The sequence below is a fragment of the Salvelinus namaycush genome, chromosome 5, assembly GCF_016432855.1.
Source record: "Salvelinus namaycush isolate Seneca chromosome 5, SaNama_1.0, whole genome shotgun sequence".
Classification (NCBI taxonomy): Eukaryota; Metazoa; Chordata; class Actinopteri; order Salmoniformes; family Salmonidae; genus Salvelinus; species Salvelinus namaycush.
The window spans coordinates 28,564,140-28,636,228 of record NC_052311.1 but is presented as its reverse complement, the minus strand read 5'-3'; the positions used below and the strand labels follow the sequence as shown (position 1 = coordinate 28,636,228).

Sequence of the window (72,089 nt, the reverse complement as noted above, 5' to 3'; positions counted from 1 at the left end):
GTGGGATCCCATCCCATGCCTCATTGTTTTCACATAGAAAGGAATGTCTTAGGAGTGCTCAAAATGTTGATTCCTGTGTATCCCAGTTCTTAGAGCGTCGCGCTTGCAGCGCCAGGGTTGTGGGTTCGATTCCCATGGGGGACCAGTACGAAAAAAGTATTAAAATGTATGCACTCACTACTGTAAGTTGCTCTGGATAAGAGTGTCTGCTAAATGATAAAATGTAAATTATTATATTGTCATACATGACATTAAACTGGAACCCCTGTACTTGGTTTGGTCACTTAAGTTTCTGTGTATCAACTTCTTGATTCCGCCACTACTGAAGAGAGCATTTTCATGAAAGGAAATGCCCACTTCCGGACATCAGATATGGTATTCATTACTTAGGAAGGCGATCGTGTACAATACCAGTCAAAAATGTGGATACATCCACTCATTCAAGGGTTTTTCTTATTTGTTTTACTATTTTCTACATTGTATAATAGTAGTGAAGATGTCAAAACTATGAAATAACACATATGGAATCATGTAGTAACCAAAAAAGTGTTGAACAAATCAAAATAGATTTTAGATTCTTCAAAGTAGCCACCCTTTGCCTTGATGACAGCTTTGCACACTCTTGTCATTCTCTCAACCAGCTTCACCTGGAATGCTTTTCCAACAGTCTTAAAGGAGTTCCCACATATGCTGAACTTGTTGGCTGATCTCTATTGGGTTAAGGTCAGGTGATTGTGGAGGCCAGGTCATCTGATGCAGCACTCAATTACTCTCCTTCTTGGTCAAATAGCCCTTACTCATCCTGGAGGTGTGTTGGGTCTTGTCCTGTTGAAAAACAAATGATAGTCCCACTAAGCGCAGAAAGCTGTGGTAGCTACGCTGGTTAAGTGTGCCTTGATTTCTAAATAAATCACTGACCGTGTCACCAGCAAAGCACCATCAAACCCCCTCCATGTTTCACGGTGGGAACCACACATGCAGAGATGATCCGTTCACTTACTATGCGTAGGCAAAAACACTGGTATACAGTGATTTATAAGGCCATATTGGGTAAAATGCCATTTTATCTCTGTTCTTTTTTCGTCAGGTCGGTAAATAAATATCAATTACCCTCCCATTCTCATTTGCTTCTAACAGTACCAAAAATTAGAACAGGTCATGGTGGAAATAGTTTGTTACTTAGCTCCGTGGTCCTGGAATTCTCTCCTGAACATTTTAAAATTTGATGATCTAGTTTCGTTGGTGGAGTTTAAACAATTGATCGATGTATATATCATAGAAGAGTGTAAATGTCTGTAGGACAGCTGTTTTTAGTCAAGACTTTCGTGTTTTTAACATATTATGTAATTGTTGTACTGTATGTGTTTATAGTTTTGTTTAATGTTGTGTTAGTGTATGTAAGTTGTTTTGTCTGAAACGTTGTTCCCCCTGCTGCTACTGGACCAGGTCTCTCTTGGAAAAGAGATGTTATCTCAATGAGAAAAACTTGTATAAATAAAGGTAAAATAAAAATAATATGCATCTCACAAAGACACGGCGGTTGGAACCAAAAATCTAAAATTTGGACTCATCAGCCCAAAGGACAGATTTACACTGATCTAATGTCCATTGCTTGTGTTTGTTGGCCCAAGCAGGTCTCTTCCTCTTATTGGTGTCCTTTAGTAGTGGTTTCTTTGCAGCAATTCGACCATGAAGGCCTGATTCACGCAGTCTCCTCTGAACAGTTGATGTTGAGATGTGTCTGTTACTTGAACTCTGAAGCATTTATTTGGACTGCAATCTGAGGTGCAGTTAACTTGAATGAATTTATCCTCTGCGGCAGAGGTAACTCTGGGTCTTCCTTTCCTGTGGCGGTCCTCATGAGAGCCAGTTTCATCATCGCGCTTGATGCTTTTTATGACTGCACTTTAAGAAACTAAAAGTTATTGAAATGTTCCGCATTGTCTGATCTTCATGTCTTAAAGTAATGATGGACTGTCATTTCTCTTTGCATATTTGGTCTATTACCATATAGGGCTATCTTCTGTATACCACCCCTACCTTGTCACAACACAACTGGTTGGTTCAAACGCATTCAGAAGGAAAGAAATTCCACAAATTAACTTTTAACAAGGCACACCTACCTGTTCATTGAAATGCATTTGAGGTGACTACCTCATGAAGCTGGTTGAGAGAATGCCAAGATTGTGCAAAGCTGTCATCAAGGGTGGCTACTTTGAAGAATCTCAAATACTTTTTTGGTTACTACATGATTCCATATGTGTTAATTCATAGTTTTGATGTCTTCACTATTTATTCTACAATGTAGAAAATTGTAAAAATAGAGAGAAACCCAGGAATGAGTAGATTTGTCAAATGTTTACTGGTACTGTAAATTCAAACCATCATGTGGAAATCTAGTACAGTGTATCAATATTGTGCTCAACAGTTGAGTAAGACCAGTGGCTGAAGTCCCCAACCTGACGTAACATTGATTATTGATGCACCAATAAAAGTAATGGAAAATGTTAATGACTACAACCCATCTAACATGTCATTTGTCTTTTTTCTTTGCAGGTCACTGACAGGCTGCTCATGATGCAAAGGGAACTTGCATATTTTTAATCCTTCGTATACGTGTAATGGTTATCTATGACACTTTAGAGTACACTTGCAGATTAAAAAAAACAAAACATTTTTGGACTTCACTTTTCAATGGCAGCCAGACTGAAGGAAATAAAGTTATTGGACATCATAAGGGATTTATTTCTCCCATTCTGTCATCAATGGGATAAAGCTTTGCCTTGCTAAGACTAGTGGAATACAGTTTATTGTGCTTAAATGTTCATTTGGGATTCACTGACTTTGTTTGATGCTATTATATATGACATATTGCAATTGATTTGGTGAGCTTAGACCAAATATTAATGTATACGTTAAACGTTCTCATGCATGTATTTTTTTTATAGTAAAGGCTGCCCTCATATTGTTGTTTTATGGCATCTTGTGTTAAAATGGTCTTACTGTAGCTTATGTTATTTTCATGATCGGCATTACAATATTATAAGCTGGTGACTAAATAGACCATCTGGAACACCACAGTAATTTACACTGTGGAAAACTTCCAGCAATCCAGCCATCTCTTCTGTGGAGACTGGGAGAAAAGTATTCGAAGTAGCCTTTGTGCTGTTGACAAGTAGTTAATAGAGAATAGAAAATTATACACCATGATTTTGTGTGAACGTGAAGGCATTTTATGTGATTTACTGTGTTTAAGTTTGATATGTTCAGGTTTTGTGTTCACAAAAAAAAAAAATATATATATCCTCAATTGAAAATAATTGTCAGTGTTAATTGTTCATTTTGTGTAAAAAGCATGTAAAATACTTGAAGTTAGGCGTCTATTTTTTTCCATCTTTAAAACAACTGGGTCGCACTCAAATGAGTGTTTTATAGACCTGCCTTGTTTTTTTTATTGACTGAAATAGTGTGAAAATTGCATGCACCTGGGGTGTATTCATTATGGAAACCGTTTAAGAACCAAACCGAGCAACACGAGTTTCTATTGGACAAATTCAGGTAGGTCCCTCCCGGTTTTGTTTGCAACATAGTCTGTGGAATGAATACTATTCACTAGGTAACAACACGAAGTAAACCGACTGTCCAATAGACAATATTTGCGTTGCTAAAAGTTTTCCGGTGTGGTGTGCAGCAGCTGGCGAGTTTATTTGGCCACGAGGGACGCGATTCTCACCCAGAAATCACATCAATGAAAACTTAACAGGTCAATTCCACCACTATAACCTGATTTTTCATTATCTCTAGCACAATACCAGTGTTAACATAGTGAAAACGGCGCATTTATACGTTTTCTAGCCTCCCTCTGGCTAGAAACTTTTTGCAGATTTTGAAAACTTTCTATTCACCCTGTGATGTCAGAGAGAATCATTTTTTAGAACATTAGCGATCTTAAAAACACGCTGTTTTCACACATGTAGACACTGGTTTGGTCTTGGAGATAATGAATATGAGGTTGAAAATTGGCGGAATTACGCTTTAAGAACCGGCCTTCAGTCTGTGGCATGTGTGGTGGGAAAATGGCGGAGGCATTGGCAAGTATATCGGTGGTACAGGACCAGACCAGCTGTCCAATCTGAGGGATCTGGTAGCTCTCACAGTTACTGCATGAGCTATGTTACACACTGTTGGAATGTGAAATCAAAATGGTGTCTATGTAAGAAGTGTTGAATTTCATGTATATTTACATAAAATCTGAATAGTTCCCATGCCTGATATTACTGTACATTCCTTTTGTTGTATGTGCCCTTTTTAATGTCACACATTTCCTTCTCTTTCTGCATTCCTCCTAGGTAATTGAAAAATTGTCCCATGAAAATCATAATCTTGTATGTTAAAACAGAGTTTATATTGCTACTAACATTGTAATATTATGGTCTTCTACCAGTACATTGTGATATTTATGGATTTCATGCATTTATGAACTTTATCTGTTGATTTGTGAATGTTGTGCATGCTAGCTAGCTACTGTACATTCTACCTACATGTCGTCATTGGGCTAGCATGGCTATTCATGTCTCCGGTTGTTAATTTATACTTTACAGATGAGTTGGTGCATAAGGACAGCGCATTTAATTTATGTATGTTTATCCGGTATGTCATGTGTTTTTGTTTGTTATTTTGACGATGTTTGTTTGCAAGTGCACGTCAGGCACTAACTACGTAACGCTTGGCTGTCATTTATGAAAGTTGACTAGCCCAGTCCCATAGGCTATATTCTACATTGCATCATTATCAAACGAGACAAATGTTATTCTTATTTTCACACTGTCTATTGTATCCATGTGGAAGTGAGGAGTTGGTGCGTGAGGGCAACTCAACATTTAATTTATGAATGCTGTTGGTTTCTTTATCAGAATAAAACATCGACCTTGATCCTTTGGCCATATGTAAGCCGATCAAAATAATCTACACCAGTCTCATCTGCAGCTGCCCTCAGTGCAGAGACAAGGCCGGTGCTGAAGAAAATGTTTATGATGGTGAAGGTTATGGAGAAACTAATGACAGTCCAGGTCTCGACTTGAAGTCGACTGTTATGCTAGACCTGGCAACAAGGTGTATGATTTCTGCGTCAGTAAGAAACATAAAGCTGTCAAGTCCTGCCAAACTATTGTGACCTCGTTTTGTGAAACTTCACAAGCCTCACCATAAAGTTTCCACCTTGCTAAAGGATAGGCCTACCCTAGTCGACGCCGTTCAAATGAAGATGAAAATCTGCCATAATCACAATAGAGTACTTGAAATGTACTGTCAATGGGATGACTACGGCATTTGTTACCAGAGATGGGCAGTATTTTTGTCTGTTACATATATTTTAACAACTGAGTATTTAGTCATTTGTATTTTCGGATGAACCGGCATTAGTAGTTGGAGAACCATTGTAGTTCCTTTACGGTGGTAGGTTTGGGCCAGTTAAGCATGGCTGTGACTTTGCCTTCGTCCATGTTGACCCCTCCTGGTGTCAGCACGAACCCTAGAAAGGTTACCTTAGTAACATGAAAGGCCTCTTCTCAGCATTTCCATAAAGATGGTGGTCCTGTAGTTGTTGGAGGACCCGTTGCACATGTTGTACGTGTTCTGCAAGGGAGTGAGAGTAGATCAAGATATCGTCAATGTACACGATGATGAACTGGTTGATCATGTCCAGCAAAACTTAATTCATTAAGGACTGGAAGACTGCGTGAGCATTGGTGAGACCGTAGGGCATAATCATATTCCTAGTAACCCTTAGCGGTGATGAACCCCGGCTTCCACTCATCCCCACTTCGGATACGGACCAGGTTGTAGGCACTATGTAGATCCAGTTTGGAGTAGATGGTAGCCTGTCCAACTTGTTCTAGTGCGGCCGGAATCAGAGGAAAAGGGAAGCGATTCTTGATGGTAAAGTCATTGAGGGGTCGGTAATCTATGCAGGGACAGAGACTACCATCCTTTTTCTTCACAAAAAAAGAAACTGGATGCAGCTGGAGACGTGGATGGACGGATGAATCCCATGTCGAGGGCCTCTTCTATATAGGTGTTCATAGCCTCATTCTTTGGGATGGACAAGGGGTAGATCCAACCCTTAGGGGGCGATGCCCCAGGAGGAGGTCGATCGCGCAGTCCTCCGGGCGATGAGGGGGCAGAATGGACGCCTTTTTCTTGCTGAAGACACTCAGAAACTGGGCATATACAGGTGGGATGTGGGTTGGAATGGCAGACTCCGATCCTTCTATAGAGGTGGCTCGACAGGGTAGACTGAAGCGGTTCTTAAAACAGGTGGGAGACCATGACAGCAGTTCCCCTTGTCGCCAGGAGATGGCAGGGTCGTGAAGGCTTAGCCAGGGATGACATAGGATGAGGGGTTCTTTAGGTGAAGACAACACCATTCACTGAATGACTTCAGAGTGAACGAGGCCAATCTGAAGGGTGATACATTCGGGCATGCGAGTCACAAGACCAGTTCCGAGAGGTTGTCCGTCCAGCGCAATAATCCTAAAGCGAGGATTAACAGGGATTAGTTTGACTCTTAACTGTTGTACCAATTGTTCGTCAATGACATTTCCTGCCCCCATTAGCAGAAAGAAGAGCTGGAATACCAAACTGCCTTTTGGTAATATTGAAAAATGTAGAGGTGCTTACCCAAGCGGAAGTGGAGGGGTTGTGTTCACCCCTTCGTGTGGGCTGAATCGGACAGCTAGTGAGTCGGTAGTTACTCTCCACAATAGAGGCACAGGTTTTCACATAACCTCTTGTCTCTCGGCAGGCATGAGAGGGGCACGGCCGAGTTGCATGGGTTTGGGGCTATTGGACCATGGTGGACAAGAGAAGGGCGTGGAAGACTCGCAGGCAATGGGCGACTGTATAGGTCTGCGGTCCACCAATGGATATGGACATCCGGATGTATTGGTTGAGGTCTGCTAAATCTCCTCTGCACCCAATCTCCTCTACCTCTCCGGTAGACTGTAAGGAGTGCTGGTTCACTCCATCCACTTCCGGGCAGCCTTGGTGCAGAACTCAAGGGCATACTCAGTGGTGGACCGATGGCCCTGTCGCAGCTCACAGAACAGGTCCCCGGTGTGACGGCCTGAAACTGAATGGTCGAACACCTCCTTGAAGGAGGGAGTAGAAACGTGATTCAGAGGACAGATCAGAACTTTGAGAGGTCCACAGGGCTGTGACCTAATCCAGAGCTTTGCCTGTGAGTAGGGAGATGACAAAGTCCACCCTGTCTTTGTCAGAGGTGAAGTCAGCGGGGTGATGGTCTACGTACAGGTTACACTGCATGAGAAATCCTTGACATTTTCCTGGGGAGCCGTCGTATTTACTAGGCATGGATAGCGGGGAGGATGAATGAGAGGAGGCTGTGGCACCTGATATCGGTGAAGCAGGAATGGACTGGCGAAGGAGGTCGCAGAGTTCATCGATCCATTCCTCTTGTCGGGCTAGATGTAGCTGCAGCTCCGCTGAATCCGTCTGTCATTTTTGGTGAGGTATTCTGTACTGAACACGATAGGAGACAGAGAGCTGGTTTCAAGCGCAGAGTGCAGCAGGTGTTTATTGAAAGGGACCATAGGAGGAGGCAGATAGCTGGGTCCAGGGGTAGGCAGAAGGTCATACACGGTAGGTCCAAAAATGGCAAAAAACTATCATACCCGGGAGGAGAGCAGGACAGGAACAACCAGCGCTCCAAAAGAAGTGTCTCGAAACAAACAATACCTCACAGTGATGGGATTCAAGGAACAGAACTAAATAGTGTGGTATGATGACATGCAGGTGTGTGAACAGGTGATTAGAATTCCGGTGATTGGGATCTGGAAAGTGGGCTGCGTTCCGGGGATCTAAGTGTTTGGGAGTGTGATTTGGACACAGACGTTACAGGACTGAACTACACTCCTATGTATTTTGTAACAAGATACTTTTGAGAGCTGTAATTTACATTTTCAAAATACTTTTCTATACCATTTTTTAAATATTGGTTCACAATTTTGTGGCCCCCTTTCACCCTGCATTGGTAGCAGAAGTCTGATGGCACCATGGTGTGATAAGCCGGTCTGCTAAATGAACTATTGCAAAGCATGCTGAGTATTACTCTGCTCCCCGACCCCGAAACAAGAACAATAGTTATACCCAGTGTGCTTTGCAGTTAATTTTGGTATGTTTATCTTCTTATTACATTTACATTTTGGTCATTTAGGAGACACTCTTATCTAGACTGACTTACAGTCAGTGCATTCAACTAAGGTAGATAAACCACAACATATCACAGTCATAGCAAGTAAAACATCTCTGTAACCGTTACTGAGAATGTTGTTGCTATTCGGGCCAGCTACTTGCAAATTTATTTCTGTATTTTAAAATACAAAATGTATGTATTTTAATTAAATACATTTCAAAATACAAGTATTTTGTAGTTTATTTTGACACATTGATCTTTATGGTATTTTGTCATTTTATTTTATCATTTTTTACCAACCCCTGTCTCTTACTTGTGCACCATGGATCAACACCATGGACAAATGGTTGTTGTAGCAGCAGGTCGGGCTGTGCAACAGGTGGGAATAGAACAAATTAGATATTTATCTCATGACTTCCATGCTGGTTGTCCCTGTTATCATATTTTTTTCTTCTCCAATTTCGATTTTTTTTGCCTGTGTATTTTGCAGGGTAGATACATCACCAGGACGGGTGACAAGTTGTGAGTGGCTTTTCATATTATTTTGTAAAGATGATATGAATTTCATGTAAAGCACCACCTCACATGTAACGTTAAGAGTTCTGTCTCTTGTCTCTCCATCTGTGTGTGACTACTACAAATGAAGTGAATAACATAGGTTAAAATGTAATTTGATTGATACTGTCTGATGTGTAAATGTGACAAAAACATTGATAAGAGAGAACTCTGTATTTTTGGGTTGCGCACAAGAGAGCCTTTTTGGCACACTTTGAGTGTAGTGCATTGCAATACAATCACGGTTGTTGAGGTGAAGGATTCAATTGAAGCCTTTACGGGAGGAAGCTCCATCATGGTTGTTGACATGAAGGATTAAGTTGAAACATTAGCAGGGGTGAATGACATTAAGTGAAACTCCAATTTAACTGTTCTCTTCATTTTATGAACTGAGCAGGAGCAAAGGACCTTCGGTGAAGTTCCACATGGTAAAATTCTCTGTTCATTTCATGAGCAGAGTGGGGGTGACAGACTCTGGTGAAGCCCTTTCTTAATTTTTGTACGTTTTGATGGAACTCTATATGATACACTTTTTGTTTATTTCGTACAGTTGAAATTGGAAGTTTACATACACCTTAGCCAAATATATTTAAACTCAGTTTTTCACAATTCCAGACATTTAATCCTAGTAAAAATTCCCTGTCTTAGGTCAGTTAGAATCGCCACTTTATTTTAAGAATGTGAAATGTCAGAATAATAGTAGAGAAAATGATTTATTTCAGCTTTTATTTCTTTCATCACACTCCCAGTGGGTCAGAAGTTTACATACACATACACCCACACATTTTCTCTGGGATTAAGGTCAGGGCTTTGTGGTGGTCACTCCAATACCTTGACTTTGTTGTCCTTAAGCCATTTTTCTACAACTTTGGAAATATGCTTGGGGTCATTGTTCATTTGGAAGACCGATTTGCGACCAAGCTTTAACTTCCTGACTGATGGCTTGAGATGTTGCTTCAATATATCCACATCATTTTCTTTCCTCATGATGCCATCTATTTTGTGAAGTGCACCAGTCCCTCCTGCAGCAAAGCACCCCCACAACATGATGCTGCCACCCCCGTCCTTCACCGTTGGGATGGTGTTCTTCGGCTTGCAAGCCCCCCTTTTTCCTCTAAACATATCGATGGTCATTATGGCCAAACAGTTCTATTTTTGTTTCATCAGACCAGAGGACATTTCTCCAAAAAGTACGATCTTTGTCCCCATGTGCAGTTGCAAATCGTAGTCTGGCTTAGGTTTTGTAGAAGTGGCTTCTTCCTTGCTGAACGGCCTTTCAGGTTAAGTGGATATAGGACTCGTTTTACTGTGGATATAGATACTTTTGTACCTGTTTCCTCCAGCATCTTCACAAGGTCCTTTGCTGTTGTTCTGGGATTGATTTGCACTTTTCGCACTAAAGTATGTTCATCTCTAGGAGACAGAACACTTCTCCTTCCTGAGCGGTATGACGGCTGCGTGGTCCCATGGTGTTTATACTTGTGTACTATTGTTTGTACAGATGAACGTGGTACCTTCAGGCGTTTGGAAATTGCTCCCAAGGATGAACCAGACTTAAGAAGGTCTACAATTTTTTTTTTTTTATGTCTTGGCTGATTTTTCTTTTGATTTTCCCATGATGTCAAGCAAAGAGGCACTGAGTTTGAAGGTAGGCCTTGAAGTACATCCACAGGTACACCTCCAATTGACTCAAATGATGTCAATTAGCCTATCAGAAGCTTCTAAAGCCATGACATAATTTTCTGGAATTTTCCAAGCTGTTTAAAGTCACAGTCAACTTAGTGTATGTAAACTTCTGACCCACTGGAATTGTGATACAGTGAATTATAAGTGAACTAGTCTGTTTGTAAACAATTGTTGGAAAAATTACTTGTGTCATGCACAAAGTAGATGTCCTAACCGACTTGCTAAAACTATAGTTTGTAAACAAGAAATTTGTGGAGTGGTTGATAAACGAGTTTTAATGACTCCAACCTAAGTGTATGTAAACTTCAGACTTCAACTGTATATGCAGGATAGCGAAAGGGTATGCATGAGCCGGCTATGTGTAATTGTACGTGTGACAGTATGATTCATTGAGTGAGTGTGTGACTCATATGGTTTAAGAGCAGCACTGGGGCTCGCGAAAGATATGTGTCGCTGACGCTGTCTATAGTGATAGTGATAGACAGTAGCCCTAATGTTAAAGTGATTCCTCCAGAGAGTTTGATGACCTGGGTTGACCGCCACGATCAAGAAAGGTTTTTAGAATAGGCCTAAATTGAAATGGAGATGACGGCCAATGCTGAGTGCTTAAAAGTAACGTAAGGTATATTTGTTCACCCTGAAGGAAATATTTAAAAATGATATCCAACGAAAAAGGGTTTAACCCGAGGTAGAGGTTTTTACATAGACAAGATTCATGGAACTCATGGCCTATCAGTTGAAGTTGAGTTAGTGGGGAGTGTTGACTGTATGGTTCATAGTATGAATGTGTTATTAGTAGCTTCTAGCAAGCACTCAGATAATGCAATAGAGTGGTCATCTGAAACTAGTGTGTTAAAGATAAACAGCTAAACAGACAGATGGGCTGCTTCTGGACCTGATATTTGGGGGAAATTTGCAAAGCACTATAAATTTGTCTCATTCTCCTAACATACAAATCACATGAGAATCGAAGGTCATTTCCATTCCGTTCCCCCTCCAGCACATCTAGCTTAAAGATAAGCTTCCTGTGGACTCGTAGATAAGCCTCCACCAGTGAAAGTGAGTGGTAGCCTACTCGCCTACTCGCTTAACTCAAACAGGCTGTAAGAGAAAATAGACCGCACAGCTAAGAATAGCAATAAATACATAAGATCGTCAACCTGGCTGACATGATGTTCTAATTATTATTAAATAAAATAATAATTTTGTGCTAAATATAATCTACTTCCATTACATGAAACCACTGTCAAAGACTGAATCAAGTAGATGTTTTTTGTAGAATGAGGACTCCGAACTAAAAGAGCTGATAAACTGGCACCCCCGGATGTGTAAATAACAGATTTCATATTTTGACTATTGATTCTCCCAGGGACAGGAAGTATAGACCGCAAGCCGTACGTCAAATGTAACAGGCCTTGACGATAAGATGAGACTAGTGGAAAGAACTCTGGGATGGTTTCAACTTTAGTAGGTGTTATCGAGGCATCCTGCAGTGCCAGGTGCAGCAAGCTCGATTCAAAAAGGGAATCGAGGTACATAATTAAGGCCTCCCAATATAGGAAGACAGCATATACAAACTAATTCAGAAAAAGGTGGAATTAAAATGTTTGATTAAGATTTTGAAGATTGATTAAGATTTAGCATAGTGAAAATGAACTAACAGTTCATTTTCTCTACCAGGACTGATGGAATGTCCACTACCAAGTATTCTGATGAGTTCAACAAGGATTTTGTATCTCTCCTTTTGAAATTCTTCCAGAGGCACGCCACCTTGGGAGAACAAATTAGGTACCAGAAACCGGCTGTTAAAGGACCTCCCAATGTAGTAAGGCCTGGCCATTTGTTTGTAATTGTTTTGGGATTGCCAAAATTGTTTATTTGCAGTAGCGGGTTGATTGTTGATTGTGGGGGTCTTCACACTGGGGGGAAAAATGTAGCAATCTTGATTTTAAAGAAATGCATTGAGATATGTGTATGTACCAATCCCAGTTTTCCCATTTAAATGAAATTAATGAAATAAATATTAATAAACATATGCTAACTTTACATGTCTCTCCAAGAATTACAAGTATAAATAAATATTAATACATGCAGCATAACAGACAAAATTTCTTACCTGGTCCATTTGAATGACAATGTTGTAAAATTGTCACATCCCGTAAGACCATCAAATAAAGCCATGGGCTTTTTCTCCACATACTGTATTGTGTATCTAACTCAGGCAAAAGAAAATCCTGCTCCCCGGTCAAAAAATTGTTTGACCATCTCTTACTAGCCTACAGCACATTTTCTATATTAGCGGGTTAGGGTGGAGCGCAGGCATCAGATTTTCAGTTTATCACATATTGTCAGGCAGTTGCAGATGGGTTATTAGCATTCGGGTGCGGGTGAACAAATAGCTGACCAGCGCACCAGTAATGTGGGCTATCAAGATTGCCTCTGACTGGCAAGAACTCACAGGGGGTGTGGCCCAGGGAACACTGTTAGGTTCATTGATCTTCCTTGCAGGTATTGACAGTGCTGCCAGAGACAATGACAATCGCTGGAAATATATGTTAATGATTTAAATTGAATCCATAATTGTACAGTGGATAATATCTCCACACCAAAAGCAACCTTAACTGGTCTATAAGAATAGATCCATAGAAGTGACATGGCCCTAAACCCTTTAAAATGCAAGATCCTGTTGGTAACATTTATGAGAAACTCACCCCCTTCATGTCCCCCTTATGATAGATGAGAAAAATCTGCAAGTCTGTTAAAGTGTGTCATTGTGCGTTTTTTCGTGTCCATGGGCGTGACCATGGACCAAACATTTCAGAGGCCCTCCTGTTGGCTGGTGACAAAATGTAGCTGTTTTAAAGGTAATTTCCTGCAATTCTATACATTTTGCCATGGCTTATGCTATCTGAGTGACTCAAACATTATAACAAAATCAATGGGGGCCCCATGCCATGATAAAATTACTCCTGAATGCTTAATTATTTTAATTTTAGAATCTCCCTAAACTGTTAGTTCTCAAAAATGATCTTATTGAAAAAAAATATGGTCCATTATCTTTTCTACGTACATTATATCTGGTTTAAGTCATTTAAGTTTACACTGAAAAATTACTGTTTGGACATAGTCAGCACGAAAAAACACTTAGACGGCCCAGCCAAGACTTTTCTCTGCAGATAAAACCCTGATAAAATAATCTGCATTGGAAAGACCAAATTGAATCAATGATTTAACATACAGTGGGGCAAAAAAGTATTTAGTCAGCCACCAATTATGCAAGTTCTCCCACTTAAAAAGATGAGAGAGGCCTGTAATTTTCATCATAGGTACACTTCAACTATGACAGACAAAATGAGAAAACAAAATCCAGAAAATCACATTGTAGGATTTTTAATGCATTTATTTGCAAATTATGGTGGAAAATAAGTATTTGGTCACCTACAAACAAGCAAGATTTCTGGCTCTCACAGACCTGTAACTTCTTCTTTAAGAGGCTCCTCTGTCCTCCATTCGTTACCTGTATTAATGGCACCTGTTTGAACTTGTTATCAGTATAAAAGACACCTGTCCACAACCTCAAACAGTCACACTCCAAACTCCACTATGGCCAAGACCAAAGAGCTGTCAAAGGACACCAGAAACAAAATTGTAGACCTGCACCAGGCTGGGAAGACTGAATCTGCATTAGGTAAGCAGCTTGGTTTGAAGAAATCAACTGTGGGAGCAATTATTAGGAAATGGAAGACATACAAGACCACTGATAATCTCCCTCGATCTGGGGCTCCACGCAAGATCTCACCCCGTGGGGTCAAAATGATCACAAGAACGGTGAGCAAAAATCCCAGAACCACACGGTGAATGACCTGCAGAGAGCTGGGACCAAAGTAACAAAGCCTACCATCAGTAACACACTACGCCGCCAGGGACTCAAATCCTGCAGTGCCAGACGTGTCCCCCTGCTTAAGCCAGTACATGTCCAGGCCCGTCTGAAGTTTGCTAGAGAGCATTTGGATGATCCAGAAGAAGATTGGGAGAATGTCATATGGTCAGATGAAACCAAAATATAACTTTCTGGTAAAAACTCAACTCGTCGTGTTTGGAGGACAAAGAATGCTGAGTTGCATCCAAAGAACACCATACCTACTGTGAAGCATGGGAGTGGAAACATCATGCTTTGGGGCTGTTTTTCTGCAAAGGGACCAGGACGACTGATCCGTGTAAAGGAAAGAATGAATGGGTCCATGTATCGTGAGATTTTGAGTGAAAACCTCCTTCCATCAGCAAGGGCATTGAAGATGAAACGTGGCTGGGTCTTTCAGCATGACAATGATCCCAAACACACCACCCGGGCAACGAAGGAGTGGCTTCGTAAGAAGCATTTCAAGGTCCTGGAGTGGCCTAGCCAGTCTCCAGATCTCAACCCCATAGAAAATCTTTGGAGGGAGTTGAAAGTCCGTGTTGCCCAGCAACAGCCCCAAAACATCACTGCTCTAGAGGAGATCTGCATGGAGGAATGGGCCAAAATACCAGCAACAGTGTGTGAAAACCTTGTGAAGACTTACAGAAAACGTTTGACCTCTGTCATTGCCAACAAAGGGTATATAACAAAGTATTGAGATAAACTGTTGTTATTGACCAAATACTTATTTTCCACCATAATTTGCAAATAAATTCATAAAAAATCCTACAATGTGATTTTCTGGATTTTTTTGTCTCATTTTGTCTGTCATAGTTGAAGTGTACCTATGATGAAAATTACAGGCCTCTCTCATCTTTTTAAGTGGGAGAACTTGCACAATTGGTGGCTGACTAAATACTTTTTTGCCCCACTGTACCACAAATGGACCTGGTAGCCATCTACATGTGCTATGTTTGACCCTGCCTAGAGTATGTCGCACCAGCTTGGCACAGCTCCTTGACTCAAGGCCTCTCTGACCAACTCGAGCGCATACAGAAGCGTGCTTGCAGAAGCAGCCTCGGCACGGCATTTCCTGGATACAAGGATGCTCTGACTTCACTATCACTGCCCTTACTCCATAAGCGAAGAGAGAAACTGTGCCTGGACTTTACTATCTTCCTGTTCAAGTCCCCCTTCAGAGACTGGTTACCCGCCTGTCGAGGACAAGTGTCAGGCAGATCCACCCGAAGAACCCACCTTCTCTCTATTCCAGAGGCCAAGACTGAGAGATATTAAAAGTGACACACCCTACGTATGCACATTAATCAACAAAAGTCTTTCAGTCTCATTAATTAATGCCATGAATTTTACTTGTGATTGCAACTTGAACGTGTTTTTGTGTATGCATTGTAATGTACAGTGCAAAGTACAGTGCATTCAGACCCCTTGACTTTTTCCATATTTTGTTACGTTACAGCCTTATTCTAAAATGGTTTGGATTGTATTTTTTTCTTCATCAATCTACACACAATACCCCATAATGACAAAGCAAAAACTGTTTTTTAGAAATGTTTGCAAATGTATAAAAAAATCTTTAATATCACGTTTACAAAAGTATTCAGACCCTTTACTCAGTACTTTGTTGAGGCACGTTTGGCAGCGATTACACCCTTAAGTCTTCTTGGGTATGACGCTACAAGCTTGGCACACCTGTATTTCAGGAGTGTCTCCCATTCTTCTCTGACGATCCTCTCAAGCTCTGTCAGGTTGGATGGGGAGCGTCGCTGCACAGCAATTTTCAGGTCTCTCCAGAAATGTTAGATCTGGGCCACTCAAGGACATTCAGAGACTTGTCCCGAAGCCACTCCTGCGTTGTCTTGGGTGTGTGCTTAGGGTCGTTGTCCTGTTGGAAGGTGAAGCTTCGCCCCAGTCTGAGGTCCTGAGCGCTCTGGAGCAGGTTTTCATCAAGGATCTCTCTGTACTTTGCTCCGTTCATCTTTCCTTCAATCCTGACTAGTCTCCCAGTCCCTGCTGCTGAAGAACATCCACACAACATGATGCTGCCACCACCATGCTTCAACGTAGGGATGGTGCCAGGTTTCCTCCAGACATGACGCTTAGCATTCAGGCCACAGTGTTCAATCTTTGCTTCATCAGACCAGATAATCTTGTTTCTCATGGTCTGAGAGTTCTTTAGGTGCCTTTCTGCAAACTCCTAGTGGGCTGTCATGTAGTGGCTTCCGTCTGGCCCCTCTACCATAAAGTTCTGATTGGTGGAGTGCTGAGGAGATGGTTGTCCTTCTGGAAGGTTCTCCCATCTCCACAGAGGAACTCTTGACCTCTGTCAGAGTGACCATCGGGTTCTTGGTGACCTCCCTGACTAAGGCCCTTTTCCCCCGATTGCTCAGTTTGGCTGGGCGGCCAGCTCTAGGAAGAGTCTTGGTGGTTCCAAACTTCTTCCATTTAATAATGATGGAGGCCACTGTGTTCTTGGGATCTTCAATGCTGCAGAAATGTTATAGTACCCTTCCCCAGATCTGTACCTCGACACAATCCTGCCTCGGGGCTCTACAGACAATTCATTCAACCTCATGGCTTGGTTTCTTCTCTGACATGCACTGTCAACTGTGGGACCTTATATAGACAGGTGTGGGCCTATCCAAATCATGTCCAATCAATGGAATTTACCACAGGTGGACTCCAATCAAGGATGATCAATGGAAACAGGATGCACCTGAGCTCAATTTCGAGTCTGATAGCAAAGGGTCTGAATACTTATGTGAATAAGGTATTTCTGTTTTTTTTTTGTAATACATTTGCAAAAAGGTCTAAAAAACTTTTTTGCTTTGTCATTATGGGGTATTGTGTGTAGATTGATGAAGATTTTTATTTTATTTGATCAATTTTAGAATAAGGCTGTAACGTAACAAAATGTGGAAAAAGTCAAGGGGTCTGAATACTTTCCAAATGCACTGTATTTCAGTGTCGTTGACTGCGATGTGGATATCAGTAAAAACTTGAACTCTAACTTTTATTAAATGTAATGTCAAACTCATTTTTATATATTAAATCACTTACTAAATACAGCTATGAATACCTATAACCACACTATCCCAGCAATCACAGCAATGCAATCCCTGTTCATAAATGAGCATGTTTTGTTATTATAATCATATGCTATACAACAAAAGCTGAAATGTATAAATATAATGTTTAAATCAATGAAAAGATAGTAAAATGCAAAGCACAATATGATTTTGAGTTATTTCTACCATATTATGTATCTGCTTGAATTTACCACTCGTTTCAGCATGGATGTGGCTTGTGTTGAAATGAACACCAGATGACAGTATTGTAAACCCCTAGTGATTTCTAAAAGGCTGTGACTCACACAGAGCCTTTAGAAAATAGACCCCAATTATCCTATGGATCCAATTGTCTCACACAATTTGTGGCCAAGGTAACTTTTCAAGTCAGTCCACTTCTGTATTTTCATATGACAGCATGTCATTAATTATTTATGAAGCAAGACTGTCCTTCCTGTTCAGTGTACACTGAAAACTTTCAACTGTCATAGTTTCAAGTATTCTAGTTAATCATGTCAGCCGTTTCATTGTGTGCTTGTATCTTATTTAGTAGGCCTAGCCTATGAGAGCAAAAGTAGGATAGGACTCATGATAAATAGGCACATAAGGCCTACTATACTGTAGACTATTACATAATAGGGTAATAGGCTAATAATAATAACATATATTTTTACAAACGAGTGCATTGAAATTACCATTCATGATTAGAACTAAAATAATTGCCATATACAAACACCGATTCACTCATTATGATTTTTGAAACAATGTATCAAGCTTAAATATAAGGTAACATTACTGTGGGTCTTTGCTGCGGACAAGCTCACGAAATAATGTGCTCTCTGATTGGTTTTTATCACTGTCAGTAACCTAAAGTTAACGCCCAATTTCCTCAATACTATCCTATTGCGCCATTGATATCGTGAAGTGGGAGAGGTCGTTTTTTTCTAGCCGGCGTGCCCACTATAAAGCTCCACGTCAGGCTACAAAAGCCGAGGACGTCTATACATACTTGTTCTTGTACAGGCGGGTGGAGCAAGGAATATAATCAAGAAAGAGTTTGCACAGGTTAGTATTTGTTTTGTTCAAGACTTACCGTTTATTTGGGCGTTCTCAGTTTTCTGTAAATATGGCAAGGTCAAGTAGCTACTATACAAGATTTTACAGGAAGCGCTACCGGTTAAATGTATAACGCCTTGCTGTTTGTTCCCTACATTGCGGGAAAATGTTTCTGATCGCGTAGGCTACCTTCGTTTTTAGTGTGGGCATTCTGTTCTGTGTCATTGGCATCCCAAACCATAGCCTACTCTGGTACGCAGTAGTCAGATTAATCCTTTAAGCCCTGTCTATGAAGTCACGCTTATTTTACCAGCTGAAAATGTCATACGCAGACAATGGTGGTGCATGCCTTTTGCTGCGTTCTTAGTGGGCTGATGTGATGGCCTATTATTTAGTAGGCCGTTCTATTCGGGTGGCTGTATTCTGTTGACCAAAGGCCTTTGTTTATAGCTCTGGGATGCAATATTCTTTCTTTTTGTATACCTTTGTCTCATGGCTTCAATGTTTCTATTTCCAGTGACATTTGGATCATCAGTCAGCCTTAACATCAAACTTTTCCTTACTCCACCTGTTTCCTGCAAACCCAAGTCTTGCCAAAACCTCCACAATGATGCAAATTAGCAGTGACCCGGCCAGCAACAAGAACTCCCTCCTCAATGTGATGCACCGCTTCATCGCTGCAACCAACAACATGGATGAGACCATCATGGTACCCAGCCTGTTGCGGGATGTGCCCCTGGAGGTGCAGGAGAGCCAGCAGGTTGAGGTGGTGGAGAACAACGAGCCTCCTTACCCTAACAAGCAGAAGGACATGTACGAGCACTACCTCCTCCTCAAGTCCATCAAGAACGACATGGAGTGGGGCCTGCTGAAGAGGGAGATGAGCGGTGGGGCCAGCTTCCTGGAAATGGCTGTCAAGCAAGAGGAGCAGCAGTTGATAATTGGGGAGCTCCCTGGTGAAGAGGGCTCTGATCTGGAAGGCCAGTTCCACTACCACCTCAGGGGACTGTTTGGCGTCCTGTCAAAACTCACAGTGCAAGCAGACCACCTCACCAACCGCTACAAGAGGGAGATCGGAGGTGGTAACTTCATGCGATAGGGTCACTTTTGACTGACCTTGGACTGCTTGACTCAAACACAAAGTGGTGTTATCGGAGACTTAGTGCAACTGACCAAGGACCGGTGTACTGACCAGGGCCTGGTTTCCCAGGAGCATCTTAAGGCTTGTTAATGGTTAGAACCATAGGATCCTATGGTTCTAATGATGAACTTAGCCTAAAGATTATTTTGGGATACCGGGCCCTGAGCTACTTGACTTTCAATCCTGACTTGAGTAGTGACACACCACCCCCTCTCTCGTCCCTTGCTTCCCAAAGCTCCACTAATCATACATTTTAAACCAATCTGATTGACACCTGCACATGTTCCTGAATATTTAAGGTCATGTCTGATTTGTTGAACTGTGCATTGTAAGTTTATCAGAGTTGACATTTCATGCTTATTGGCTGTTTACAGAGTTGTTGGTATCGTATTTGGAGTCTCGTTGACTCATGGCTCTGGTAGGTAGATAACCGTCAGTCTTCATTTCAAGTCCAAACATTCAATGTGGATTCACGTGTATGTCAATGGAACTGGGTGTCTGTATGCCATGTCTTTTGTAAATGTCTCTAAAAAGGTTTGACTGCAGGAGTATTTAGAATGCTGGTTGTTCTGTCCCTCCTTAAAATGTAAAGCACACTTTAGCATCTGGACTTGTTTTAAGGGCCTTTTAATAAATAAAAAAAAGTTATGATATATTCATGTCTCTGTAGCACTCCTGATGAAACATGCTGTGCCTTGAATTTTTTTAACTCATTCAAGTCCTGCTCCGATGCCCATCTTGTCCACATTGTCTGATGGGTATAAAAATGTCAACCGACCCATTTTGGAGTGACGGTATTGTAACACTATTCCTTTCTGTGTTGTCCTTGGTTATTTCAATTTTTATATTGTGCACAAATGCAGTACAACTAAATAAAGAATTAAACTCCTGTTTGTATTCAGCTCAAATTTGTGTGCAGCTAATGTCAAGGAGTGGTATTGACTAGACTTGTTAAGGATCAATGGATATGCCATTTTCATTCTAGTCGTTTCGTCCCTGGTTTAGTTCTGTCTATATAGCATAGGCTCTCGCTTGGTCTGCATTCCAAATGTTACTTGCTGATTTTTGTGGCAGATTCCTGTTAAGACTAGAAGCTGACTTTGACATGCTATAACATGAGCACTGATTTCTGTACGCATAGTACAATTGCTGTTGTCTTTGTTACAATACAGGCTCCTTGACAGTTTAAAGCAAGTCTGGGCACTAACTTGCATCGTATGAGGTTTATGGAGCATCATGAGCCCTGGCACTTAACCTGGAATGACCTTGGGTGAACATTGATGCAGTTGTCAATCTGTTAGTAATATTTACATTGGAAGGGAAACTTCAAGCTGGGTTATCTGTGGTCATTTGACCCTTAACTATTTCCTGCGTTGAGCTCATGGCTCAATCCCCAAAGGTGTGACTTCTCATGCAAATGACGGGGGCATTTCTGCTGCAGTGGGCCTGGTTAAGGAAATGTAGGTTTATAACTGATTTACAGTGCTTTCGTATGCCATTGAGTCATAAACATATGACTGATTTAACCTCGAGTTCATGACTGTTTTCCTTGTTCCTCGGTCAAATCAATGGCTTTTTAACAAGTAAGTTACCTCAACAATCAGCTGGCAATTGTTCAACCTGCATATCACACAATCTAGTTTGACTCAGATGAGATGGGATTAATAAAAAGTAACATACAGCTATAAAATTATGGCATAAATCTGGGTTTTGACCTAAAGAATATTGCTCTGTTTAATCATCAACACTTCTCAAAGTGCTGAATCAAGACCATTGTTCTCTTAAAATATGGGTCATTGAATTACTTTAATCAAATGTATGTATAAAGCTCTTACATCACATGTCACAAAGTACTTCTACAGAAACCCAGCCTAAAACCCCAAAGAGTAAGCAATGCAGATGTAGACGCAATTAACACAATGGAGTCATTATCCGCTATCATTTGTAAAATCAACACAAAATATATAGGTCAGAAGTTATTGATGAAGATGAGCAAAAAATACATAATACACACCCTGAGCTATATTGTATGCTCAAAATGTAAATTATTTTAAGGGTCAGGGTGCTGGAGTATTGAAAACGGGTGCCAGTACTATCAACCCCTATCTTTTAGAGAATTTTTAGTACTTAATCTCTGAGTATTTTTTTGAGTGTACAATATAGCTCACTATTTGTATTATTTTACTATTTTTTTGCTCATATTTATAAAAGATGCCAATAATTTTAGACCTCAATATATCTATCTATGCTTGATGTGTATCAAACACAAATTATCCATATGGCTTCCTCAAACGGCAATCTCCCACCTCCATCACCCTCTCAACCCCTTCCCTTAGCAACAGCTCCACCAACAGCAGCCAATAGGGTAACAATGCTTTTTTTCTCTCTCAAAGGCACAGCAGTGTTTAAAAGATTGCAGACAGAGGGACAGGACTGGTGAGAGAGCACTGCTAAAAGGGCTACTCTGACCCAACACAAAGCACATTGGGGCATGAAAGGCTCATGTATTAGGCTATGAATACGAGAGCACATTTATATGAAGCTGGGTTCCTGAGTCTTCTCTGTAGATGCTCTCAATGTATGTCGGGAAATATCTGGACAACAAAATTGCTGTAGCAAAGTTGGTCAATCCTTCAGCCCACTCAAGTGAACTGGGTCAACCACACATTTTGGGACAGCTGGTTAGGCTGTTGATAGTGAATGGAAATTGGGTTTCTTCACGTTACGTCCCCACGACTGTTGGCTATCAGAGAGGATAAATTGTCTGTGTGGGGGAGACACATTTTAGCACCATTTGTTGATATAGTCAATGGACTCAAGTGGAGATTATTGTTGACCTTTGTCTGTGGAGCGTGACTGGATTAATACAGTGATCCAAACAAAATGGCTATCAGAGAGGATAAATTGTCTGTGTGGGGAGACACATTTTAGCCCCATTTGTTGATATAGTCAATGGACTCAAGTGGAGATTATTGTTGACCTTTGTCTGTGGAGCGTGACTGGATTAATACAGTGATCCAAACAAAATGGGGTTAATTTCTTAGTCAATTCAGGATCAGAACTGAAATTAAATGAATGAATTGAAAATGTACTTTCAAGAAATTAAAACGTTTTTTAATAGCATAATATCTGAATCCCTTTCCTAAATGGCGTGAGGCCCCTATAGTCACATGGCTCAGCACTGACCAATTGGAGCAACTAAATGTCTTCAGAAACGCTATACAACAAAGGGGTACGATCACACTCATTGCCTCTCCGATTTGAGTAAGTTTCACATGGTGTGGTTGTGATACATTTCACCATGGTCTGTCAGCAATTGTGACATGATTATGAACCAAGAGTCACGTTTGAAAACACTGCAATATTTCTTGTCTACATATGGTCTGTGAGTGTCCGACAAATGCAGTGACAGTTGAATGCAGTAACTGTCCAAATCTAACCAGGTGCTAGGTATTTTAAGTAACAAAGCCATCTATATGTAATGGCAAGACAATTGGCTGTATGTCCTTGATACTCAACCCTCTCTCTCTCTCTCTCTCTCTCTCTCTCTCTCTCTCTCTCTCTCTCTCTCTCTCTCTCTCTCTCTCTCTCTCTCTCTCTCTCTCTGTCTGTCTGTCTGTCTGTCTGTCTGTCTGTCTGTCTGTCTGTCTGTCTGTCTGTCTGTCTGTCTGTCTGTCTGTCTGTCTGTCTGTCTGTCTGTCTGTCTGTCTGTCTGTCTGTCTGTCTGTCTGTCTGTCTGTCTGTCTGTCTGTCTGTCTGTCTGTCTGTCTGTCTGTCTGTCTGTCTGTCTGTCTGTCTGTCTGTCTGTCTGTCTGTCTGTCTGTCTGTCTGTCTGTCTGTCTGTCTGTCTGTCTGTCTGTCTGTCTGTCTGTCTGTCTGTCTGTCTGTCTGTCTGTCTGTCTGTCTGTCTGTCTGTCTGTCTGTCTGTCTGTCTGTCTGTCTGTCTGTCTGTCTGTCTGTCTGTCTGTCTGTGAGTGAAGGGAAATGGATGTAGTGCAATGTGACCAAGGGGGAATTGGATAGCGGCGCGACACTGACGGACACATGAGAGTGTCTGTGTTGCAAGACCCTTCTGAGGCTCTATAAATTGTGAATCTGTTGCCCATGCCGTGGGTCAGCGTGCGACGGCGTGATCACTGACACTTGGCAGGGAGCGACCCCGTTGACTGGCCCATCTCAGCCAGCTGCCCCAGCCATACCTCCTTTTCCCTGCTAGTAGTCGCTGACAACGGATGCTCAACTGCTGCAACACTTTCATCTGGCACGGGCTAGACATTTAACCACACAGACAGGACTCTCAGATAACAATCTTCACGAGGTAGAGTGGACGAATGTATGGCCAAATGAAATGGATGACCTGACCTGAATTGTTGCTGAAGGTCAATTCATTGAGTTGAGCCCTTACTCAGTTGCAAAGCGGTGGTGTCTATCTTTAACTGATTGGCATGGCCTGTTTCTGGTTTAATCAACTGCTTGCTCAGGTAGATTCCCGCCTTACTATGTCAACAGTGCTGCTCCAAGAGTAAACACCTGCATACTGAATATGTTTGCTTGAAACATACTGGCATGCTTGAATGAAACATCCAAGTTCACAGGGAGTTATAGCAACAACAAAAAAACACATCAGGTCTTTGGAGTCCATTGGTCAACCAGCAAGTAAACAGGTCATTCTAATTGGAAGTCATTTGTAGGGTTCCTGTGTACTGTAATGTATACAGCCTGGCTGTCTACTGTTAGTGTTTCTAGGCATTGCTATTTAGTAAAATAACCTGGCTGGATATGCTCACACAACAGCACATGGGGCGTAGCCTTACATTACCCTGCCTTGTACTGCACAAGTCTTATGAGAACCAGCATGCTCTATCAAGTTAATACTAACATTCCTGGCAATGGGAACATCTCTTAAATGGTGAGGAGGACATTGGAAGAAAATTAAGCCAAGGAAATTACAGGGAGTTTCCCTCCCTCACCAAAGTGGATCGTTTTTCAGGAAGTATATTTTACAAGTTATCCATCTGCATAATGGCTTGAGCAATAAAAAAGTGCCTGTCCTCGAACTATGCTCATAAAGGCACAGTAGGCATTTTAAGCCTTTATGCTAGAAATTGACTGATAATTGTCTCAGATTCCTAAGTATATTAATCAATTTAGTTAACTATGCATAGTGGTTGATAATACTAAATAAAGTCTGCATAATAATGTCAAAGGATGCCAAGCAATGCATGTTTTGAGTCAAATCATGCATTGCTTAGCAATCTCATCTATGCTTTTCTCAGTGATCAATCTTTTGCATGCCATATTTGAAAAACAAAGCAACCCTAATGCTTTATCAGCAAAAAGGTGGAGAAGGCCGTCTTTGCTCAATTTACTCGGATAGGCTGCAAGTCTTTTGTTCTAGCAGCCTGGGAAGCAGTTGTGGAGTCGGGAACACTGTGTTCTCATTTGGGCAGATGCTTTCCCACTGAGCTCCTTCAGTGCCCAGCCAGCCCCCCCCCCCCCCCCCCCCCCCCACCCACCCTCCCTCTGCCTTCATAGAGGCTGGGCTGTGCCAGGCCCTTCTTGTACCATCTCAATCCTCGTGCGTGTGCGTGCGTGCGCGTGCGTGTATGTGCGTGGTAAATTAACAAGACAAGTAAATCAAATAATGGGTTTTAAAGGTTTCCTTTGGGGGGGAAGAAACATTAGTTTGTCTACAAGGGGAATCTGGTCTCTGGCTTGTGTGTATATACCAATAGGACAGGAGGAAATCCACCCAGATCTCCCTGTTATCTGAGGGGTCAGTATTCATTGTTAGCACTGCATCATCCCCTTCAGGTGAGTAGGAGCTTGGCCTCTCTCCTGCCTTGGACAGACTTAGCATGATCAGTATGCCTGCTTCGTGCAGAACGTATAGGCGTGGAATGTTGGCGCTTACGTAACAGGCGAGTGGGCGTCGAGCCCAGCTGGCTCTGCTACCGGCCAGTGTCTGACACAGAGTGTCTCTCGCAACGCACTGAAGGCCCACCCAGCCCTGTACACACCACTGCTCTATTAGCTTGATCTAATTAGATCAATAAAATATCCTTGTTTTCACTGGTATTGTGTACCTACGTTGATCCTATGTCAATTCTGTACTGTATGTGAGGTAAATATACCAGGCTACAGTAGATACGCATGGAATGTATTCTGTTGTTGAAACTCCGTTTTTCCCAGGGTTATCTTTGCCCACCACATATATCTATAGCACAAATGTCTTTGTTTTCTACTAGGAATCAGCTTACGGTAATTGTCAGGTGATAAGCATCAGTTTCGCTGGCCTTTCAACCCCCATGTAGAGGAGGCCTGTTCTCAGTGACAGAGCTTGGAGGATACAGAGACAGATTAAAAAGCTGAGTTCTCCACAGGTCAGTGCTTGCATCCATCCTTGGCGGGGAAATTTCAATTAATCTAATCTGCAAGACAAGGACAAGACAATGGCAACGGCTATGTGTGTGCACGGTGCAAGTCAGCGATTCCACCATGAGCTCTTCCACAAGACAAGACCTGAACTCTCACTGCAGACTCACATTCCCCCTTGTAAGATAACCCAAATCAAGGGAGGTGTTGAGCTCTCTCCTCCACATACAATACCTTATATTCTCTAAAACACAATCAAGTCATTTTAAGGATTCAAACCAGCATTGATAGTCTAGCTGTTAGGGAATATGCTGCTATAAGACACACATGAGATTTTAAAATAACTTTCTCCATTGACACGTGAACAAAATCAAGATATAAAGTTCAAACGTGCATCTGTGATCCATGACCTGCAAGTGGTGTCTACACTATAAAAAGCATGCCGTGGACGTGCTGATTGATTGTCTGAATGCAACAGTCTGGCCAAGGCCGGTCAATTACAGTGTGAAATCTGATGTGGAAATATATGTGACAGGCTGTTACTCTCCCTCCTAAGTCTCCTGATATATTTATCCCTCAGGAGCTTAGAGTATGTGTCCGTTAAGTCAACGATAGCAGCAGATTAACCAACTACAGTGGCCTTGGAGGTCAGAGTATTAATAATACCTGCAATGATGAGCAACAGTGTCCTCTTTGCATTGCTCAGCATGTTTGTCTGTGAACTGCTTGCGCATTGCTTTGCAAGACTCTGTGGAGTAGTCGATAGCTAAGATGTTTTTTATGATTCAATATGTGGCGTATACTTGTACGGAAGTTCGAAACAACCCCTTCATACAAACCCTTAGATGAAATGGCAAAAAGATGAAGTATATTTCTAATTTGAATAATTAGTAATAATAATAATAATAATAATAAGTAATACATCAAAATAAGATGGCAATAAGCAGTTTCATTACAAATCATGAGTCAAGGAATATGTTCGACTACACATGTTCTCATTTGCTAGATTTTGACTTTCACATTCATATTCTCAATTACATTGACTGGTGAAGTAAAAATAATGGCTGAAAACCAGAGAACGATACAGTAAGTGTCCGTTGTGGCATATTTAAGATTCTGGGCATCATGGAGTGGTCCTCAGCAGAGTGATATGGTAAGTCGTTTTGAAACCTCCCTTTGTGGGTTTCAAAGAAGACTGTTGCATAACCCAAGGCTTGGTGAAAAAAACTACAGACAACCTCCATGAACCTTGAGAAAGCAGGCAAAAGGGAAGGGGTAGAGGAGGTCCACAAGAAGGGAGCCTAAGGAACATTTGGGAGAACAGGTTTACCTCTTCTGTGGAAGAACATGCAAATATTTCTGAAATAATTGTCAACAGTGTGCAGCTGCAGGGAAAGACTCCTAACATGATTAGAATATTTTTTGCAAAGAACTGGAGAGTGAGTTTATATGTTTTAATGTAATGTCTTATTTTGACAAGGGTGTGATATTTAAGCAATAAGGCCTGAGGAGGTGTGGTATATGGCCAATATACCACGGCTAAGGACTGTTCATAGACACGACGCAACGCGGAGTGCTTGAACACAGCCCTTAGCCATGGTATATTGTCAATATACCACAAACCCCCGAGGTGACTTATTGCTATTATAAACCTGTTTCCAATGTAATTAGAGCAGTAAAAATACATGTTTTGTCATACCCGTGGTATAAGGTCTCATATACCACGGCTGTCAGCCAATCAGCATACAGGGCTCGAACCACCCAGTTCATAATATCAGTTTAATTCGGAGTAAAAATGAGGTCATCTCGCTGATGTAACAGTCCGTTGTTCCCCTCCTCCTAAAGCTTGACTGATATATCACATCATCTTCTGTATTAAAGCTACCCATTCTGTCCTTTTTTGTCAATAAGGTCTGCATATAGGAACAATGAAAAACCACTGCGTGCCTTCTGCGCTCTCCCTTCCTTCTCTTTTCCATGTTAGTCAGTCAGCAGGTCTTGTAGAGACTTGCCCTCGTTTAAAACCAATCACAATTCACTGCCCTAAAACAACAGATGGCCAATGAACGCAGCAGGATCCCAGGGGCTCGGTGAATGGGTGGATCTCAAATCTGGATCCATGTATGATGTCATGACGCTCAATTTACAGGGCTATCAGCAGCTGTGCCTTCCACCCTTGTCAAAGCATTCAAATGTATGCAATTTTTGGCATCCAATTGCCAGATTTTTGATAACCACTTACACAGTATGGATATTGTAGATAAATAAAGTATGATTGTACAGAAAACACATTTTTCAAAGCAGTTGAGCATATAAAATTACGTACCCCTAGATCACGGGTATTCAACTGTTACCCTACGAGGTCCGGAGCCTGCTGGTTTTCTGTTCTACCCGATAATTAATTGTTCCCACCTGTTGTCCCAGGTCTAAATCAGTCCCTGATTAGAGGGGAACAATGAAAAAATGCAGTGGAACTGGCTTCGAGGTCCAGAGATGAGTTTGAAGGGTCTATCTATCCTATACTTGTTGATCTCCCATTCTGCTCCAATAATGACAGAGTTAAACACTATACTATAACAGGGCTCTCCAACCATGTTCCTGGAGAGCTACTGTCATGTAGGTTTTAGGGGGATATATCAACTAAGGGTTCACTCTTGGAACATTAATACCTGTAAGGAACTTGCTACCTAGAAGGAATTGATTGACTCTAGCTCTGCCAGACTGTACAGAAGAAGTGTTGCAGAAGTGCTGAACTATAGTAACTTTGGGGGTTGCAAAGTGCACAAAATGTATAATGGGGGCCCCGCAATGAGGGGCTTGTTCTTTTGGTATGTCAGTGTCATGTTTTAGCCATGCTGGCTGCTGAATCTGTGTGTTGACATACAGTACCAGTCAAAAGGTTGGACACACCTACTCATTCAATAGTTTTTTCTTCATTTTTACTATTTTCTTCATTGTAGAATAATAGTGAAGACATCACAACTATGAAATAACACATATGGAATCATGCAGTAACCAGTGTTAAACAAATCAAAATATACTTTATATTTTAGATTCTTCAAAGTAGCCACCCTTTGCCTTGATGACAACTTTGCACCCTTGGCATTCTCTCAACCAGCTTCATGAGGTAGTCACCTGGAATGCATTTCAGTTGACAGGTGTGCCTTGCTAAAAGTTAATTTGTGGAATTTCTTTCCTTCTTAATGCGTTTGAGCCAATCAGTTGTGTTGTGACAAGGTAGGAGTGGTATACAGAAGATGGCCCTATTTGGTAAAAGACCAAGTCCATAACATGTCAAGAACAGCTCAAATAAGCAGTAACTTTTACAATGTAGAAAATAGTAAAAATAAGAAAAACCCTGGAATGAGTAGGTGTGTCCAAACTTTTGACTGGTACTGTACATGTACGCCGAGGTTTTAAAAAGCTTTTCACTCATGTCTTGTAATTTTTGCTCAGTGACCAACACCTTTTATGACTTCATGAGAAATCTCATGAGATATGCTATCATGGCTTAGTTGTATATCAATATTTCCTGTATTACATCCCTGGAAACCTAACCAGGATGACATCCAGGCTGTCAGGTGCACCTATCGTCTGGAAAAGCACCCTTGGAGACAGTGAGAGGAACACATATGACAAGGAGATATTAACAGGCAGCTTTAGACATACCCCACTGGCACCCTGGTACTTGCAAGTTTCCAAGCATACAATGCAAACATGACATGTCAATACTTCCTTTCTTCAAGACAGATCAGGTGAAGGCGCACATTTCATTTATAGAAACACTGTCTCAATCCCAGGAGTATTCAACTCTTACCCAACGAGTTCCGGAGCCTGCTGGCTTTCTATTCTACCTGCTAATTAACTGCACCCACCTGGTGTCCCAGGTCTAAATCAGTTTAACTCTGTCATTAGTGTAGCAGAATGGGAGATTTAAAAAAGTATAGGATAGATAGACCCTTCAAACTCAACTCTGGACTTCTAATCTAGTTCCACTGCATTTATTAATTGTTCCCCTCTAATCAGGGACTGTCTGGGACAGCCCCAGGATAGATCATTCTATAACAGGCTCTCAAACCCTGTTCCTGGAGAGCTACTGTCCTGTAGGTTTTTAGCTCCAACCCTGATCTAACATGCCTAATTCTAATAACTAGCTGGTTGATAAGCTGAATCAGGTTAGTTACAACTGGGGTTGGAGTGAAAACCTACAGGAGCGTAGCTTTCCAGGAACAGGGTTGGAGAGCCCTGTTCTATATAGATGTCTCACGCGTTGGCAACTTCGACACAGGTGGCATATTTGTGCAACGCACAGCTTGATCACAACTACTCCATAATTTGTAACTGCAACTAATTCCACGTGTTTCTCTGTCAACACGATGTCATCTGGTGGAGAATCTATTTTTATAATAGAAATGTATATGGGCATCACAATTTAGAGTTTTTCAAAGAGTGTTCTAAAATATCCTATAATGACACATTTATTATGTTACGCAGAATTATATCATCAGCAGCATCGGCAGCGGCGGGTGGCAGGTATCCTAGTGGTTAGAACGTTGGGCCAGTAACTAAAAGGTAGCTGGATTGAATCCCCGAGCTGACAAGGTAAAAATCTGTCGTTCTGAACAAGGCAGTTGACCCACTGTTCCCCAGTAGGCCATCGTTGTAAATAAGAATTTGTTCTTAACTGACTTGCCTAGTTTAATAAAGGATAAAAAAAATACAAGTATTTTCAATTGCAAAAACCAAACCCAGTTAAATAAAAAAAACTAGTGGTGATACAGCAAGACGGCCGTGACTTGACGCAGGTAGGCATCTACACTTTGCACCCCTCCAGCTTTACTGATTTATGGCACTAGACTGGGTCACTAGTTCTCTTTTGTGGAGATCATCAAATCCTTATCACAGCACCATGTTGGGGTTTGAGTCATGCTGTGTACCTTCGAATTTCATAGGAAGATGGATATTTCCTTGACAGTGCAAGTTATGATATTTCAGAGAAGTTCATTTCTAATTTACAGTGGGCCTATTTAGGCTATAATTTTTTGAATGTTATTGGCCATCGTGGGCATTAGGCTGATGATAAGATTGGATAGGTTACATACACCTCTTCAAGAGGTCGATTTATCACCAGTCAGAGGATTACGACCAAGTTCCAGCTAACATTTGTGTGCCCTGCACCACACCTATCTATCTGTCTGCCTTTAGACTTACACAATACAGTCTAAAATGTAAAAGGTTGTGGTAAGCGTTATCTTAAAATGAGCTCAGAGCAACTGACTGTAAATATAATACACCCAGATAGCACATAACGTTCTGAGAACCATGTGTTTGGTGCAGGATAGTTGCACATTGTCTTGGTATTTATTACTTTAACAGAACATTTCCTTAAAGTTCAAACATAGTTACATTTCATTTCAATTTTGGTAATGTTCTAGGAACGTTCTCCAACTGGTTTGAGATTGGGAATGTTCTGAAATAGTTCAGAGAACGTTAAGAAACAACGTTTTTCTGTGAGAAGTTCAGTACTTCAGCATAATGTTTCCTACAGGTTTCCTTATGGTTCTATTTAAAGTTCTCAAATTGTTCCAAGAACGTTAAGAAACAATGTTCTTCTGTGTTGAATTTCAGTACTTCAGCATAACATTTCCTCATGGTTCTATTTAAAGTCATGTTCTTAAATTATTCAGAGAATGATAAGAAAACTTTCCATAAGAAAACTTTAGTAATGTTCAGAGAAACTTCTAAGAATGTTATTTTAAAAACATATACATTCCGTTCTCAGTATCAAGAAAACTCCCTCTATCCTGTTAAGGGTGTTCAGGTGTTGGCCGCACCCAGTAATTGGCCACACCTGATTTTAATGAGCACTTGTTTCCTTTGAAATGGGGTCTGTTTAAATAGAATAAAATGAACACCTTTGTATGCGGTTAAAAATGTAGCATGCTAGCGCCATCCTGGTGGCGCAGTGAACTAATTCCATGGATAGTGAACAGAAGATTATAGGTTTGAATCTCACTGATGCTGTGTTACAATAAAAAATATGTTTTTCCATGAATAATGCCTATCTGTGCTTGGAGTTCAAAAAAGTTAACCCAAAATAAGATAGTATTGTTATTAAAAAGACTTGAAACATTCAGTGTAAGTTTTAAGGAAGTTATTCAAAAACCTTCAAATAAGCTATCATTTCTTTTCTCAGAGCATTAATAAAACCTCCCAGGAAAACATTCAGGGAACCATAGTAAAACATTCTCAGAACCTCGATGCAACCTAAAAAAATGTACGTTCCCAGAACAGGTATAATTTTCACTTCCATTCTCAGAACGTTTAAAAAACATTCAGTTTTACCGGTCAGGAAACGTATGGCTTCCTTCCCAGAACCAATGGGAAACCAAAAACGTACGTTCCCACAACTTCCAAGGAAGTAAATGTGCTCGATGGGTATGCTTTCAGAAGAGTGAAATGAATAGCCACAAACAATACTTCACAATCATGCTTTATTCTGGTTGATTTCATAAAAAAGAATCAAATAAAAGGTTAACCTGTTTTAACAGCACTCACACAAGCAGTACATTATTGTCCTCTTCTCCAGACTAGATGTATTCCACTTTCTCCATCATAGGTAATGAAACTATACTCTCTCTTTACATTTCTGTCACTTCGCCTTAATTAAATATAATTTATTGGTTTTAACTTCAAACAAAAACTTAATTGATTGTCAACACAAATTCTAGCTTAGCACCAGTACAATAAAACTGTACTTTTGCTTGTTAAAATACTGTTTGCAATAAGGGAAAAAACAAAAAAACTCGGGAAGGATAAAGGAATCCGTAATTGTACATTTCAAATGAAGCACCAACCATACAAAGCAATTTTTTCAAATATATTAATGACTATTAAATTAAGCACAAACAGTGTAAATAAAACACACGCGCCACAAAGCACGTTGGAGTCCGTCTGTAGCGCAATGAGGAGGACGGAGGTGTGATGAGCAAGGAGCAGTAAAAGGATACCTATCCAATCCCTCCCATGAGTCAGTCTTATGCAGCAAAGTGAAGGTTAACCAGAGGACCCTGGACTCCAGATACCATGTGGCACTTCTTCTCAGTTACTGAAAGTTATCCACATGATTCTAGATCACTATGGTTCTGTTAGCTGGGAAGATGTGTGTGTCCGTGGTCTGTTCTCTGTGGGTCTCCCAGGTTAACGGAGGGACCATCTGGCCCCAGGGCTTTCCTGCCACTGTTGGCTGGCCTGGCCTGGCCGTAAGCTTCTTAGCTGCACGCAAGAGTTCACCAAAATAAAAGCCTTGGATTATCTCCCACCCAAAAATATTTGCTTTCCCTCAGGAACAAACGGAACAAAACCACACACCAAAGAAATCCTAAAACATAATCCATCCCTTGCCACACGAATACATTACAACCAAATGTGTTCACCCTGGTGGCAAGATATACATATATTAACATAAACATATAGAATCATAAAAAAGGGGGTTTCTGAAATTTTTCTTCGATTCTGAAATATACCTACAGATTGGAACCTGAAAGTTGCCCTCCAGCACTGAGCACCTATCCACGAGGTGGCGCTGTCGTGACCCCCATTTCACCTCAATGTGGAGGTCCCAGGTCATTAGTGAGGTGTGTTCTTCCCAGTGGCGTAGCCAGAGTTTGGCCACAACCACCGTTACGACGGCACCTCCAGACATTGTTTACTTTGATCTGCTGCTCGCGGGGAGGTTAGGTTGAGACACTGGGGACGTGTAGAGGAACAGTTTGGATGTGTGAGGGGCTGAGAGCGAGAGTAGGGTGGGCTACCGGCTGCAGGGAGTGGCTGTATCCGTTCTGTCCCCTTCCTCCTCCCCCTCGTCCTCCTGTAGGATGTGAATGGAGGAGCCCAGCAGTCCCTGTAGCTCCGGTACACAGCGGACCAGTTCCACCAGCCCCTCCCCCTCATCCTCCTCCTCTTCCTGAGGCTGTGCACAGGCTGTGCTCACCTGGCTGACCGACACCTGCCTCCACAGCTCTGTCCGTGCCAGGCTCACCACCTCCAAGTGCGGGTACCGCGCCCGGAATATCCGGGACGACATCTTCAGCCGCTTCAGAACATCCGTCAACAGGAACCAATTGCAAAAGCTGTCAGGGACAAACATAAGGTTTGTATTACAACTAGCTGAGCCAAGGATTTCAAAAGGTGCTTCTGGGTTTAAAATGACAAGCAGAAACAAAAGCACTAGAATATGGGTGGAAAAGATGGGACTATTTATTTGAATCACTGTGTTGACAGGTGATTTTCTGTGTTGACTCACCCCTGGGTTAACGACACTTGGACATGGAAGCAGGCTAAGAGGGGCTCTGAGGAAAATTCAAACAGGAGACAGTCCCCATCGGAGTCTCTCTCCTTACTCCCCTCTCTCTCCTCCTCCCGCTGCGAGAGCAGGAAGTCCCAGCATGCCTCCTGGCCAGTCTCTGAAAAAAAAAAAATGTGACGTGAGCTCAGGATGGCCGGGAGAACTCGCTTCACCTTCGTTCTAAGTACTAAGAGCCTCTTGTTTGACCATGGGCTTAAGGCTCCCCTAGTGGACTGTTCTGTTCCTAACAACCACACTATGCATTCTAATCATGACATATACACTATGCATTCTAATCAAGTCATAACACAGATAACAGTGGATGCAGAGGTCAATGGTGAGGAAAAGAAACCAATCAAGCGAAGGTTTCTTACCAAACACAGAGCTGCTGTAGAATTCCCATGGCAGGCTGGGGTCCTGGTCACTTCTCCCCTCCAGGTCTGTGAAGTATTCTGAAACAAAGAACATTCAGGGTCAGATTAAAAAAGGCCACCAAACACTACCCTGTGACGTTCTGAACAGGACAGACTCCTGAGTGGGCTCCAGAGTGGCGCAGCGGTCTAAGGCACTGCATCTCAGTGGTAGGGGTGTCGCTACAGACCCTGGTTCGATTCCAGGCTGTATCACAACCGGCCGTGATCGGGAGTCCCATAGGTCGGCGCACAATTGGCCCAGTGTCGTCCGGGGTAGGGTAGGCTGTCGTTGTAAATAAGAATTTGTTCTTAACTGACTTTCCTAGTAAAATCTAATGGTCTGTTTTCTGATGTAAATCTGGAAACATCAAACAGCATCAGGCACTGATATGAATGAGAATAAGATCAACAAAATGAGTAATCCTCCAATGCTAGTGGTCTGTGACAATGTTGTGTGATGTCTGTCACAGGGGTCAAAGGTTAAGGAGATGACAGGTTCGAGTACCTTTGAGGAAGGTCTTCATGCTGGGGCTCTGGGCCAGTTTGACCACTGTCTGCCCAGAGTAGGTGGCCAGGGTGGGGTCTGCCCCGTGGTTCAGCAGCATCCACACCACAGGTAGATTATCACTGGCTACTGCGTCATGGATGGGCCTAACAAAATACAATAGCACCACTGTGTTACTTTTCACTTCTTCAACTAACATACATTTCAACAGATCTCATATAAGCCAAGCTTGAATGTTATATTTTATGCAACAGATAAAGCCCAGAAAGTGATTTATTGCAGGCATAACCCTTCAGCTCGGGAGTGTATGGCAAACAATATCCTCATTAAGTCTGAGCTCTCATTAAGTGTTTAGTAGTGCTTAGAAGCTCACCGTGTTCCGTCCTGGGCGCTGCAGTTGACGTCGGCGCCGTACTTCAGCAGCACCTGGACGATATGGCTCCAGCCTCGAGAGCAGGCCTCGTGGAGAGCTGTGTAACCTGCGTTGTCACGCCGATTGACCTCCCGCACATCCTTCTCCAGACAATAGTGCACCACATCCTGCAGAAAAAAAGAACACTTGAACATGTCTTTTCCTACTAGCCATGACTTTGCTGATAACTACTTTATTGAGGTAACATTTAGCTACTTAGCTATTTTAAGATGAATGCATTAACTGTAAGTCGCTCTGGCTAAGAGCGTCTGCTAAATGACTCAAATGTACATGTAATGTCAATTCATGTTTGATAAACTGAATTCTGTTTGGGGTCAGGGTCTGGTATGAGGTGTAGGGCCCACCACACCTGAGTACTGGCAAGGGGGAAAGCGCAGTAGAGCAGTACCTGGTAGCCCAATCGGGCGGCTCTTTGTAGCAGAGTTTCCCCGGCGTTCTTGTTGACAATGAGCCGGCGAACCTCTGGAGGAACAGGTCTGCTAGGAGGAGACTCTGGTACCCCTCCTCTCCCTTTCTTACTGGCTGGAGGGGAGGTCGGCCCCTTAGGGGTGGCCGGGAGGCCTGCTGGTTTCTTAGCGTTGGGGATGTCATCATCCGTTGCCACAGAGGTAGGGCGTTTGCCCAAGCTGGAACGCTTGGTCTTGAGCTGCATAAAAAAAAAAGAATTAAAAAAAAGCAGGGTAATGAGAAAGTCGTGTGTAACGGAGTGTGACAGCAAGGACGAACGGCCTCACACTCTGTGCTGGAGGAAATCAGCTGCCAGAGCACAAAATACGTAGTACAGATTTGCGCCACAAGGGGGCACCATGAGCCAAGCTTTTAGGCTCATCACGGCACACTGTATCTCACAACAAGGATCTGTTTGACAGGAAACAGAAACTCCAGATCTATGGCCTCTGCGGTGGATGCTGCTAAACTTCCTACCTTCTTGGGCTCGTCTGTGTCACTCAAGTGCTTGCTCTTGAACTTCCTCTTCCCAGAGGGCTTGTCGCTGGGCTCTGGGGAGGCCTCTCTCTCCGGGCGCCGCACCGACCCTGAGCGGGTGAACGAGGGCCTCCTGTGACCAGGCTCTGGGCTGGCGCCACGACAGGTCAGAGTGGCACTGAGGCGTGGGTACATGCCAGTCCTCAAATCTAGCACAACACAGAAAAGATTTACTCAACGGTTATAAGCAGTATGTTGGGTGTTGGTAAATGTTATAAATGTTGGTGTGGTCTCATGCTGGTGAGGATCACCAGCTGTGTACAGACAGGCTCATATGAAGCCACAATATTTGTTTGGGCAGACTTGTATAATCTTCACACTTGGTAGTGGATGGCAGCTAGAGGCACAAACAATGAAGCTAGCCCCATCACAGTAAACATGCCTTCCATCTCTGCTGAAGTGTGCCATCCAAAATAAAGAGTGTATTAAATGGCACATACATGGATGATTTCACATAATAAACTACAAATAGAGGAAAGCTACTGTATTCAAAATCAGTTATACTGTTTACAGTTATATTCAGTCACTCAACTCTACCCAACTCTGCATTGTGTAATGCCCACTGTGTAAGGCCCACATCCAAACAAACCTTCAACTGCACTGTCTATTTTATTTTTCATTTCCAGGTGAACCGTACCTGATCGAGTACCCTGCCTGGTGAGGACAGATCTTTCCTCCCCCTCTCCGTCTCCATCCTTGTCCTTCTCCGTGATATACTCCCCATTCTGGTACTTCCTGTTCCGGCAGCGGTTCCGTTTCTTGCGTTTCGGGGTGTCTCCCTCAGTGCTGGGGACGGGCCTGGCCTTGCACTGTTCAGCCTTCTCAGGCAGGGGGTTGGTGCGCGGTCTGCCCCTGGGCCGGCGGGCAGGCTGGAGGGGTGGGTATGTATGGGGAGGAGGAGGAGTTGGGGGAGGTGGAGGAGAGGGAGTAGCGAAGCCCCAGTCGTCCAGCCGAGCCTCATCAGCCCTCCGCCGGCCCCTCCTCAGCCTGGAGGTGGAGCTCTCGGAGGACGCTGGCTCCTTACTGGGTCTGCCAGGGCTGCTGAGGGAGACTGGGGTCTCAAATCTCTGGGGACTGAGGAGAGGACTGCTCACGCTACCTGTGGAACCCACATCAAAAACAGACTCACTCAAAGCGCTCTAAAACAAAGTGGACAAGAGGAATCGTGACGAAGGATTTCTGATTAGATCTTTGGCTGAGGTGTAGTATGTGAAGTTCTATTCTAGACTGTCACAAGAGACAGACCTACCTGGTCTGTCAGCCTGCTTGTTATCAGTTGGGCTGCTCTTCTCCTTCCGAGTGTTCTCCCCCTCATCCCTGTGTGGGGATGGTTCCACCAGCGACAGACTGTGCTCCAGTACAGGTATACATGGTTTCTTCCGTGGCAACACACAGGGGACAAAGTGAGTGCACTAAATAGGCCATTCAGGTAATCGATCATAAAGCTTGGATGGTGATGGAGAGCATACGGTGAAACAACTGGACTGTATAAACACTGAATTGCCTTTTTGTATTTCAATCAGTATACTTGAATCATAATGCAATAACACAGGCAGGTATGTTTTGACGGGCGGTTGATATTTCACATTTTTTTATTATGTTTCGTTATAAATGCGGACGAGTCAAGTGTGTGAATGTAGTAGTTTTTCTTTCTTTGTTCAACCAACAAAAGAGAATAATGCCATTGTAAACAACACATAATCAAAGAAACTCATCTAAATGGAATTCTAAATAGGACAACAGCCGAATAACAACTTACCTTTTTGGGACTTGGTTCTTTCTTAACTGGAGTGGCTTCCTGGTCTTGCTTTTTCTTCACTGGCGCCGCAGCCTTCTTTGAATGGTCCGGTGAAGCTTTCTCCTTTGCCGGCTTCCTTGGACTAGGGGGCTTCTTCTGTTTGCTGATGGCAGCTTTCGCTTTGGTGGGAAACTCCTCTTTAATTCCATTTGTCTTCTCCACCTCGGCTACCCCTGCACACTGCCCAGTGAGGATGGATAGGGCAATCCCCTCCAATTTAGCACGGGGAGCGAGACCAGCAGGGGCCATACTCTCCTCCTTCACCGTTCCTCCCTCCAACTCATGGGCCAATTTGCTGTCCATCCTGTTTCTGTTAGCTGAACCGCCACTTCTAAAGGCATGGGTGTGGCTGGTGCTGTTTGCAGAGACCTGTATCTCTTTGCCACCTGCCTGCTCCCCCAGTTTAATATGTTTCTCAGTACTCTTTTCTTTGGACTCAGAGACACTCATTTTCTCAAGTTTGTTCATAACTTGTGTGGAATCCCCTTGAAAGGAAAGTGTCTCGTTGTTCTCCACAGATCTGATAGGTGGGCATCCAAAAGCAGCAGTCTGATGTAACAATATGTCCTGGCCCGCAGTGTGGGAGCTCACCACTTCAGGCTTTCTGGATGCCACAGGTGCTAGATGGCAGTATCCCTCGCTAGTCAATGCAGTGGTCTCTAGAGCTTTCTGCTTCACTATGGACTCAAGGTTGGACAGGGGGGACTTGGTTCTGTCCCACTTTTCGGGTTCCATTCTGGACGGGCTTTGATGGGCACCCTGAAATTTGGGACCATCTGAACCTGTGCCCCCCTTGACCTTGGGAGTCCCTTGAATGACCTTGGGAGTCCCTTGAATGACCTTTCTCTGAACAGAAGCACCTTGGTGAGGAAGAAGTGCTGGTCGCTGCCATAACGGCTTGAGGACAGTGAGGGAGTATGGGATTGCTGCTTTGACACTTCCAGATTTCTGATGAGAGTGTGAGTTGGCAGAGCCGGGCAGAGCTGTGGCGAAAGCCCCCTTAGAGGGACAGTTTTTTGTTACAGCTGGGCTGGTACTGTTAGGGTGCTTGATACCATATACGTGCTGGTTGCCCTTAGTCATGAATGATGCCTTCTTTCCCCTTGAGGCCAGGTGTTCCCCTTGGTCAATGATAGAGATAGTCTCCTGTCTAGCGAAAGTCTGGAACTCGTCCTCAAAGGACCCCTTCCCATCTTTGCTACGCAGGGTGGAAGCAAGTATGGGGCTGGCCACACCTACATAGGTTCCTGGGAGGTTATTAATGGGACCTTGAGAGGAACCTTTGACCCAGGATGAGTTGGGTTCCAAACCCTGATGAGTTAGGGGCCTACTAGCCTGCTTTAGAGCCCCATTTCGGTGGGTGTTGGGTAGGATGGGGTATGGCGCGGCAGAGCCATACATGGCAGTATGGGGCCTCTTTGGATGGAGGGCAACTTTCTGACGTGCCTTGTTATGGAGATGCTCTGTGGTGGCAACCGTGTTTGGAGAGTCTTTGACCGTTTTTGGACGCTTCGACTTGGCAGACAGGTCGAGGGGCACATCTCTTGCTTCAGTCGGGCATGCAACTGCATGGTCATCAGCAGCAGATGGAGCCTTCAGTTTTAGAAAGCCTACGGATGTCTTGTCTGCACTGTGGTGCGTAAGGTCTTTCTCCACATAGTTCAGCAGCCTGCCCTGAGTGGTGATGCTGGCCAGTGCAGGGCCACAGCAGATGGCAGCGGAGGGAGACAACGTGAAGCGAGTTGGTACGGCAGAGCCTAATGCTGGGTGCTGTATTGGGAGCGCGATAGTGGGAGAGGCCACCACTGAGGCGATAGTGGATTTATGCTCCCTCCCAGCTTTGGAGCTCTTGCTACTGGACATCGAGTTACATTTGACTTTGGGTGTTGTGTTGGGTGTTTTCTTTTGAGGTGCTGGACATTGACCCACTGAGAAGTGATATGGATAAGTCTGCAGCAGTGGCGCAACACCAGCAGCTGTGCTTAGTGGTTGACTCCCCTTCTGAAACTGGCTGGCTGTGGCTTCTCTCAATGCTGCGATCTGACCCAATGCGGGTGGAAGAGTGATTTTGCAGAGTGGAGATGAGAAGTTAGTGGAGGGAAGAAAAGTAACAGGCTGGCCTGGTTTAAACAGTGTTGAGCGTTGAAACCCAGCGGGAAGACTAATCACTGACTGGGTCTGAACATGTGGTTTCTTACTGGACGTCACACCACTGTGGCTTGGGTTAACTGGGTCCTCAGGGCCGTTCTTTGTACCACACGGCCACTGATGTGTGGGAAAGACCCTAGGACCATCAGCCTTGGGTTTGGGGACCTCTGACCTCTTGTTTGCTCTCTTGTCAGAGCTAATGATGGGAGGGCCTGACGTTGGAGCATTGTTGTGTTCTTGAGGGGGAGGGACCACTGGGCAATGGGTGAAGTTGCTAGGGTCTGAACAGACGTTGACTGGCATTTTACAGTCTGTTGCTGTGCTGGTCTTGTTTTGCTGACTGAGGGGCACATCTCCTCTGAGCTCAGGGGGCAGCGTCTGAGGGGGATTTCCCACCATGCTAGCAGATGCTTTAATCGGAGCACTGATCTCTCTGCTCACTGTGCCTCCATCCCCTACATTCATTGGAGTGGGATCCACCTAGATAACAAGAAGGTTACATTAAGCCCATGTTCACTACTCATGTAAATATCTCCCAGGTAAAGCACCATTGCATCACCTGTGAAGCTGACAGTTCACTCAGTCAGTGTTCAGGCACAAAAATTACCTGCATATGTGTTTCTTTAACACAACATTCCTTAGGTGTAGTTGACCTCAGGTCTGCAGCAATGGGGTCTTCCTCTGTATAAGACGCTATGCTGTTGAACAAACAGATAGAAGACTTAGTATGATCTGTGACGATCTGATTTTTCTTTTCTTTAACATGAAACAAAGTTGTGACTGCATTGACGTTTTTTGATTCTGAACATTCTGAAAAAGACAGTTGTTCTAAAAGAGACAATTGCACAAATATTGCATTTTTTTCCCTACTTTTACCAGCCGGCTACCACCCGGTACTCCACCTTGCACCTTAGAGACTGCTGTCCTATATACATAGTCATTGAACACTGGTCACTTGAATAATGTTTACATACTGTTTTACCCACTATATATGAATAACCTGTAGTCAAGGCTCATTCTATAGAACTACTGCTGTACTCACCTTTCCTATTCATATACTGTCTATACACACCATTGCACTACATGTTAATGTTTTTAAATGTATGTAAATTGTAAAGTATTTTGTCTGTAATGTCTTTTTCGTTATATGTCGGACCCCAATAAGACTAGCTGTCGCCATTGGCGTCGGCTAATGGAGATCCTAATAAATCAAATCAAAATTATATACGCACACACGTACATACAGTTGAAGTCGGAAGTTTACATACACCTTAGCCAAATACATTTAAACTCAGCTTTTCACAATTTCTGATATTTAATCCTAGTAAAAATTCCCTGTCTTAGGTCAGTTAGGATCACCACTTTATTTTAAGAATGTGAAATGTCAGAATAATAGTAGAGAGAATGATTTATTTCAGCTTTTATTTCTTTCATCACATTCCCAGTGGGTCAGAAGTTTACATACACTCAATTAGTATTTGGTAGCATCGCCTTTAAATTGTTTAACTTGGGTCAAATGTTTCAGGTAGCCTTCCACAATAAGTTGGGTGAATTTTGGCACATTCCTCCTGACAGAGCTGGTGTAACGGAGTCAGGTTTGTAGGCCTCCTTGCTCACACACGCTTTTTCAGTTCTGCCCACACATTTTCTATTGGATTGAGGTCAGGGCTTTGTGATGGCCTCTCCAATACCTTGACTTTGTTGTCCTTAAGCCATTTTGCCACAACTTTGAAAGTATGCTTTGGGACATTGTCCATTTGGAAGACCCATTTTAGCTTTAACTTTCTGACTGATGTCTTGAGATGTTGCTTCAATATATCCACATATTTTTCCATCCTCATGATGCCATCTATTTTGTTTAGTGCACCAGTCCCTCCTGCAGCAAAGCACCCCCACAACATGATGCTGCCACCCCCGTGCTTCACGGTTGGGATGGTGTTCTTCGGCTTGCAAGTCTTCCCCTTTGTCCACCAAACATAACAATGGTCATTATGGCCAAACAGTTCTGTTTTTGTTTCATCAGACCAGAGAACATTTCTCCAAAAAGTACTATCTTTGTCCCCATGTGCAGTTGCAAACCGTAGTCTGGCTTTTTTAGAGCAGTGGCTTCTTCCTTGCTGAGCGGCCTTTCAGGTTTTGTCAATATAGGACTCGTTTAACTGTGGATATAGATACTTTTGCACCTGTTTCCTCCAGCATCTTCACAAGGTCCTTTACTGTTGTTCCGGGATTGATTTGCACTTTTCGCACCAAAGTACGTTCATCTCTAGGAGACAGAACACGTCTCCTTCCTGAGCGGTATGACGGCTACGTGGTCCCATGGTGTTTATACTTGCGTACTATTGATTGTACAGATGAACGTGGTACCTTCAGGCATTTGGAAATTGCTCCCAAGGATGAACCAGACTTGTGGAGGTCTACAATTGTTTTTCTGAGGTCTTGGCTGATTTCTTTTGATTTTCCCATGATGTCAAGCAAAGAGACACTGAGTTTGAAGGTAGGCCTTGAAATACATCCACAGATATACCTCCAATTGACTCAAATGATGTCAATTAGCCTATCAGAAGCTTCTAAAGCCATGACATAATTTTCTGGAATTTCCCAAGCTGTTTAAAGGCACAGTCAACTTAGTGTATATAAACTTCTGACCCATTGGAATTGTGATACAGTGGATTATAAGTGAAATAATCTGTCTGTAAACAATTGTTGGAAAAATTATTTGTGTCATGCACAAAGTATGTCCTAACCGACTTGCCAAAACTATAGTTGGTTAACAATACATTTGTGGAGTGGTTGAAAAACGAGTTTTAATGACTCCAACCTAAGTGTATGTAAACTTCCGACTTCAACTGTACATACATACATACATACATACATACATACATACATACATACATACATACATACATACATACATACATACATACAGTATCAGTCAAAGGTTTGGACACACCTACTAATTCAAGGGTTTTTCTTTCTTTTTACTATTTTCTACGTAGAATAGTGAAGACATAATCAAAACTATGAAATAACACATATGGAATCACGTAGTAACCAAAAAAAGTGTTAAACAAATCAAAATATATTTTAGATTCTTCAAAGTAGCCACCCTTTGCCTCAATGACAGCTTTGCACTCTTGGCATTCTCTCAACCAGCTTCATGAGGTAGTCACATAGAATGCATTTCAATTAACAGGTTTGCGTTGTTAAAAGTTAATTTGTGGATTTTTTTTCCTTCTTAATGCGTTTGAGCCAATCAGTTGTGTTGTGACAGGGTAGGGTTGGTACACAAAAGATAGCCCTATTTGGTAAAAGACCAAGTCCATATTATGGCAAGACCTGCTCAAATAAGCAAAGAGAATAGACAGGCCGTCATTACTTTAAGACATGAAGGTCAGTCAATCCGGAAAATGTCAAGAACTTAATTTTTTTTCTTCAAGTGCAGTCACAAAAACCATCAAGCGTTATGATGAATGCATGGCTCTCATGAGGACCACCACAGGAAAGGAAGACCCAGAGTTACCTCTTCTGCAGAGGATAAGTTCATTAGAGTTACCAGCCTCAGAAATCGGCAATTAACTGCACCTCAGATTGCAGCCCAAATAAATGCTTCACTGAATTCAAGTAACAGACATATCAACATCAACAGTTCAGAGGGGACTTCGTGAATCAGGCCTTCATGGTTGAATTGTTGCAAAGAAACCACTACTAAAAGAAGAGACTTGTTTGGGTCAAGAAACACGAGCAATGGACATTAGACCAGTGGAAATCTGTCTTTTGGTCTGATGAGTCCAAATTTGAGAGTTTTTGTTCCATTCGCCGTATCTTTGTGAGATGCAGAGTAGATGAACGGATGATCTCCACATGCGTGGTTCCCACCGTGAAGCATGGAGGAGGTGTGATGGTGCTTTGCTGGTGACACTGTCAGTGATTTATTTAGAATTCAAGGCACACTTAACCAGCAAGGCTACCACAGCATTCTGCAGTGATACGCCATCCCATCTGGTTTGCGCTTTGTGAGACTATCATTTGTTTTCAACAGGACAATGACCCAAAACACAACTCCAGGCTGTGTAAGGCCTATTTGAGTGCTGCATCAGATGACCTGGCCTCCACAATCACCCGACCTCAACCCAAATAAGATGGTTTGGGATGAGTTGGACAGCAGAGGGAAGGAAAAGCAACTTTTGACTGGTACTGTACATACACTACATGACCAAAAGTTTGTGGACACCTACTCGTCGAACATCTCATTCCAAAATCATGGGCATTAATATGGAGTTGGTCCCGCCCATGATGTTGGGCAATTAGGCCTGGCTCGCAGTCGGCGTTCCAATTCATCCCAAAGGTGTTTGATGGGGTTGAGGTCAGGGCTCTGTGCAGTCCAGTCAAGTTCATCCACACCGGTCTCAACAAACCATTTCTGTACGGACCTTGCTTTGGGCACGGGGGCATTGTCATGCTAAAACAGGAAAGGGCCTTCCCCAAACTGTTGCCACAAAGTTGGATGCACAGAATTGTCTAGAATGTCATTGTATGCTGTAGCGTTAAGATTTCCCTTCACTGGAACCCAGGGGCCTGGCCTGAACCATGAAAAACAGCCCCAGATCATTATTCCTCCTCCACCAAACTTTAAAGTTGGCACTATGCATTAGGGCAGGAAGCGTTCTCCTGGCATCCGCCAAATACAGATTCTTCCGTCGGACTGCCAGATGTTGAAGCGTGATTCATCACTCCAGAGAACGTGTTTTCACTGAGAGTCCAATGGAGGCAAGCTTTACACCACTCCAGCCAACGCTTGGCATTGCGTATGGTGATCTTAGGCTTATATGCGGCATTGCGTATGGTGATCTTAGGCTTATGTGCGGCTGCTCGGCCATGGAAACCCATTTCATGAAGCTCCAGACGAACAGTTATTGTGCTGACGTTGCTTCCAGAGGCAGTTTCGAACCGCGTAGTAAGTGTTGCAACCGAGGACAGACAATTTTTTACGCGTTACGCTCTTCATCACTCTGCAGTCCCGTTCTGTGAGCTTGTGTGGCCCACCACTTCATGGCTGAGCCATTGTTGCTCCTAGACGTTTCCACTTCACAATAACAGCACTTACAGTTGACCAGGGGCAGCTCTAGCAGGGCAGATATTTTACGAACTGACTTGTTGGAAAGGAGGCATCCTATGAAGGTGCCACGTTGAAAGTCACTGAGCTCTTCAGTAAGACTGTTCTACTAACAATGTTTGTCTATGGAGATTGCATGGCTGTGTGCTCGATTTTATACACCTGTCAACAGTGGGTGTGGCTGAAATAGCCGAATGCACTAGCTTGAAGGGGTGTCCACATACATTTGTATATATAGTGTATATATATTTGTATTCCGGACTCTGTGTGTATTGTTTTGTATTGTTAGGTATACTGCACTGTTGGAGCTAGAAACATAAGTATTTCGTTGCACCTGCGATATCTACTAAATATGTGTACGCAACCAATAACATTTGATTTGGATTCGATTTTTCATCATGGTGTCATTGGCTCAATACACCCGAAACTGGTCAAATGCCTCATTCTTAGGTCATGAGTCTTGCCATAGAAGAGGTTAGCAAAATATCAGTTACCTTGTCTTGTTAGGGAACAAATTAGCCATCCCTTTGCTAACGCTACTATACATTCCTAACAGTAGCATTAACTCATGTTAAGTTGGCACATTTAGGATAAACATCACTGTTTTGTGATTTTTTGTGCTTTTTATTGATAAATTGTTCGATAGTTTTCTGTGTGAAAGAGAAGCTTGATGACGTGAGATGCCACCCTGTCCTCAGTCACAAAATCCAAGAAGGTAAATTGATTGTTTAAGTAAAAAAATTGACATTATATTACTTTATATTTTATATTATTTTTTATTTTATGTTATATTCATATTATCAAGAAATATCCAATATTGGTACAAGGCATATGTGCCAATAACTTTCACTTACTCCATATGTATACTTTGTAATTTAACTATGGGTAGGCCTATTTGCATGGACATAAAGATACTAACATAGGAGTTGATGCTTTGCCCTCTTCACCAAGGGAAATTGTCACATATTGCTTGGTACTTGGAAACCATATTTTATGACCTCTCTCACAGTTCTCCTTTACTGTTGCACGGATGGACATGGTCAGTGCTGACCAAGCCATGCACGCTGCAGCAGAGTGGACTGGCTGAGACCATGGAGAGAAGTAGAAACATGGTAGGCAGGTGGGGGAAGGGGTAATGGTTTCCTCACCACCCTTCATCATACATCATTCTGAAATCCCTCTCTACCAAACTCATTCATGCGGCCTTAACCCTCAGCTCATTTCCAGCTCATGTTAGAGATCAATCTGAGGGGCAAGGAGAACCTGGGGATGATGCCATATAATGTAAAACACATTCTTAATCTTAACTACAGACACTATATTACTCAAGAATGAATTCTAAAGTTGGTATATCTCAAAGCACCGGGAGTAAAGAAGCCTCAAAATCCAAATCTAGCTTCTGTTTCCCTTTGCCTTGAGCCCTTGACCATGATGCCCAAATTCCAAAGTAAAGAGAACAATTAGCAGTGACATCTAAGCAGACAGGCTAAGACACTAAGTATCACATGCATGCACAATCATTTGAATCTTCCAGTAACGGTATTCCTAAAGAATGGCAACTTCATGAATATATCTGACCGAAAGCAACATTTTAAAAGCTTTCAGACATCCACCCTACACACGTCAACACACCCTACGAGGAAAGGTGAGGCAGCCACCCCACCCGACAATTAATGTGATGACTACAAATGGGTCCGGTATAACTATCCACCAGCAAATATCAGAGGAACGTACCGGGTGTTGAAATCATTGTAGTTGGCGAAACATACCCGTACCGGAAAACGTGAGTGACATCCCAGGTAGGCGACATATCTCCGCTGAAATCGTTAAACATGGGCTGAATATAGTTGCAGGCATCTATAACTGAAAATGAGAGGCTTTTGCATTCATTATCGCATAACCTCATGTTGCTACTTGCTTATATTGCTAGTTTGTCTTTGTGCTGCAGATACGCCGTCTCCTCCACTGAGTAGCCCATTGGAATGCTAGGACGTATTTTAGAAACATATATTTTGGGTTTAATTTCTCATGCTGTCAGTCTGCACACCATGCTGGTAAAACAAAGTCACAGCTGTCCCAACTATAATGAGGTGGCTATCCCATAGAGTCTTTCGGCTACGTCTAAATAAGAATAAAATAATCTCCCTCTGACTCGAGATGACTTGATCTCCCTCTGACTCGAGACGACTTGTCCGTCTGGTCAACTGACTGCGCAGCCCGGAGCACACATGCACAAAAGAGACGCATTCGAGTGTCAAATCTATGCATTTGAAAATGCAGAAAATACAGTCGACGAGCGGGGTCGTTTTATTATACTATTTCAACTAATTGAGAAATTGGTTTAATCTCTATAAAACCAACATATTCATGCGAAAACTCCGGGCATCCCACTCGCCCAAAGAGCTGGCGAGCTGTAGTATGATAATCGGTAAGGACGACACTATTGCCTCTCAGGTGATCAGCCTGTCCAAGACAGACTACACATGATCAAAATGGAACCAAATTCACCCTTGATTTTTGAAGCGAGAATGATGCGATAGCACCCAGCACAATAGCCTACAATGCAAGCATTTCCAATATCTAGAACGAAACGACTGACACGAGAATATCCTTTGCCCTATCAAATACTTACATCGTCCATCCGCACTTGCATGATACATGCATTATGTGCCTAACGACTGTCACATAATGAAGCCAACATCAATCAACAGCCAAATATCGCGGAATAAACATTCCAAACTCCAATGACTATATTATTTAATCATTCCATAGACCACGAGGTACTGTCCATGACGTATTTTACTGCTAAATAACATGACTGAAGAAACGATGTAATGGTATAACGTTGGATTGTATTGCATAGACTAATATTGATTGTATGAGGAATATATATTACACTTAAACTGTTTCCTAAGCTCATTTTCTTATGAAAAGTATTTCAGAACTAACGGAGGGTAGGGCAACAATTTACACATAACTTGTAGTTGGCTACTGTAACGTGCACCATACACAATAAGGAAAACAAAATGTAACTCATGTTCAAAATACCACGAACAATTTTCAGATCCCTGCGCAGCAAAGTCTCCGCAAAGCCAGTATTGGTCTGCATTACACAGTGCTAAGCATGTTTAGACAGGCTACTGTATTTATCTCCGGCCGTGCGACACAAAATGTTGATTTGACTCTTTCATCAGCCCTTACCGAACCGCTTCTGTGTTCAAAGACATGCAAGAGTCCGACCCGAACCGAGTCTTCTCGTCCCTGATACTGAATAATTCGAAAGGTAATTAGCAAGCAAGATAACGATGTCAAATGGCACAAACAATTACAAACCCGTTCGTCCAGGGTATGAATTAACAGTATATATCACGGCTCCAGCGAGAATCAAGTCTTCCGTTCTTGTAGGTTGCTGTTCACTAATCTCGACGGTTTTCGGTTCTGAAAGTCGGGGGGGTTCGTCAAGACAGTCCGTACAGTATCTCGGTCTACGGTCTGGTGGGAGAGAGGGGCAAGAAGGTGGACTGATAGTCTGGGACTTGTAGTGTTTGGCTATCCACGCCCAAACGATACATATCATGCAGTGGGAGGAGTAAGGACTGCAGGTACCAGCATGCAACGCAGTACACCAGCCGCTCAAGGGGAAAGGGGGATCGCAACGGTGCGCTAAACTGAAAAAGCTTACCGAATTAACAAAGTGAAAATTGACATTTTCATCATAAAGACACCGAGTTATATTGAATGAATGCACGAATAACACTAATATATAATCCAATAAATGGAAGTACCCATACGGATGATGGTTGCATTATGGACTAAAGCAGGCCAACAAAAAAGAGTGAGGCATTAGTTCTAGAGCAGCGAATTAACACGAGGGACCAAGATCTTGGCTGGTCTGTGAAGGGAAAATACTAAAATTTCACTGTGTAGTTATGTTATGGAGTCTAGAGCTGGTCGATATAGACAACAATCCATATCGCAATAAATTGCCTGAATAGGTGCAATGACGATAAATAGAAAGATAAGTATATAACATTAATGTGCACCTCCGTTTTCTTTATTAATTATCCTTTAAACTACAATTACTATTTTGATGGTTTTAGCCATCAATTACTTGTCCCATTAACAATGACCCATATTAGCAAACCTATTTAATTCTAACTTCACATTTCTCTAGTATAGGCTACATGTCGTAATGAATGATATCAGCAAAATGCCTGCGATAAGTGTTCGTATTGGTCAGTGTCGATCATTTTCGGTTTATCTTCCCAGCTCTAATTGTGTACCCATCATTATCATATGAAATTACAGTAGGCTTTATGGATTTGATGTATGGCCAATAGGCATAGCCTTGCTGGTTGTGGCAGAAATGCATTTGGACAGACTTTCCTAAACAGCATGAAACATTACATTTTCACAAAAATAATTCAGATTGATATGACCACATTATATTCTCACCCCTTGAGGTCCAGTTATACATACCCTGCTTACACTACTTGACAGTACACATTGCCCTAATGCCTCTCTTTCCCCCTGTCTCCTGAGTGGTGCAGCGGTCTAAGGCACTGCATCTCAGTGCAAGAGGGGTCATTACAGTCCCTGGTTTGAATCCAGGCTGTATCACATCTGGCTGTGATTGGGAGTCCCATAGGGCGGCGCGCAATTGGCCCAGTGTTGTCCAGGTTTGGCCGGGGTAGGCCATCATTGTAAATAAGAATTTGTTCTTAACTGACTTGCCTAGTTAAATAAAGTTTACACACTCTTGACAACCAGGCCTCCAATAAACGTGTACCTCAAACATCTTAACACTGACCTCCATCACTGCTCTGAATTCAACCCCTTTTGCCCTATTCCAGGCATCTTCAATTTCAATCCCCTCCCCAATCACAACCCTAATTTACTGATATCCAGAAATGCACCATTTCCCTTGTCTGACTACTCAAACTGAATTATTCTGCTGCTCTATGTTCGCTACATACTCAAGTCTGAGACTGCCATCGTTGAAGTCGTTTGTGGTGACAATAAAATAACATTAATGAGGCTATATACAAGGAGTACTTGGACCAAGTCAGCGTACTGGGGTACGAGGTAGTTGGGGTGATTGATTGAGGTAATACAGTATGTACATGTCGGTTTGGTGATTGATTGATTAAAGTACTATGTACATGTAGGTAGGGGTAAAAAGCAGAAAGTCTGAGTAGCCATTTGTTTAACTGTTCAGCAGTCTTATGGCTTTGCGGTAGAAGCTGTTCAGGAGCTTTTTGGTCCCAGACTTGGGGCTCCGGTACCGCTTGCCGTGCGGTATCAGAGAGAACAGACTGACTTGGGTGGCTGGAGTCTTTGACAATTTTTAGGTCCTTCCCTGGACACCGCCTGGTATAGCGGTCCTGGATGACTTGGAAAACGGACCCAGTGATGTAATAGGCTGTATGCAGGACGGATGCCGAGTAGTTGCCATAGCAAGCGGTGATGCAGCCAGTCAAGATGCTTTCAATTATGCATCTGTATAACTTTTTGAGGATCTGAGGGCCCATGCCAAATCTTTTCAGCCTCCTGAGGGGGAAGAGGTGTGGTCGTGCCCTTTGTGTTTGGACATGTTGGTGTGTTTAGACCCTGATAGGTCCTTAGTGATGTGGACACCGATGAACTTGAAGCTCTCGACTGTCTCCACTACAGCTCCGTCGATGTGAATGGGAGCGTGCTAGGCCCTCTGTGTGTTTTTGCCTACTCTCACCACCTGGGGGTGACCAGTCAGAAAGTCCATTATCCAACTGCAGAGCGAGGTGTTTAATCCCAGGGTCCTTAGCTTAGTAATGAGCTTGTAGGGCACAATGGTGTTGAACGCTGAGCTGTAGCGAATGAACAGCATTCTTACGTAGATTTTACTTTTGTCTAGGTGGGAAAAGGCAGTGTGGAGTGCAATAGAGATTGAGCCATCTGTGGATCTGTTGGGGCAGTATGCGAATTGGAGTGGGTCCATGGTGTCTGGGAGGAAGGTGTTGATGTGAGCCATGACCAGCCTTTCAAAGCATTTTATGGCTACAGATTCAATTGCTACGGGGCGATAGTCATTTAGACAGGTTACCTTGGCACTCTTGGGCACATCGACTATGGTGGTCTGCTTGAAACATATGGGTATTAGGGTCAAGGAGAGGTTGAAAATGTCAGTGAAGACACTTGCCAGCTGGTCAGCGCAAGTCCTGTTAACCCGTCTGGCCCTTCGGCCTTGTGAATGTTAACCTGTTTAAAGGTCTTACTCACTTCAACTACGAAGAGCGTGATCACATAGTCGTTCTGAACAGCTGGTGCTCTCATGCATGGCTCAGTGTTGCATGCCTCAAAGCGAGCATAGAAGGCATTTAGCTCATCTGGTAGGCTTCCGTCACTGGGCAGCTCGCAGCTGGGTTTGCCTTTGTAATCCGTGATAGTTTGCAAGTCTTGCCACATCCGACAAGCGTCAGAGCCGGTGTAGTAGGATTTGATCTTAGTACTGTATTGACACTTTGCCTGTTTGATGGTTCATTGGAGGACGTAGCAGAATTTCTTGTAAGTTTTCGGATTTCTGTCCCGGTCCTTGAAAGCGGCATCTCTAGCATTTAGCTCAGTTTGGATGTTGACTGTAATCCATGGCTTTTGGTGTGGGTACAGTCACTGTGCGGACTATGTTGTCGATGCACTTATTAATGAAGCCGTTGACTGATGTGGTAAACTCCTCAATGCCATCGGATGAATCCCGGAACATATTCCAATCTGTGCTAGCAAAACAGTCCTGTAGCTTAGAGTCCACTTCAGCGGATCACTTCCGTATTGAGCGCATCACTGGTACTTCCTGTTTGAGTATTTGTTTGTAAGCAGTAATTAAGAGGATGTAGTTATGGTCAGATTTGCCAAATGGAGGGCAAGGGAGAGCTTTGCATGCGTCTCTGTGTGTAGAGTAGAGGTGATCTATAGTTTTTTCGCCTCTAGTTGCACAGGAGACATGCTGGTAGAAATGAGGTAAAACGGATTTCAGTTTTCCTGCATTAAAATCCCCGGGCCATTAGGGAGCTTCTAATCCTTCTGAGCATTTTCTTGTTTGCTTATGGCCTCATACAGCTCGTTGAGTGCGGTCTTAGGGCCAGCATTGGTCTGTGGTGGTAAATAGACCACTACGAAAAATATAAATGAAAACTCTCTTGGTAAATAACGTGGTCTACTGTTTATAATGAGGTATTCTAACTCGGGCAAGCAGAACCTCGAGACTTTATATTAGAGATTGCGCACCAACTGTTGTTGACAACACCCCCCCCCCCCCCTCACCTCACCTTACCAGACGCAGCTGTTCTGACCTGCCGATGTACAGAAAAAACAGCTAGATTTATGTTTTCCATGTCCTTGGTTCAGTGAAACATAGGATATTACAGTTATTCAGATCACTTTGATATGACAGTCTTGAACGGAGCTCATCCTGTTTATTTTCCAGTGATTGCACGTTCACCAATAGAATGGAGGGTAAGGGCGACTTATCCACTCAACGTCTCATTCTTGTTAGATATCCCGCACGCTGGCCCCTATAGCGGCCCCTCCTCCTCAGAGTGACAGGAGTTTGGGCCTGGTCTGGGATGAGCATCATGTCCTTTACCTCCGATTCGATGAAATTGCATTCCTCATCCAAAACTAGGTTAGTAATCACTGTTTTGATGTCCAGAAGCTATTTTCGATCATATGAAACGTTAAGATCAGCACAAAAAAACACCAAAAATAGCACGATTGGTCAGGAGCCCGTAAAATGGTGGCCATCCCCTCCAGGGGCCATTCTGTAGTTCAAAGCCAATGACACATTCAAATGCTTTATCCATGTGTGTTCTGGCTCTAGCCCAACCCACCGGTTTCTAGGACCAATCAGAACGGTTAGAATGTGTTTCTAGAAATTGTTGGGGAGGTACTGAGATCCAAACTCATTGCGGAGAAGAAACTAATGTTTGTGGGCATGGAGTAGCGTTTGGCCAAAGCAAGGAGTTTGGGTAGCCAGGCAACCATTTCCCCACCTCACACTAGAGAAAGACCGATACGGATTTTTTTGTGCTGATGCCAATAACGATGACCGTTATTTTAGGCCAATATTCAATATCATTAAATGTGAACATTTAAAATTTTAATCAAACAATACATTTGACTTTGGTAAAAACAATCTAACTACATTACAACATAATGGTAATACTTTTATTTGAATGGTAAATCTATTGATAAACTGTGTAAATTAAGATGGCCTCGGTCTATTCACAATACAGGTAAAAGCATATTCATTAGAAGTGTGTGCATGCATTGAGTTATTGAGCTTGTTTTGGCTGATCAGTGGAGTCTATTGTGCTAGATGATTAACAATCTGTTGGAGATAGGAACACAAGCATTTCGCTACACCCGCAATAACATCTGTTAAATTATGTGTATGTGACCAATACAATTTGATTTGATCTGTTTGCCTTCCATTTGGGACTGATAGCTTACTGATTAACAACATTTGCATAGAAGGGAAAGGGGGATACCTCGTCAGATGTACAACTGAATGCATTCAACTGAAATGTGTCTTCCGCATTTAACCCAATCAGAGAGGTGTGGGGGCTGACTTAATCAACACGCCCGGGGAACAGTGGGTTAACTTCCTTGCTCAGGGGCAGAACGACAGATTTTTACCTTGTCAGCTTGGGGATTCAATCCAGCAACCTCCTACCCGCCAGGCTACCTGCTGCCCCAATGTGTCACTCCAGCATGTCACGCCTGTATGGAAGGACATCATATACTGTAGGCACTGCTGACCCATACAAATGGGTTCAACTTAAGGTCATGATTTGTGATCACGGATGCATTTTCCGTTATCTGGAAAAAGTATTTTTTTCAGCTGTCAGGACGCATCTCTAAACAACTCAGCTGCCAGGACAAAATTTGAAACAACTCAATTGGCTAGTTCAGCTATCTGTTAAGAAACAGGTTTTAACTTGATCCTACTGCTACGATTGGATAGAGCTAGGCTGTAACTCCGTTCCCTTTCATATCTCTCTCCATCGCTCATATCACTTGGTGCTGTTTACGGCTACTATGAGAACTAGCTCAATGGCGACGACATTTGCTACCAAGCCATACATTTGCATAATATTGAACAAGGAGAGCGAGGGCAGGCAAAAAGATGAAACAATGTTGCACGTTCTGTCTAAATGACTCAAATCTGCCCGTAGTTTGAGAGGCGAGAATGCACACACGTGCACTGATCTACAGCTTTCTTGGACCATAAACATGAAGGAAGATTCTTAGGTAGCTAAACCTATTGCCAACCTTTATTTAGGCATGTTAAAACAATTCCTTCTTTCTCTATTACGACAATCATCCAATCCGACTATCAATTTTCAATCGACGGGTACGATTGCAGCTGCACACCAGCACACCAGTAAATAGCTAACGTTGCACCCCAAGTCAGATGGCTCGTTGCCAAAAACGTTGCATGTTCAAAATGATAACCAGCTATTAGCTCCTATCTGATATTTTAGCACCACGTTTATCTAGCCAGCTAGCTAGCATAGTAGATAATACAGCTAGCTAGCTAACAACACAGATGAAAGGATGACTTATCATAATCTTTCTAACAGGTCACATAGCTACATGCTTAGCTAGCTTGGTTATTGCATGCATGCTCAGGCACGTTGACACAAGCCTTATTATTAGTGAATTAACTAAACTAATATTTTCAACAGGATTTTTGTCACCGTGTTAATTTATAATTTTCTTAATACTGCACCTTTCTGTTAGAGAATGAGCTAGATATTCCTCTGCATTGTGCAGTGCTCGTGGCTCAGGCGGTGAGTGGCGGCTGGTATAGCAGGGCCGATAGACTAGAAAAGGCCAATATCGGCCCGATATATTGGCTAGGACGATTATCAGTCGTTCTCTACCTCACACCCCACATCTGTCTCCCCTACATCACTTGGTACTGTTGGTTCTGTATGGTTATTTTAACTGGGCTCTCTCACATTCTCTTCACATTGACCTTCGCTGTCCTCCCAACTCCTCCACCTCTCTTCCTGCTCAAACTCATTCATATAGTCACAGGACAACCCTAAACCCGTCCTTGACCCCTCTTGCATGGTAATTCATTTCTTCATCTATCTTATCACTGTGCAGACAGTTTTATCTGTTAGAATATTCTGATTAAAATCAATTTCTGAGGATGAATGGTTCAAATGAATTTACACTGCTTCATGACTGAAACCTCAGGGAAAATTCCAAATATAAATGGTGAACTCGACCTGCACATATCCTTATCTTTCTTTACATCTCATCTAACTTCCCCAGTTTTATCATTAATGTGTGGAGTCAATGAAAACTATGCATTCGATATATAGTGCATTCGGAAAGTATTCAGACCCCTTGACTTTTTCAACATTTTGTTACGTTACAGCATTATTCTAAAATTGATTTAGTTTTCCCCCCCTCATCGATCTACACACAATACCCCACAATGACAAAGCAAAAACAGTTTTTTAGAAATGTTTGCAAATTTATAAAAAATGTAACTGAAATATCACATTTACATAAGTATTAAGACCCTTTACTCAGTACTTTGTTGAAGCACCTTTTGGCAGCACTACAGCCTCAACTCTTCTTGGGTATGACGCTACAAGCTTGGCACACTTGTATTTGGGGAGTTTCTCCCATTCCTCTCTGCAGATCCTCTCAAGCTCTGTCAGGTTGGATGGGGAGCGTCGCTGCACAGCTATTTTCAGGTCTCTTCAGAGATGTCCGATCGGGTTCAAGTCCGGGCTCTGGCTAGGCCACTCAAGGACAGTCCTGGAGCCACTCCTGCGTTGTCTTGGCTGTGTGCTTAGGAATGTTGTCCTTTTTGAAGGTGAACCTTTGCCCAACTCTGACGTGACACTTGGCAATCAGGCCAAAGAGTTCAATCTTGGTTTCATCAGACCAGAAAATATTGTTTCTCATGGTCTGAGAGTCTTTAGGTGCCTTTTGGCAAACTCCAAGCGAGCTGTCATGTGCCTTTTACTGATCAGTTGCTTCCGTCTGGCCACTTTACCATAAAGGCCTGATTGGTGGAGTGCTGTAGAGATGGTTGTCCTTCTGGAAGATTTTCCCATCTCCACAGAGGAACTCTAGAGCTCTGTCAGAGTAACCATCGGGTTCTCTGTCACCCCCCTGACCAAGGCCCTTCTCCCACGATTGCTCAGTTTGGCCGGGCGGCCAGCTCTAGGAAGAGTCTTGGTGGTTCCAAACTTCTTCCATTTAAGAATGATGGAGGCCACTGTGTTCTTGGTGACCTTCAATGCTGCAGAAATGTTTTGGTACCGTTCCCCAGATTTGTGCCTCGACACAATCCTGTTTCGTAGCTCTACGGACAATTCCTTCGACCTCAAGGCATGACTTATGCTCTTACATGCGCTGTCAACTGTGGGACCTTTATATAGACAGGTGTGTGACTTTCCAAATCATGTCCAATCAATTGAATTTACCACAGGTGGACTACAATGAAGTTGTAGAAACATCTCAAGGATGATCAATGGAAATAGGTTGCACCTTAGCTCTATTTCGAGTCTCATAGCCTCATAGTCTGAATACTTATGTAAATAAGGTATCTGTTTTTTTTATTGTATTGTGTGTAGATTGTTGATGAAAAATGTTGTTTTAATACATTTTAGGATACGGCTGTAATGTAACAAAATGTGGAAAAAGTCAAGGGGTCTGAATACTTTCCGAAGGCACTGTAGACCTATGTTTAAGTTTTTGACATCAGTCAAGAGTACTGATATAAGATAAGGGTCATTTTAGAGATGCAGTATATTTCATCATTTGAAACACATGACAACCTGGCCCTTTCATTGAGGCACAATAGGCCTACACAGCAAAAAACGTATTATTTCCACAATCCGATAGAACGGTTACTGATGTTGGGTCATTTTATTGGGTTATTTTCTGCTTGTTGGGTTGTTTTAGCAGTAACTCAACAGGTTGGGTACAAGTAAATGAATCTCACGACAGGCATTTGTAATCAAACCCCAACAGTCGGGTACCGGGGGACGGCAACTCTCTGCAAAACCCATTGCCACTTATTGTGCCACTGGACAGAGACAAACGGGTAAGTTAACCTTTATTTATAGTTATTTAAATGAGCTAATTGTTTAGCTAGATAACATGACTACCTCAATCGTTATTTCAAATAATTCTGGTGACTTTACAGCAATTGCTAGCTAGATAGCTTCTAGCATAAGCTAGCTAACGTCTAGGTTGAAGAAAAGAAGCTTTTCGGAATTTTTTTTTTGTCACGCCTACACACAATACCTCATAATGTCAAAGTGGAATTATGTTTTACGAAAGTTTTACAAATGAATGAAAATTGAAAAGCCGAAAGTATTCAACCCATTTTCTATGGCATGTCTAAATAAGTTCAGGAGTAGAAATGTGCTCAACAAGTCACATGAATAGCATTGACTCACTCTGTGTGCAATAATAGTGTTTAAAATGATTTTTGAATGACTACATCATCTCTGTACCCCATACATATAATTATCTGTAAGGTCCCTCAGTCGAGCAGTGAATTTCAAACACAGATTAAACCCCAACAACTAGAGAGGTTTTCCAATACCTCGCAAAGAAGGGCACCCATTGGTAGATGGGTAAAAATGTAAAAAAGCAGACATTGAATATCCCTTTGAGCATGGTGAAGTTATCACTCCAAAGATACAGGTGTCCTACTTAACTCAGTTAATTGACAGAGTGAAAAGAAGGAAGCCTGTACATGATACAAATATTCCAAAACATGCATCCTGTTTCCAACAAGGCACTAAAGTAATACTGAAAAAAAAATTGGCCTGAACACAAGGCCGTCATTGTAAATAAGAATTTGTTCTTAACTGACTTGCCTAGTTAAATAAAGGTTAAATAAAGTTTAAATGTTTGAGGCAAATCCAATACAACACATTACTGAGTACCACTCCATATTTTCAAGCATAGTGGTGGCTGCATCATGTTATGGGTATGCTTGTAATAGTTAACGAATGGTGAGTTTCAGGATAAAAAATAAACAGAAGGGAGCTAAGCACAGGCAAAATCCAAGAGTTCAGAATCCTGAATCCTGGTTCAGTCTGCTTCCCAACAGACACTGGGAGATGAATTCACCTTTCAGCAAGACCATAACCTAAAAAAAAGGCAAATCTACAATGGAGTTGCTTACCAAGAAGACAGTGAATGAGTGGCCGAGTTACATATTTGACTTAAATCTGCTTGAAAATCTATGGCAAGATTTGAAAATGGTAGTCTAGCAATGATCAACAACCATTTAGACAGAGCTTGAACAATTTTGAAAAGAATAATGACAAAATATTGTACAACCCAGGTGTGCAAAGCTCTTAAAGACTTACTCAGAAAGACTCACAGCTGTAATCTCTGCCAAAGGTGATTCTAACATGTATTGACGCAGGGGTGTGAATACTTATGTAAATTAGATATTTCTGTATTTCATTTTCATAAAATTTTCAAAAATGTATAATATTATGTTTTCACTTTGTCATTATAGGGTATCGTGTGTAGATGGGTGGGAAAATATATATTTAATCGATCTTGAATTCTATCAGTACCACAACAAAATGTGGAATAAGTCAAGGGGTATGAATACTTTGTGAAGGCACTGTATTTCTTCAGTTTAAGACATTGTTTCAAATAAATATATACAGTTGAAGTCGGAAGTTTACATACACTTAGGTTGGAGTCATTAAAACTAGTTTTTCAACCACTCCACACAATTCTTGTTAACAAACTATAGTTTTGGGAAGTCGGTTAGGACATCTACTTTGCGCATGACACAAGTAATTTTTCCAACAATTGTTTACAAACAGACTAGTTCACTTATAATTCACTGGATCACAATTCCAGTGGGTCAGAAGTTTACGTACTAAGTTGACTGTGCCTTTTAAACAGCTTGGAAAATTCCAGAAAATTATGTCATGGCTTTAAAAGCTTCTGGTAGGCTAATTGACATAATTTAAGTCAATTGGAGGTGTGCCTGTGGATGTATTTCAAGGCCTACCTTCAAACTCAGTGCCTCATTGCTTGACATCATTGGAAAATCTAAAGAAATCAGCCAAGACCTCAGAGAAAAATGGTAGACTATCACAAGTCTGATTCATCATTAGGAGCAATTTCCAAACGCCTGAAGGTACCATGTTCATCTGTACAAACAATAGTACGCAAGTATAAACACCATGGGACCACGCAGCCATCATACTGCTCAGGAAGGAGACGCGTTCTGTCTCCTAGAGATGAACATACTTTGGTGCGAAAAGTGCAAATCAATCCCAGAACAACAGTAAAGGACCTTGTGAAGATGCTGGAGGAAACAGGTACAAAAGTCTCTATATCCACAGTAAAACGAGTCCTATATCGACAAAACCTGAAAGGCCGATCAGCAAGGAAGAAGCCACTTCTACAAAACCTAAAAAAAAAAGCCAGACTAAGGGTTGCAACTGCACATGGGGACAAAGATTGTACTTTTTGGAGAAATGTCCTCTGGTCTGATGAAAAAAAAAATAGAACTGTAGTACATCGTTATGTTTGGAGGAAAAAGGGGGAGGCTTGCAAGCCGAAGAACACCATCCCAACTGTGAAGCACGGGGGTGGCAGCATCATGTTGTTGGGGTGCTTTGCTGCAGGAGGGACTGGTGCACTTCACAAAATAGATGGCATCATGAGGATGGAAAAATGTGGATATATTGAATTAACATCTCAAGCCATCAGTCAGGAAGTTAAAGCTTGGTCGCAAATGGGTCTTCCAAATGGACAATAACCCCAAGCATACTTCCAAAGTTGTGGCAAAATGACTTAAGGACAACAAAGTCAAGGTATTGGAGTGGCCATCACAAAGCCCTGACCTCAATCCTATAGAAAATTTGTGGGCAGAACTGAAAAACTGTGAGCAAGGAGGCCTACAAACCTGACTCAGTTACACCAGCTCTGTCAGGAGGAATGGGCCAAAATTCACCCAACTTATTGTGGGAAGCTTGTGGAAGGCTACCCGAAACGTTTAACCCATGTTAAACAATTTAAAGGCAATGCTACCAAATACTAATTGAGTGTATGTAAACTTCTGACCCACTGGGAATGTGATGAAAGAAATAAAAGCTGAAATAAATAATTCTCTCTACTATTATTCTGACATTTCACAATCTTAAAATAAAGTGGTGATCCTAACTGACCTAAGACAGGGAATTTTTTTACTAGGATTAAATGTCAGGAATTGTGAAACTGAGTTTAAATGTATTTGGCTAAGGTGTATGTAAACTTCTGACTTCAACTGTATATTGTGTTTCATCAAATGCAGGGGTGACCTGTGGAGTTTCATTGGACTTGTTGTTGTCTTCCATAGGGGGAGAAAAGGGCAAGTGACCTGGCAAAGGATGCTGAAACCCTTCTAATGGTAAGACAATGTAAAAAATATACTAGGCCAATAATAATTATGCTTTTCGACATCATACTTTTCTTGTTCTTTATGGAAATTGACATACCAATGCCCTAATCGAATATGTTTTAATATATATCAATAATTTGGGTTTTGTTTGAAATGTTGTTTTCCCCTATAGACCTGTTTTGTGATGTGGCCCTGAAGGTGGGACCTGCCATCCTGCGTCCATGGTCATACAGAATGGATGGGGAAATGATTCACCCCTAATAATACAACATGTAAGTATACAAGCTGTGGTCTTCCCAGGGGGGTCTGGGGGCATGCCCCCCGGGAGATTACATTTTTGTTGAATGACTGTGAGAAGGTCACTACTGGGGACATTCTACTCCAAAATGCATGAACATTTTATTATGTTCAGTTTCATTAATTATCTCTTGATCTCAATTACATCACCAGAGAATTCTATATTAAACCCAAATATAATTTAACTAGCGTAACGTTACTGCATCTTTGCTAACAATTATTACATACATCTATTAATAGCGTTTTCTCATAGAGATATTTAGAGGACGCAACATTCCATCTGTCCCATTATGGTGTCTGAGAGAATGGGCAGTGCCATTGAGGCCATCTCCATTTTGAAGTAGTACATTTTTCTTCACCTACTACTTCTATGAGTTGGTAAACAAACTGAAAGGGTGCACACTGCCACCTGAAGTGTGTTGTTTGAACAGGTATAAAGACAAGGTTGACGATTTACTGCCACCTGCGGTTATGGAATGTTTGCTCACAAGTATAATTCATTGTCTGAGCACTCCCGATGAACTGGATGGAATTGTGATCCTTCCTTAACCCATAGGAAGTCCCACCCAGTTGACAGTTTTTTTGTTGCAGCGACGGCAACAATTTAGCAGCAGCGATGCGCCAATGCTAAATTAATATAGGGGAAACACTGCTTGCTGGACCTTTTGAAATGTAGTGTATTTGTCTTTTTCTAACATTTATTTTACATCCCATGTGTTAAGGAATGGGGGTGGCGTATTGATGGGTAGGAGTTTAAAGTGTAAAGCTATTAAATACAACTATTAAATATTAATAATCACATTGACATTGTATGAAAACCTTTATTAGCAGGAAATAAAAATGATTTATGCTTGGCAATGCATTGTATTATCCATTACTTTCATCATTCAGTATCTAAATATTGTATTGTTGCTTAAATTAATGACAATAGTATTAAAATAGGGAGAAAATAAATACAAATAAGAATATAGATGGGCTATTATGAAACCAGCTATTGGGTTATAGTTAACCCAAATGTGGGTTGATTAGATAACCCATTGCATTGGGTAAAAAAATGATCAATTCAATGCATTGGTTAAAATAACCAATAATACAATTCATGAATTACCCTCATTATGTATGTCTATACAGAACAAAAATATAAATGCAACATGTAAAGTGTTGGTCCCATGTTTCATGAGTTGAAATAAAAGATCCAAGAAATGTTCCAGATGCAATTCTCTCCAATTGTGTGCACAAATTTGTTTATATCCCTGTTAGTGAGCATTTCTCCTTTGCCAAGATAATCTACCCACCTGACAGATGTGGCATATCAAGAAGCCGATTAAAAAGCATGCTCATTACACAGGTGCACCTTGTGCTGGGAACAATAAAAGGCCACTCTAAAATGTCTCTACCATAAGTTGTTTTAGAGAATTTGGCAGTACGTCCAACCGGCTTCACAACCGCAGACCACGTGTAACCATGCCAGCCCAGGACCTCCACATCCGGCTTCTTCACCTGCTGCATAGTCTGAGACCAGCCACCCAGACAGCTAATGAGTATTTTTGTCTGTAATAAAGCCCATTTGTGGGGGAAAACTAATTCTGATTGGCTGGGCCTTGCTCCCAAGTGGGTGGGCCATGCTCTCCCAGGCCTGCCCCTGCCCAGTCATGTGAAATCCATAGATTAGGGCCTAATGAATTTATTTCAATTGACTGATTTCATTATATGAACTGTAACTCAGTAAAATCGTTGAAATTGTTGCATTTATATTTTATTTCAGTATATATCTGTATAGCAGACGCAGTAGCCATCAGATATAAAAAAATGCATGTCGGTGTCATAGCATGCCACCAACATATCTCTATCTCTCTGGGGTTAGGCCTAAGCTTCTCTTCCTTTATATATACAGTACCAGTCAAAAGTTTGGACACACCTACTCATTCAAGGGTTTTTCTTTATTTTTACTATTTGTAGAATAATAGTGAAGACATCAAAACTATTAAATAAAACATATGGAATCATGTGGTAACCAAATATATTTTAGAATTTAGATTCTTCAAAGTAGCCACCCTTTGCCTTGATGACAGCTTTGCACACTCTTGGCATTCTCTCAACCAGCTTCACCTGGAATGCTTTTCCAACAGTCTTGAAGGACTTCCCACATATGCTGAGCACTTGTTGGCTGCTTTTCCTTCACTCTGCGGTCCAACTCATCCCAAACTATCTCAATTGGGTTGAGGTCAGTGATTGTGAAGGCCAGGTTATCTGATGCAGCACTCTATCACTCTCCTTCTTGGTCAAACAGGCCTTACACAGCCTGGAGGTGTGTTTTGGGTCATTGTCCTGTTGAAACAAATGATAGTCCCAATAAGCACAAACCAGACGGGATGGCGTATCGCTGCAGAATGCTGTGGTAGCCATGCTGGTTAAGTGTGCCTTGAATTCTAAATAAATCACAACAATTTCACCAGCAAAGCACCCCCACATCCTCCTCCATGCTTCACGGTGGGAACCATACATGCGGAGATCATCCGTTCACCTACTCTGTGTCTCACAAAGATACGGCGGTTGGAACCAAAAATCTCAAATTTGGACTCATCAGACCAAAGGACAGATTTCTCGCGGTCTAATGTCCATTGCTCATGTTTCTTGTCCAAAGCAAGTCTCTTCTTCTTATTTGTGTCTTCAGTAGTGTTTTTGTCTTCTTCAGCAATTCGACCATGAAGGCCTGATTCTCCTCCTCTCCTCTGAACAGTTGATATTGAGATGTGTCTGTTACTTGAACTCTGTGAAGCATTTATTTGTGCTGCAATTTCTGAGGAAATTCCACAAATTAATTTTTAACAAGGCACACCAGTTAATTCAAATGCATCCCATGTGACTAACTCATGAAGCTGGTTGAGAGAATGTCAAGAGTGTGCAAAGCAATCATCAAGGCAAAGGGCTACTTTGAAGAATTTCAAATATAACATATATTTTCATTTGTTTAACACTTTTTGGTTACTACATGATTCCATATGTGTTATTTGATAGTGTTGATGTCTTCACTATTATTCTACAATGTAGAAAATGGTAAAAATAAAGAAAAACCCTGGAATGAGTAAGTGTGTCCAAACTTTTGACAGTTACTGTATATATTTATTAAATTGTTAATATCATACAGTGGACACCTAAGCCTATAGGCCTATGCATACAATGCCCTGATACAAATGAACCGTGAGGTGGACAATTATTGTTTTAGGAAAGTAGCCTAAAAACCAATAGCAAAAATAGGTTTAGCATATGCTACACATCGAAACACATGTAATAGTGTTTTTGTAATTTGTTATAGGCTGTTTTTAAGGATACGTAAATGTGGCTCATTTGGCCAATATCCCTCATTTATTGATGTTGCTGGCTGCGCCAGGTTGGATATGAACGCATATGGATGTCCGGTAAATTCCTCAAATGTCTGGTAAATTAAAATCTTCCCGGTCATGTTGTCCGGCGCAAAATTTTCCAAAAGGTAACTCTGAAATGGCATATTGTTTTTATGAAGATTTTCGAAAATCTGTCGCCAATTGGATGAAAACGTAGCTAGTGCGCTAGTCCAATGTCACTTTGATTATGCTTGTACATCATGGTTCACAAGCAGCCCCAAACATCGAAAGAATAAGCTACCAGCCAAACAAGCTTTTAAGAAATATACTTAAACTCCTCCCTCATACTCATCTGGAGGTTGAGCATTTTTTCTTCTCTATCTCTGTAATGTGTCTGTATCTATCTAAAAAATATTGACCACAATGGAAATAAGTCCCCGACTGTATCGTGTATATATTGTGTATTTTATATTTGTGTATATATTTTTTTTAAACAGACTAATAAAATATATAAATCCAAACTATGCAGCAGCCAATGGATGAATGGAAAGAGACATCTGTTACAAAACACCAAAACTTTAATGACATTCAGATATTGTCAAGCCAAGCCTTCTATATTGGGTAAGCCTACAAGGTAGGGAGGGATGTATTTTCTGTTTGTCGAAATTTACATAGTCTATTTATTGTGGTGCTGAAAACGCAAACCATGATATTGAAGTGCCCGAAGTTAGTATGCTTTGTTATTGGTTGTGTGGTGCATTGGCACAGAAACCTGTCGCTGGAATATTCTTTGCATATATTTTATATAATTATAAATATGGCATCATAATGTAAAAAATCTGCTTTCCCCATAGCTGATCAATGTATGCAGCTGACTCTGATTGTAGTGTAATGAAACAGGCAGGGAGAGTGAGCTCGTCTATGGTGGTCAGCGAACCCCTAACCTTCTGGCTCGTAGCCCTGCTTGGCACCGACTGGGCCACAAAAGCATGCTGAAGTGGCAAAGTCGATATCCACGTTTATAAACAAAGGGTCGCTACAGTTATTCATATTTGTGGTCTTAAACATTATTTTGAGTTACTTCTGAGGAGGGAGGGCGTTCAATTTATTTTACTGTACAAGGGGAAGGTCATGTGAAGACATTTGTAACGTTGGGGAAGGGAAGTGCATTTTTTTTAAAAAGACACCTCAAGTTGGACCAGCCCCTCCCCCTGGTAAATTTCGATCTGTCCCCTACTGAATGTGAGATGAATCCATTTTTGAAAAATATGCATTATGTGTTCAGAAATTCAACCTTTATCTCATATAATATTCAATACTATTGGCACCATGTGATGTATGAACGCCTTTTTATTGAGTGATTATCATGATGACCAATATATGTGCATACAATAAGTAATGTTTGATGTTTGAGAAGTGTATCAGCCCAAGTCCTGTTGGCTGATAGTTCAGAGAGATAAGCATTTCAATATTTGAAGTGACCTACACGTTTTCATGATGAATTATGATGCTGATAATCACTCCTCTCATATACGCCATTACAGGTGGTAATTAACAATTAACAACACCTCTTTCACGTTTTGGAGCATTGATTAATTGTTTTCATAGAGTTGTAAATGCTGAGGTAAAATAGGTGTGAATGATCAAGGTTAGAGGATCAGCCTTTCCACCAATTTAACACTGATTGCAAGTGTCAACGAGTGTCAGGTGGATACATCTTACAGTTAACTTGAACAGGCTTGTCCTAAAAATACACTGGAATGTTTCGCCACTCGATATAATGAGGCTATAATATGCGAGCTGAGAACCTATAAGTTATATTACCTTGCAAGGTCAAACCGCCTAAAGACTGGTCTCGAAGCCTGTGTTGTCTGCTTAATGCAGAATAGACACAATAGCGTACGCCAAAACGTTCAGCAGGCCACGCGTTCATACAGTGACATCTAGAAAAAAAAGCCTTTGGCACATCTGGCTTTCCCAATTTCGGATACCTTTAATCAGGCCAGCGCAGGATTCTTACCTAAATCATACGCAGGTATACACTAAGTAGCTTATGGAATACAATATCACAGACTTGTGAATGACATAACTGTGATATATACACCCGGTTATAGCAAATGTCTAAATGTCTGGTTGTCTAAATGATAATGGAAGTAAACAAGTTTGTTGTTTAACAATGACCTATTTCTTTCCTGTCTCCCGGCCGTTGCTGCACAGTGATGCACCCCACCGGATACATTTTCGTCTTTCTACTATTTCGCAGCCTTCATCTCGGTGAAGGTAGCTAGCTATTGGAGTGTAGGATCATTTGCCCATTGCCCAACACCATTCACTCGCGAACAGCACTGAGTGTTGCATGTCGGCTGACAGACTAGTCGTTGACATATTGCCAAATATCAAAATAGAACCAATATACACACCACACTACACGAGCTACAGAATAACACGACTGATTGTTGTTCCTTCCTATCGAGCACAAGAGGAACCAGGTTGTCTCCACATTGCATTGTGTCAGAGCGGGGTTACCCAGAGACCTCAACGACAGAGCGAAAGCAATCCCGGTTGTGGCCGGCTGCTCCGGTCTTTAGCTATCGACTAGTTTTGGTCACTGCCACTAGCAATGAACGTTTGAAGCCATAGGCTCAAAAAACGTAAATACAGTGAATATACATTTGCACACTCCTGTGCACATTTGACTGGTGATCAAAACAATCACACTTAAAACAGCAAGTTTACAGTGAATGAAGCCACAATGTTTTGTTTGAGGCCTCGTCAAAATTACTGTCGTTCCCTTTCAAAATGGGGCTTAGGCTACCGAGAGTAAATTTGGTCGATTTATGGAATATTCGAACGCCTCGTCCAAACAACCTAGGCCTGGGATACGGCTGCTATAGAGTAGTAGCTACAGCATGGCATGTCCCGTCTGAGTTCGCGGTTGCCATTACCTGACATAATGTTTACGTTGAGAACGTAGTAAATCATGCAAAGCATGAAATATGCCACCACCAACTATGTAAAAAGACGATGACTTTTGTTCATATGTGCGTAAAAGGATTGGACCTGATGTAGGCTATACCATGGAGGCAGAGAACAAGTTGGAGACGATGCTCTGAGTTGGCAGGTTGAGGATGCCACGATGTGTAAACTCATGGCAGATGGAAGATTAATGTTATAATGAAATACAGTGAAACTAGAATTCACGACCTTTTTTGGTTGTAGTAGCCTTAGCAAAATATAATGTGTGCCATTGCCGACTGAGACAGGAATTCACCCCAAGAAACATGTGACACGTTTATCCTCACTTGAAGACTTTACGTTACCAAAATGCATACCTTGAATACCGTTAGACAGGTTTGTTATGGCCTGTAAGTGGATTTACAAACTTTACTGTACACAATTATTCACAGCAAAAGTTTGGGAGAGTTGACTGTTGCCCTCTATGCCGTTGTGCAATGCCCCCCTTATTGCCCCCTGCTCTCCAGTACGCCTTTGTTATTAGTAATCGCATGGTATCGCACCGCCTTACCTTGCGCTCCAAACTGCCCTTTCAAAGCTCGCAAATTGAGCTTTTCACACCACGACAAGTGATTGTTTGAGACTTGGTGACTTCTGTTAAAGGTCAGGAATGTGATTTTGTGGTAAAATAATTCCAGTGTGACATGTCGGCTTCTCCTCGCGATCTTCTCTCATCGCCCGTTTTCAGACCGCAGCAGCTGGAGATGAAAATCGCGCACCCTGGGTCCTAGCGCCGACAGAGGCCTACAGGTGAATAACAGGTGGTGACCGTAGTCGAGCCCTTATATAATTGTAAATTCCTATTCAAAACATGGACATTTTTGGAATCATCTTTGGAAATTACAACCATCCCTTCTAATATGGAAATAGGTCTACCACAACAGCCAAACTCTGATGACCCAAGTGATGTTATGGCTGCAAGTGTGTGTTTATGAACCATCATTAGATAGCTGACAGAATGGTATAGTTATTAAGCATAGGCACATCATACTATTTGGCTACTGGATATTTCTTCCTGACAATGATATGAATGTAAGGAAAGATACTAAACTATAGGAATAAAACAATTGTGGCACTAATTTGGGATTTTTTTCTGCAATGCATAACACATGATCACTATGATGACATAAAATACGTGTTGTGTAAAAGCTTACATTGTTATCATGAGGGTTTGGACAGGAGTGTCCATCTTCATATTACTGTAAAGTTATTATTGCCATTCAATAAGAATGCACATTTCCTTTACGTCGCATTCTAGTGCCCTATAATTACACCCAAGACACAAATAACTTCGGCAGAATTCGTGTCTCAACGTAGCTGTCCTGTTTGCACAAAAATTTCCCAAAATTGCGTTATTACATATGCGATGTGAAGAGAGGACAAACAGACACTTCGTTTAGTTACTGAGGTTTAGAGACTTGAGTGAAGCTAGCCACAATAAGGATTAGCAACAATAGTGGGATTTGCATTTCGCCATCAAAATAAAAGTCCCCTGTTGAAACATCCAAACGGATACAAATAGTGGAATAAGGCCATATTTGGACTAGATAATGTTAAACAAGGTATGTTGTTATATAACGTAAAAATAAATACAATCATTTATTTATTTGACAATAAACAGAAAAAACATTGTGGATTTATTAAACTGCATAATTGCATTGGGTGTGCTGCAACCTATTCTGTACATAAATCCGAGGACACTCCATTTAGTATATGTTACGTTTGGTATAGTTACATTAGACAGATGGTTACTTATTAAGGCAAAAACGAAAGGAGTGTGGTTAACACGAACTTCTAGCAACTCAAAGTTTGCGAGTTCAAATCTCATCACAGACAACTTTAGCATTTTAGCTAATTAGCAACTTTTCAACTACTTACTACTTTTTTTAGCTACTTTGCAACTACTTAGCATGTTAGCTAACCCTTTCCCTAACCTTGACCCTTTTAGCTAACCATTCCCCTAACCATAACCATTTAACCTAACTCCGAGACTTAATCATAACCCCTAGCCTAGCTAACATTGGCGAGCTAGCTAATGTATGCAATCTAACCACCTAGCTAAAATTGGTAACATATATCATACGTTAGCAAATTCGTAACATATTGTATGTTTTTCAAATTGGTAACATGTTGTACGTTTTGCTAAATTCGTAGCATATAATACGAATTGTAATTCGTAACATATATTACGAAATAGGTGATGGACATCCACAAATTAATACATGCCATCATACTAAATGGAGATTTATTTACAGAATATTACGAACTGCTCTGAGACCAGGTTGGGCAAACATTTATGCACTGCACAGCCTTGCCTATGGCGCCTTATTGTGACTAATCCTTATTGTGGCTAGCTTCACACAGGTAGATTATAGACCTCAACCTTCCACTCGATACGGGTGACTAGAGTGGCAATCCAAGAAGCCAGTCAAGTATAATGTAGGTATTAGGCAACCAGTTTTACCTCCCCATAAACGAGAACCCTGTCGATAGCCCGTGTGGTGGTCACGAGGGTGTGTCTCACCGTGCCCTGCTTTCCTCATTTGTACAAAACAGGCGACGGAAATGGATAACAGTTTGTCATACTGTACCAACATGAGTTGGTCCGACGAACGTGCTGTACAGAGAGTAGTGACTGGAGAGCCTTTCAAATGTTCTCAAATTTATAAAACCGTTATTATTGGTCAATTCACTTTAAATAAATAACCATGTGGCTCAAATACACAATCCGTCATAACCAATGCATTCCGGACATTTCACAAGGGGAAAGAAACATGGTGTCAGTTGAGCCTGGTAAAAGTTTCGGTTTTGCACAACATTGTGCGCTAAAAACCTATGGATCCAACTCAACGAGAGGTATGTCAGTGCCGGTACGGATTAAATACAGTTTATTATAGGCCAGCATTTTAATGTTCATGCAACGTGTACATTTGGAAATTTCTAGATCAAGTTCGTATTTGGTGACTATTTATGGCGCAGGTTTTATGCCGCAGATGGTGCTGAATCAAAGCAGAAAGCTATAATACTAACATGCCACAACTCAGCACTAAACCAAATAGCTTGCCATTGCAAATGCAGTTGTACACACGACTGCACTCCCCGGCATTAATATAGGCCTATACAGCTAATCATTTCCAACAAGACTGCAATTCCATGCGTGTCTCAAAAATGAAGATATTATCATCTCATAATATTTCAAGTAGTTAAATACATCTAATATAGGTCAAACAATACAAATTAATGAAAAACATTCAGAACTACCGTGGCGTCGTCATCTACAAGAACAGTGTATTTGACAAACGTTACCACCTGGTTCCATAGTGTAGTGGTTATCACGTCTGCTTTACACGCAGAAGGTCCTGGGTTCGAGCCCCAGTGGAACCACCACTTTTTGATGACCTAGATAAAACATTCAACGCTCCATACTGATAGCTAAATGTAAGCTAATACACACATCACAAATCAATATCTAAGATCTGTTATCTAACGAATATTGTAGACATATGAGAACAATATTTGTTCTCAGATAATCACAGATTTAGTGGTCACTGGTCTACAGTACATGCCGCCAGTATGGCACCAAACTTCCTATGTATTATCTCAATAACAAACAAGCTGCCTATTGTAAACTGCATTGTTGCCAGTGGTTCCCAAACTTTTTATAGTCCCATACCCCTTCAAACATTCAACCTCCAGCTGCGTACCCCCTCTAGCACCAGGGTCAACGCACTCAAATGTTGTTTTTTGCCATCACTGTAAGCCTGCCACACACACACACTATAGGATACATCTATTAAACATAAGAATGAGTGTGAGTTTTTGTCACAACCCGGCTCGTGGGAAGTGACAAAGAGCTTATAGGACCAGGGCACAAATAATAATATAATAATAATCAATAATTTTGCTCTTTATTTAACCATCTTACATATAAAACCTTATTTGTTAATCGAAAATTGTGAATAACTCACCACAGGTTAATGAGAAGGGTGTGCTTGAAAGGATGCACATAACTCTGCAATGTTGGGTTGTATAGGAGTCAGTCTTAAATAATTTTCCACACACAGTCTGTGCCTGTATTTAGTTTTCATGCTAGTGAGGGCCGAGAATCCACTCTCACATAGGTACGTGGTAGCAAAGGACATCAGTGTCTTAACAGTGTGATTTGCCAAGACAGGATAATCCAGAAATCAGGCAGTGGCTTCTGATTAAATTACATTTTCACTGAACCGCTTGTTGCAATTTCG

At 42.0% G+C, this 72,089-nt stretch overlaps 3 protein-coding genes and 1 non-coding gene across 4 annotated transcripts in view; 3 read left to right on the top strand and 1 right to left on the bottom strand.

Annotated features, from left to right (window-relative positions):
- LOC120047477 (tetraspanin-7-like) overlaps positions 1 to 3,312 on the top strand; it is a 10,524-nt gene extending 7,212 nt beyond the window's left edge. Inside the window, exon 8 of the mRNA XM_038993009.1 lies at positions 2,557 to 3,312. The gene's annotated coding sequence lies outside the window, so the exon portion shown is untranslated. The remainder of the gene's footprint in view (positions 1 to 2,556) is intronic.
- Positions 3,313 to 18,392: 15,080 nt separating this feature from the next.
- LOC120047476 (mid1-interacting protein 1-like) lies at positions 18,393 to 20,289 on the top strand. The gene is made up of 2 exons (XM_038993007.1): positions 18,393 to 18,502; positions 19,011 to 20,289. Exon 2 carries the CDS (start codon positions 19,101 to 19,103, stop codon positions 19,590 to 19,592), a length of 492 nt encoding a protein of 163 aa, XP_038848935.1. The 5' UTR covers positions 18,393 to 18,502; positions 19,011 to 19,100; the 3' UTR covers positions 19,593 to 20,289.
- Positions 20,290 to 32,495: 12,206 nt separating this feature from the next.
- On the bottom strand, positions 32,496 to 68,613 carry bcorl1 (BCL6 corepressor-like 1). Its single transcript, XM_038993899.1, has 12 exons — positions 68,357 to 68,613; positions 41,245 to 41,335; positions 38,451 to 41,117; positions 37,941 to 38,067; positions 37,329 to 37,790; positions 36,632 to 36,840; positions 36,096 to 36,353; positions 35,648 to 35,814; positions 35,275 to 35,420; positions 34,731 to 34,808; positions 34,315 to 34,474; positions 32,496 to 34,141 (listed from the first exon to the last, which is right to left on the bottom strand). Exons 2-12 carry the CDS (start codon positions 41,248 to 41,250, stop codon positions 33,820 to 33,822), a joined length of 4,602 nt encoding a protein of 1,533 aa, XP_038849827.1. The 5' UTR covers positions 41,251 to 41,335; positions 68,357 to 68,613; the 3' UTR covers positions 32,496 to 33,819.
- A 2,543-nt stretch (positions 68,614 to 71,156) lies between these two features.
- Positions 71,157 to 71,229, top strand: trnav-uac. The gene has a single exon. It is a non-coding gene; the product is annotated as a tRNA-Val (tRNA).
- The last annotated feature ends 860 nt before the right edge of the window (positions 71,230 to 72,089 follow it).

What these genes read in the sequence shown, in the direction of transcription:
- LOC120047476 (XM_038993007.1), top strand. Translation starts at nt 19,101, where the DNA reads ATGATGCAAATTAGCAGTGACCCGGCCAGCAACAAGAACTCCCTCCTC.
- bcorl1 (XM_038993899.1), bottom strand. An exon ending in AAGAACCAAGTCCCAAAAAG is followed by an intron (nt 38,068 to 38,450) that starts GTAAGTTGTTAT and finishes TTGCCACGGAAG; the next exon opens with AAACCATGTATACCTGTACT. An exon ending in CAAGTGTCGTTAACCCAGGG is followed by an intron (nt 34,142 to 34,314) that starts GTGAGTCAACAC and finishes TGTCCCTGACAG; the next exon opens with CTTTTGCAATTGGTTCCTGT.